This window comes from Vicia villosa, unplaced genomic scaffold (genome assembly GCF_029867415.1).
Source record: "Vicia villosa cultivar HV-30 ecotype Madison, WI unplaced genomic scaffold, Vvil1.0 ctg.002874F_1_1, whole genome shotgun sequence".
Taxonomy (NCBI): domain Eukaryota; kingdom Viridiplantae; phylum Streptophyta; class Magnoliopsida; order Fabales; family Fabaceae; genus Vicia; species Vicia villosa.
This window is the reverse complement of record NW_026706054.1, coordinates 220,047-292,135: the sequence shown is the minus strand read 5'-3', so window position 1 is coordinate 292,135 and position 72,089 is coordinate 220,047. Positions and strand designations below refer to the sequence as shown.

General features: G+C 36.0%; 4 protein-coding genes, 1 long non-coding RNA gene and 1 other non-coding gene across 6 annotated transcripts; 4 read left to right on the top strand and 2 right to left on the bottom strand.

Moving 5' to 3' along the window:
- Positions 1–13,470: 13,470 nt before the first annotated feature.
- LOC131639974 (uncharacterized) lies at positions 13,471–14,118 on the top strand. The gene has a single exon (XM_058910393.1). The coding sequence runs from the start codon at positions 13,471–13,473 to the stop codon at positions 14,116–14,118; it is 648 nt and encodes a 215-aa protein (XP_058766376.1).
- Positions 14,119–33,859: 19,741 nt separating this feature from the next.
- Positions 33,860–34,481, top strand: LOC131639969 (uncharacterized). The gene is made up of 2 exons (XR_009295114.1): positions 33,860–34,123; positions 34,219–34,481. It is a non-coding gene; the product is annotated as an uncharacterized LOC131639969 (long non-coding RNA).
- A 1,790-nt stretch (positions 34,482–36,271) lies between these two features.
- Positions 36,272–36,967, top strand: LOC131639973 (uncharacterized). The gene has a single exon (XM_058910392.1). The coding sequence runs from the start codon at positions 36,272–36,274 to the stop codon at positions 36,965–36,967; it is 696 nt and encodes a 231-aa protein (XP_058766375.1).
- Positions 36,968–39,756: 2,789 nt separating this feature from the next.
- Positions 39,757–40,245, top strand: LOC131639972 (uncharacterized). Its single transcript, XM_058910391.1, has one exon. The coding sequence runs from the start codon at positions 39,757–39,759 to the stop codon at positions 40,243–40,245; it is 489 nt and encodes a 162-aa protein (XP_058766374.1).
- Positions 40,246–47,236: 6,991 nt separating this feature from the next.
- Positions 47,237–48,312, bottom strand: LOC131639971 (uncharacterized). The gene is made up of 2 exons (XM_058910389.1): positions 48,032–48,312; positions 47,237–47,921 (listed from the first exon to the last, which is right to left on the bottom strand). The coding sequence occupies exons 1-2, from the start codon at positions 48,310–48,312 to the stop codon at positions 47,237–47,239; spliced, it is 966 nt and encodes a 321-aa protein (XP_058766372.1).
- An 8,460-nt stretch (positions 48,313–56,772) lies between these two features.
- Positions 56,773–56,879, bottom strand: LOC131639976 (small nucleolar RNA R71). Its single transcript, XR_009295116.1, has one exon. It is a non-coding gene; the product is annotated as a small nucleolar RNA R71 (small nucleolar RNA).
- Positions 56,880–72,089: the final 15,210 nt, after the last annotated feature.

The following is a 72,089-nucleotide window of genomic DNA, read 5'->3' as shown; positions in this document are numbered from 1 at the left end:
TTTATGCATATATATTCTTTTTATCTTTTTGATTTTTCTAGAAAGAGGTAACACAAAAAACCTTAAAAACATGTTTTCATTTACCATAATCTGCACGATACGTGTTTGCATATATTTTTCCTTTTCCTGAAATAATAATCACTTGTGCAGATTTATCAATAAAACCGTTGAAAGTAATGATCCTGCACCCTCTCCGAACTTCGAGTGTCCTGTGTATGAGGCGAAAGAAGAAAGTGAAGAATGTATTCCTGATGAGATTTGTCGAATGCTTGAGCACGAGGAAGACACCATTCAGCCATATAAAGAGCTGTTAGAAGTCATCAACTTGGGTTCTGAAGAGGATAAGAAGGAAGTCCAGATTGGGGCATTGCTTGGTCAACATGTTAAGAAGAGGATGGTAGAGCTTCTTAAAGAGTATGTTGACATTTTTGCTTGGTCCTATCAAGATATGCCTGGGTTGGACATAGATATTGTGGAGCATCGTTTGTCGTTGAAACCTGAATGCCCTCCTGTCAAGCAAAAGCTAAGAAGAAGTCATCCTGATATGGCGAAGAAGTTTAAGAGTGAGGTTTTGAAGCAGATAGATGCAGGTTTCCTTGTCACTTCTGTATATCCTCAATGGATTGCCAATATTGTGCCTGTTCCGAAAAAAGACAGAAAAGTTTGCATGTGTGTTGATTATAGAGATTTGAATAAAGCCAGTCCGAAAGATGATTTTCCTCTACCTCACATTGATATGTTGGTAGAGAGCACGATAAAGTTTGATATTTTCTCCTTCATGGATGGTTTTTTGGGATACAACCAGATTAAGATGGCACCTGAATACATGGAAAAGACCACATTTATTACGCCATGGGGAACATTCTGTTACAGAGTAATGCCTTTTGGGTTGAAGAATGCTGGCGCGACGTACCAGAGGGCCATGACTACCCTTTGCCAAGTCTCGATCAGAGGAGGGGCACATGAAGGATGTGTTAAAGTTGTTTCAGCGTTTGAGGAAGTATTGTCTCCGCTTGGATCCAAACAAATGCACTTTCGGTGTCTGTTCCAGAAAATTGTTGGGTTTCATTGTCAGTCAGAAAGGAATTGAAGTGGATCCTCCTAAAGTCAAAGCAATTCAAGAGATGCCAACACCAAAAACTGAGAAACAAGTAAGAGGTTTTCTTGGGCGTTTGAATTATATCTCCAGGTTCATCACCAATATGACAGCCACCTGTGAGCCAATTTTCAAGTTGTTAAAGAAAAATCAGGGATGTGTGTGGAATAAAGATTTCCAAAAATCTTTTGACAATATCAAAGAATATCTTCTTGAACCCCCCATTTTGCTTCCTCCAGTTAAAGGAAGACCTCTGATAATGTACCTCACAGTGCTTGAGAATTTAATGGGATGTGTGTTGGGTCAACATGATGAGTCTGGTCCAAAAGAGTATGCAATATACTACCTTAGCAAAAAGTTTACCGAGTGCGAAACAAGATACTCGCCGCTTGAGAAAACTTACTGTGCTTTGGTATGGGCTGCTCGCCGAATGAGACAGTATATGTTGGTTCACACCACCCTATTGATTTCCAAATTGGATCCAATTAAATACATATTTGAAAAGCCTGCATTACTGGAAGGATTGCTCGCTGGGAAATGTTGTTATCTGAATATGATATTGAATATCGCGCCCAATCAATTGAGGATCATCAGTCTATCAGAATGGATTTATCCGGTGAGGATGTGATGTATTTGAGAGCTCAAGATTGGGATGAACTGTTGCCAGAAGAAGGTCCGGAGCTTGGATCCCGATGGGGTTTAATTTTCGATGGAGCTTCTAATGTTCATGGCCATGGTATTGGTGCCGTTATTATCACTCCACAAGGTTCACATATTCCTTTCACTACAAGGATATGTTTTGACTGTACAAATAATATTGCTGAATATGAAGCTTGAATTATGGGACTTGAAGAAGCCATTAATTTGAGAATTAAGATTCTTGATGTTTATGGAGATTCAACACTTTTGATTAATCAAATTAAAGGAGAATGGGAAACGCTTCATACTGGCTTGATTCCTTACAAAGATTACGCCAGAAGGCTGTTGACATTCTTCAACAAAGTTGAATTCCACCACATTCCTCGAGATGAGAATCAGATGGCTCATGCTTTGGCCACATTGTCTTCCATGTACAAAGTGAATTTCCATAATGAGGAGCCTCAAATTACAATCAGGGGTCTTGATAGACCTGCTCATGTGTTTACAGTTGAAGAAGTCACAGATGAATAGCCTTGGTATTATGATATTAAGCATTTCCATCAGACCCAAGAGTACCCACTTGGGGCATCTAACAAAGATAAGAAAACTCTGAGAATATTGGCTGGCACTTTCTTCATCAATGCGGATGTTTTGCATAAGAGAAATTATGACATGGTTTTCTCACATGCGTGGATAGACACGAAGAAAACATGTTGATGCATGAAATTCACGAAGGTTCTTTTGGTACCCATGCCAATGGACATTCGATGGCTAAGAAGATGCTTAAAGAAGGTTACTATTGGTTGACAATGGAATCTGATTGCTATAAGTTTGTAAAGAAGTGTCACAAGTGTCAAGTGTATGCTGACAAGATTCACGTGCCTCCGACACTTCTCAATGTTATTTCTTCTCCATGGCCTTTCTCTATGTGGGGCATTGATATGATTGGGATGATTGAACCCAAGGCTTCAAACGGACATCGATTCATTCTGGTAGTAATTGATTACTTTACCAAATGGGTAGAAGCTACTTCATATGCTAATGTGACTAGGCAAGTTGTGGTCAAATTTATCAAGAACTGCATCATCTGCAGATATGGTGTACCAAGTAAGATCATTACCGATAATGGTTCAAATCTGAATAACAATATGATAAGAGAACTGTATGAGGAATTCAAGATTGAACATCACAACTCTTCGCCTTATAGGCCAAAGATGAATGGAGCTGTTGAAGCAGCTAACAAGAATATTAAAAAGATTGTTCAGAAGATGATTGTTAAGTACAAGGACTGGCGTGAGATTCTCCCATTTGCTTTGCATGGGTACCGTACATCTGTTTGTACTTCAACCGGGGCAACTCCATTTTCTTTGGATTTTGGTATGGAAGTTGTGCTCCCCGTTGAGGTTGAGATTCCATCGTTTAGAGTTTTAATGGAAACCAAGTTATCTGAGGCTGAATGGTGTTAGAGCAGGTTTGATCAATTGAATTTGATAGAAGAAAAGAGAATGGCGGCTTTATGCCATGGTCAGCTGTACCAGAAAAGAATGAAGAAAACTTTTGATAAGAATGTTCGACCTCGTGTGTTCAGAGAAGGCGACCTCGTGCTCAAAAGGATCTTGTCTTTCACCTCTGATTCAAGGGGCAAGTGGACTCCTAATTTTGAAGGACCATGTGTTGTTAAGAAAGCCTTCTTTGGAGGTGCATTAATTCTTGCAACTATGGATGGAGAGGAGCTCCCACGTCCCGTGAATGCTGATGTAGTCAAGAAATACTTCGCCTAATAATAATAAAAGAACAACTCGCTAAGTCAAAAACCTGAAAGGGCGGATTAGGAAAAAAAGAGCATCTCGGTGGACTGAAAACCCGAAAGGGCGGTCCAGGCAAAAATTAGAGACATAAACAGAATAAATTACCCGGTGGACTGAAAACCCGAAAGGGAGGTCCATGCAAAAGTTAGGGATCCATGGCAAGTAACTACATCAGACAAGACTTGATCATCAGCAATCATCTGTCTATCATGAGAAGTTCAACACATTTCAACGGAAGCCTTAGCCCAGAGATTCAAAGTTGAGAGAGAGGATGGGGTCATTACATTTCAATGTACCTTTTTCCACAAAATTACCACTTTCAAAACTTTGTAATCATCCATGGAGTCTTGCCATTTGCAGGCTACCATTCTATTAATAAAGTTTGAGCCTTTACTCGTTATTTGCAATCATATTTCTTTCATATCTTTTAAATGTCATTTATTTTTTATAGTAATTTTTGAAACAAAAAAAATTGATTTCAACAAAATCCTTTTTGAAAAATATAAAAGAAGGTTTATTTTGATTCATGAGTACACTACAAAGAATGGATATGGTGATGTATTCATGTGCAAAAGAGGAAGAACATATTCCAGTTGGTGTATCCTTGGCTTGGTTCAAAGATGACAAAGGACCCAGCTATCATGTTATCTCATCTTCGGTGACTCCCCAGTGTTGGGTAGCATTTATTCCAAAGCCATCAAAAGTTTGTTGTGGCAACTCTCTGCCCATGTTTGTGGATGATACCTCGAGTGTTCAACTTGATACATGTTTGATTATGTTATTCTTTTACTCTATCTCTTGAGTTAATCCTTGTGCTAGTTTTGGTAGCATATGCATCATTAACATGCATAAAAAACAATCATACATTCATATTCGCCATCATGAAAAGTTTAATGTCACCGGAACTCTCTTTCATTTAGAGTATCTCTAGGCAGAAAATATTCACTTTCATTGAAATCTCCACTGAATTTGTTTCTATGCGGGTAATGTGTTTCAGTTATGTTTCTTGTGGAGATCGTGCACTTATGTTTACACCCTTGTTCTTCTGAAAATCAAAAGTATTAATGTACCCCTTTTGTACTCTGACACTCTCAGTGGAAGATGGCATATTCTTTTGTCTAATCCCCATTGAAAGAGGATGTATGGCTTTTCTACCTTCAATGGAACGTTGGTAGCTCACCTTTAGTGGAACGTTGGTGTATTTTGTTATATCCTCAGCGTCAGTGGAACGTCGGTGCATCTCTTTTCTACTTTCAGTGGAACGTTGGTAGCTCACCTTCAGTGGAACGTTGGTGTATTTTGTTATATCCTCACCTTCAGTGGAACATTGGTGTATTTTGTTATATCCCCACCGTCAGTGGAATGTCGGTGCATCTCTTTTCTACCTTCAGTGGAACGTTGGTAGCTCACCTTCAGTGGAACGTTGGTGTATTTTGTTATATCCTCACCGTCAGTGGAACATCGATGCATATCTTTTCTACCTTCAGTGGAACATTGGTAGCTCACCTTCAGTGGAACGTTGGTGTATTTTGTTATATCCTCACCATCAGTGGAACATCGGTGCATCTCTTTTCTACCTTCAGTAGAACGTTGGTAGCACACCTTCAGTGGAACGTTGGTGTATTTTGTTATATCCTTGATAAGTGCTTGATTCATGCTAAAATAAATTATTATAACATAGCACTTATCTTGCTTATTTGACATATTTCTCACATAAAAACCCTCAACTATTGAATAAAGTATCATTGTGCAAAATTACTTGGTTTAGTTAGCATTTGTGCAGGTTATAGTATTAAAGCAAAAATTGGAAAACAGAGCTTTCGCTGCAGCGAACTATATTTCGCTGTAGCGAACTCCAGGAAATGAAAGGCAAAATACAGAAAACAGGGCATTCGCTGCAGCGAAAGGTAGCGAATGGTAGCGAAGGCCCGATTCGCTGTAGCGAACCATATTTCGCTGTAGCGAACGAAGTTAGAAGCAAACTTTCCAGTTTTGCTAGCAGCGAGCAGAAGCGAAGTACATTCGCTGCAGCGAACCATATTTCGCTGTAGCAAACTTTGGCGGTTTCTAGAAGATTTGAATTTCTTAAAGCTGAAGAAAACATTCGCTGCAGCGAAATATCCTTCGCGTAGCGAACTCTGGCGGTCTGAACAAAGACTTAACAATGAAGCAAGGCATTCGCTGCAGCGAACTTCTGTTCGCATAGCGAACTCAGGCGGCCATAACAGCTATAAAAGGAGCAGAAAATCAGTTCAGAGAGGATTCACTTTTATCTTGTAATACCTTTGTAATAGTAACAGAAATAGAGGTTTTTAGGGAGAGGGAGTCGGGAAATCGTCGTTGATGTCGTTCCAACTCGAATCTTCCATTGTTCTTCAAGCTACCATGAGTAGCTAAATCCCTCTCTTGTTGGGATTGGTCGTAGTTCACCGAAACAGTATGTATTTTCTTTGATCATGGCGTTATATATAATTTATGTTTAAATCATTATCGTTGTTATCTTCGTTTTACCGTTTATTTCATGGATTGAATTGATATCGACAAATACGATTCTAATCTCGATCCAAGATAACAACTATTAAACTCTAAATGCTAGACATAGATTTAGGTTTAACGTTCACTTTAAGTATTGAATCTTAATGCTACCGTATTGTTTAATAGGCTGAGAAATCGTCGATTAAACCATAAGGTAAGAAATCTCAACAAACGTTTAGACATGAACTTTGTTGTGTATAACTAATCCAAGATTGGCATATTGAATCGGTGGATGAAAACCAATTCTCAACAAGTCTATTCCTCTGAAATTATCTTTCGTTATTTACGCACTTTTACTTTCCGTAATTCAAAACAAAAAAATCTTGAAACTTTATGCTTAGAGATATAGAAATTGTTGAACGGTTTTGATATCGCTCCAATCCCTATGGATACGATAATACAAAATACTTACATTTGACTTGTACTTTCTACAACATCAATCCTCACCTTCAGTGGAACGTTGGTGTATTTTTTTATATCATCACCTTCAGTGGAACGTCGATGCATCTCTTTTCTACCTTCAGTGGAACATTGGTGTATTATGTTATATCCTCACCGTCAGTGGAACGTCGGTGCATCTCTTTTCTACCTTCAGTGGAACGTTGGTAGCTCACCTTCAGTGGAACGTTGGTGTATTTCTTTTTTACTTTCAAATGAAAAATTGGTATTTTGATCCCCCAGTGAAAGAGGATATATTTTCTCATCCCTAGTGAAAGAGGATGTATTCCCTCTCTACCTTTTGTGAAGTCGGTGTGTTTTCGTATCCCTAGTGAAAGGTGCCTTAACTTCTCTGGTGCAAAATATTTTCCCCAGCAAAGTTTCTTTTCCCAGCAAAATCTCATTTCTCCAACGAAGTTTTGTTTCCCCAACGGAGTTCTTCCCACGAGACTTTTGTTTTCCCCAGTGGAGTTATTTTTGTCTCCCCAGTGGTATCAAGTTTCCTCGTCATGTCAGATGCATTCATTAAACATTGCATTCCATCTTAGGATCAAAAATTGTGTGCTTTATATATTTAAGTCTCTTCGATCGCGTCGAAACGAAGATTTCCTATCTTCATATCTCCAGATCGAAGAAACTTAAATAGGGGGTCTGTCATACCCCAATTTTTGATCCTAAGATCATATATCATTCGCATATAAATCCTCAATCAAGAGTTTCAACATAAAACTCTGTTTGTGGTGTTGTGCACAATTCATCTGCAAGGGAATCATTGAGCACCAATGCTTTTTTAGTTTGTATATCTCTTACTAACCAAAATACCACAATTATTACCCTGTGCTTTTGTATGTTTGTGTTTTGTAGGTACCAAGTCAAAATATCCATAAAAAAGGGCATTTTTCAACATTCTTCAGGAAGCTATCGATTTGCATAAGAGTGCAGTCGATTGCACCAACTTGATTTTCATCAGATTGACATTCTGTTTCCTGTGCAATCGATTTTCATAAGAGTGCAATCGATTGCACCAACTGTTTTTGCACTAAATTTAGGCAGTGCAATCGATTTGCATAATGGAGCAATCGATTGCACCAGTGCGAAATTTGAAAAATGAAGGCAATTTTCAGCTTTTGAAAGTGCTGACATCATTTGCATGTATGGAAATCATGACTTAGTTCCTATATTTGATTTCCTACATCATTTTATCATAAACCCTCATGTGATAACATCAAGACCATTGTATCATAATTTTGGATCCAAATTCACTTACCAAACCTAAATCTATTTTCCAATCCTAACTCCAAACCACCAATAATCCCAAGCCTAAATCCTATAAATAGAGGCTTTCCTCTCTTCATTTCTCAAGCTTTGAAAGCCAAAGAAACTCTTGCTCTTTCTCTCCTCATCCTTTCCAAACCTCTCACTCAAAGCTCTCTTCTTGTTTTAAAAAGTTAGCGAGTACCATCTTGAACCTCACTAACTTTGAGCTAAACCTTCATCCTTCCACTATTCTCTCTTGATATTCCTCATCAATTCAAGCTTTGGTGTTGTTATCTTGAAGGAGATTCAAAGTTTGTGAAAGAAGTGGTAAAATTCTTGATCCTTTCCATAATCAAAGATGTGATCCTTGGTTGTTTGTGTGTGATGCACCTTTGGTGCTACATTGATGCTATTTGCTTGCTTACTTCATGTATTTTCGTGCTCATGTTGATCCAAGACTACAAGGTGTTTGGTTTTATGTTCAAACTAGTTTTCTCCTTTTTTTTTGCTTTTTTTTTGAAAAAATGCCTAGTGCAATCGATTGCTCTCTTGCTGCAATCGATTGCAGAGTTGAAAAACTGCGCAGATTTTGAAAATTCAAGAAGGAGCAATCGATTGCACTCCTAGAGAAATCGATTGCTTGCTTAGCAGAATGTGTTTTTTTGCCTTTTTTTGATTTGTTCTTGGTTCTAACTCTTCTTCTACTCCTTTTGATATTTTCTTTGAATCACAAGTTAGAGGCCTAATTCCTCTCTAATATCAACGGACTTAGGGCGTCGATAGGATGAAAATCCGAATCCGCAATATTAAGTGATTGAGCTTAGAGATTGAAGGAGCTTTTAAATGTGGTTCCATATTTTACTTCTTTTTATTTTGATCGATGAAAGTCTTTGATACCTTGAGAATTCTTATGGATTCTTGGTAAAGACGAGATTGCTACCTATTTTCTTTTTGCGCGGTATTGCTTTCGGAGAACGATCTACATATTATTTTCTAGCATGCATTAGCACAGAGATTGTTGACCGACCTTGTTGTAGGGTGATCTCTACATAAATCACTTGGTGATCTGCTTAACATAGCGCAACATTTTGTGTCCCGAATAAAAAGATCAAGTATGGAAGAGAATTGTATGCGGTTGATTTAAGACTTATGGAAATTTGTCGTGTAGATGCTATGATTTTATCAAGCTTCTGATAAATTTCCATTAACTTTAAACCCGAGAACATCCTTCACTCACCATCGATTTTCATTACTAACATTTTCATGATATACTTGACAAGTTTCAAGATGGCCATATTTAACAACTAACAATTAACTTTAATTTCCGCACTTTATTATGTTGCTCTTTATATTTCACTTTATTGCTTTATTTTATCATTTCATCATGTTTATGTTTCCGCCATTTTCTCTTTGTCCATTTGGACGTTTATATTCCGCTATTTGCTATTTGTCCATTTGGACGCTTTGTTTATGTTTCCGTTATTTTTTCTTTGTCCATTTGGACGCTTTGTTTATTTTTCCGCTACTTTCTTTTTGTCCACTTGGACCATACTCTTTTTTTGTGCTAAAATATTAATAAACAACTTAAAATCTAAAAACACATAAGGCCATATGGACTATTGGTTACTATCCCGAGCATTTTGGAGACTTGGACTTTTTGACTTAGTACCTATGGACCTTATTATTCTGCTGTTATTCTGTCTGTCTGGCATTGGATTGTTGTCTGTTTGTGTGTGGATGTATTTCCTCGCAAAGCCATTGATATTTAATTCCAAGGCGTCTTGATAAGGATTTTACCCGAAAACAACTGTTACTCTGCCCGATTTTCGTCAGGATTTTAATGTGCTTAATGCAAAGTTGTGCTAAAGTCAATAAGATCATCTGGTTCCCCGAGTGGTAATGTGTCGGATTAGTGTTGATAATCCAAAGGGTGGGAAATCTACCTTGACTCTTAATGTCAAGTTTTGGCTTCTTTTTGGTTAGGTCGTTCTTTTCTTAGCTTTTATTTTATGCACTAGGATAGCCTCTTCATCTCCTCCCCTTCTTAGATTTTCAAAATCTCCTCCCTTTTTCCAAAACCTTCTTATGTTTGTAAAACTCTTTAAAAACCTTTCTTTAAAAAAAATATCTTTTGCCCTTAGTGGTTTTTCTTCAAAAGTTTAGACACGATTAATTGTTGTAGTGAGTTGCGATACCTTACGATTTTGAAATTGATTGATATAATGAGATCTTTATCGCATGAGAGAGCTAGTGGCATAATCGTTGTTTTTTATCCGATTTGGATCCCTTCTTTCATTTGCGATGCAAAGAACTCATTTGTTCTCACGCTCAAGATCAATGGCTGAGTATTCTCTCTGACGACCATAAAGTGATTATTCCTTTTTTTAAAAACCTTTTCCCTTAAGTGGAACTACATTAACTTTGACTTCTCCATTGCACCGAGGAGGTATGTAGGAACAAGGCTTAACGTCTTGTCGAACTTATTTTAAAAATAAAACAAACCCTTTTTTAGCACACACGGCACAGATTTTCAAAAAGGTTTCTGTGGAGTACCACATATATGAGGGGAGCTTAAAACCTTCCCCTTGTATAATAAACACCCGTACCTAAGATCTCTTTTTGTTTTAAAAACAAACTTCGGGTTTTTTCGTTCTTTTCCCATTTCCTTTGGAAACAATAAAGTGTGGTGGCGACTTTCACTGAAATATTGAGTCGAGTCAACTTAATGGCTTCGATCTCAGATTTTTGCCGCTACACATACCCCAATTTTTGACCCTAAGATTATACATCATTTGCATCTCAATCATTAATCAAGAGCTCCATTTGGAAGCTCTGTTTTCGGTGTTATGCTTACTTTATCTCTGAGGGGAACCATCAAGCACCCATATTTGTTCAATTTGTTTTATAATAACCAAAATAAAAAAATATGCATTTTGTCTCTTTTGTTTGTGTTTTACAGGTAAAAGATCGATTCAGGGCCAAAACAGTTCAGAAAGAAATTTTTTAGAAAATTGGCTGGAGAAACTGATTTCCCCAAAAAGAGAAACCGGTTTCCATGGAAGAAAATTAAAAAAAAAAAAGAGGGAAACATGACATCATTTTGGCACCAATCTCATTTCCTTGATTATTTATTATCATTACCAATATTCCACATCATTACCACAATTAATTTCTTTCATTAACCTCATTTAACCCCATTTTACCAATTAAATTCAAATTAATCTTCAAGAGACAATTACCAAATTGCAACTATCCTCACTTCCAATTCTATAAATAGAGGTCTCTACCTCTTCATTTCACAAGCTTGGAGAGCCAAAGAAAATCTTGCATTTTCTCTTCCCATCCTTTCTCATCCTCTCACTCAAAGTTAATTTTCATAAAAATTAGTAAGATTCACATTGAATCCTACTAATTTTTGAACTAAAACTTCATTTATTCACACTCTTTTTTTGTTTCTCATCATCAATTGTTGGGAGATCAAAGCACTTGGTGTTGTGTTCTTGAAGTATACTTAAAGTTTGAGAAAGAATTGGTAATTCTCTTGATCCATTCCATATTCCAACAAATGATCCTTTGTTGTTTGTGTGTGATGCACCTTTGGTGCTACATTGATGCCTTTTGCTTGTTATTTGATGTATTTTTGTGCACAAATTGATCTAATATTATAAGGTGTTTGATGTTATGTTTAAGCAAAGTTTTCTCTCTTAAAATGCTGGTTTTCTGAAAATTTCGTTCAGGAAACTGGTTTCTCTATTTGAGGAAACCAGTTTCCCTAACTGTTTTTTGCTAGATTCGAAAAAAACGTGTATAGGAAACCCGTTTCCCTGTTTTAGGAAACTGGTTTCCTGATAGCATTTTGCTTTTTTTGCCTTTTAAACTTGTTTTTGGTTCTTACTCTTCTTCTACTCCATTCTTTTGATATTTTCTTTGAATTACAAGTTTAGAGGTCTAATTCCTCTTCAAAGTCAATGGATTTAGGGCGTTGATAGGATGAGAATCCTAATCCGCAATATTAAGTGATTGAACTTGAAGATGGAAGGAACCTTTGAATGTAATTCCATCTTTTACTTCTTTTTATTTTGATCGATGAAAATCTTCGATACCATTGGAATTCTTTTGCATTCTTGATGAGGACGAGACCGGTACCTATTTTCTTTTCGTGCGGTATTGCTTTCGGAGAACGATCTACATATCGTTTCTCTCGCATGCATTAGCATAAAAATTGTTGACCGACCTCGTTGTAGGGTAACTTCTACATAAGTTACTTGGCAATCTTCTTAACATAGCGCAACATTCATTCTCTCGAATCGGAGAAAGATCAAATATGGCAGAGATTGTATGCAGTTAGTTTAAGACTTATGGAAGTTTATCGTGTGGTCGCTATGATTTTATCAAGCTTCTGATGAACTTTCATTGAATTTAAACCCGAGATCATCATTCATTCACCATCGATCTTCATTTCGATCATATACTTGACAAGTTTCAATATGGTCATCTTGCTAACAATTGACAATTAACTTTAATTTTCGCACTATATTATATTGTTTTTTATATTTTCGCTTTATGCTTTCTTTTATTTTTGTGCTAAAACACTAATAAGCAACTTAAAATCATAAAAAAACACTTAAGGCTCTCTATGGACTATTGGTTACTATCCCGAGCATTTTGGAGACCTGGACCTTTTGGACTTAGCACTTCTGGCCTTGTTATTCTGTCTGGTATTGGATTGTTGTCTGTTTGTATGTGCAGGTATTTCCTCAAAAGTCCTTGATGGTTATTTCCAAGGCATTGTGATAAGGAATTCACCCATACGCAGTCGTTACTCTGCCCGATTTTCATCTGAATTTTATGATGTGTTCCTAAGACTTGGTGCAAGTTGTGCTAAAGACAATCAAGTTCATCTGGATCCCCAAGTGGTAATGCGTTGGTTTAGTATTGGTAGTCCAAAGGATGGGAAATCTACCTTGACTCTTAATGTCAAGTGTTGGCTTCTTATTTTGGTTAGATCTTTCTTTACCTTAGCTTTTATTTTACGTTCAGAAGGGTGTTCTTTCTTTAAACTCTATAGATACAGACCATCAATGGGCTGATACCTTTACAAAACCCCTTGCTGAATATAGGTTTAAGTTCATTCTGAAGAACATCAGTATGGATTTATGCCCATAATGAAGTTGTTGAGATGATCTGATATGTGGATTAGTCTGAAGAATATGATTTATTTATTTGCTTATTTTATATATCAGATGTTCTGATTATGTATGTTCATATAGATACTCTGAATTTGTTATCACTAACGTTTCATGTGTCTAAGTATGATTCAGAACTTCTGTTAAAGCAAAACAGCTGTCACCATCTACCCTAAGATGATGACCACGTGTTCACTCATTTTGAAGGGACAAGCATGCGTGCAGTTGATTAGACGTCGCCCTAGGTAACTTTGCAAATCTTTTCAAATCTCACGCTATCCTCCACTAACTTCTTTCGGCATTAAATGTGATTGATTCATATTCTGTAACCGTTGCATTCAGAACCTCATTGCATTTCTTTTTCAAATCCGTGTCTATTTAAATTCATTACATCTTCATTTTTTCCTTTTTCACTCCTTCATCATCTTCATTGTTTATGCATTTCTGTCTCCTTTTTTGCTTTCATCTAAACCCTAAAACAAAGAAACCCAGAAATCTCAAGTGTTCTTCAATGGCTTCTTCAGTTCAACAATCTGCTTCGTCTTCTCAACAACAACAACAACAAACTGTCTATTCTCCATTAAAAACTTGTCTAATTCCGATGGCTGAATTGGAAGTTCTAGGGGAACTCATGGTAGACTTTGATAATCTTCAAGAACATGGGTTTAACTTGAAGAACAACATGCTGGTTCAAGGCTGGGCAAACTACTTTTATCGTCTCATTGGACCAGTTTACCCTTATTTAGTAAAGGAATTTTGGATTCATGCTACCCTAACTCCCAAAGCTATCATCTCCTTTGTCTTAGGGCAAGATATTTCAATTACTGAGAATCTCATAAGGAAGTTATTGAATCTCCAAGGTTTGGGTGGAGTAACTGGCGCTATTCCTGGGAGAACCGATTGGGAAACAATTTACCTAGAATTCTTTACATCTGGTAAAGGATCACCAAACACCAAGGATATGAAGCCTTCATACAGAGTTTGGGAAAAGATCATTCGTGGAACTATAAACCACAGAAAATCAACTATCTCGACAACCAATATAAATCAAGACCAGCAGTTCCTTCTGTATTGCATTGGGAAGAGTATGAGAGTTGATTTACCTCACATTCTGTTCCATCATCTGAGGACTCATATGAAGGAATCAAGAGAAGCATAACGTCTAAAATATCCCAAGATCAAGAAGAACACCATTCATATTGGAAGGCTGATATCAGACATTCTGACAGAGAGTGGTCTGATTGATGCTCTGAAAGCAGCTGGCTCAGTTCAAGATCTGACAACTGTTTGTGGAAGTACTCTGACTGTCCATACTCTGAGGAGAATGAAATTAATTGAAAAGGTACTGTTAGAACAAGATTTGTTCTGATCAATATTCTTAGTTTTGATGATAACAATGTATATGAATTTTGTATGAGATAATGTGGTACTCTAATACTATGCAATTTCCATTTCAGGAATTATATAAAGAGTATGCACAAAATCAGCGCAAGAAGCACTGACTCAGAAGGTTCAACATGCAACATCAGAACATGGTCTGGCAAGACATCAGAAGATGGTCAAGCAGAATCAAAACATAGTCTATGGAAGCATCAGAAGGACTTGAGATCAGAAGCAGAAGCACTGAAGTTCTCATGGTATCACGCTAAGAAGCACTTCAAGGTCAGAAGACAAGAAGATGCTCTGCACCAATCTGTTTGACTCTGATGATATTCAAACGTTGTTTACACAAACATCAAATCAGAAGCAAGCATAAGATGGCAGGCTATGCTGACTGACAAAAGGAATGTTAGTAGCTATTAAAGGCAACGTCAGTAGACATAGCGAAAGCAAGGCTCGAGGTAGTTGACAAAAGAGTGAAACATTAAATGCAATGCTGTACGGATTACGCAAAGCATTAAATGCTCCCAAACGGTCATCTTCTCAAACGCTTATAAATAGAAGTTCTGATGAGAAGCTGAATACAACACATGCGCAGATATACAGAAACGCTGTCAAATTCAAAAAGCTCTCAAACTCCATCTTCAACCTCACTACATTGCTGTTGTAATATATTAGTGAGATTAAGCTTAAACTTAAGAGAAAATCACAGTTATGACAATAGCTTTATAAGAAGCATTGTAACTCTTAAAAGAATTTGTTTACATTTATTTGTAAGAACTAGAGTGATCAGGTTGTTGATCAGAATACTCTAGAAAGTCTTAGAGGGTATCTAAGAAGTTTGTTCCTAGAGTGATCAGGTTGTGATCAGTATACTCTAGAAGACTTAGAAGTTGTCTAAGTGGAAAACCATTGTAATCTTGTGTGATTAGTGGATTAAATCCTCAGGTGAGGTAAATCACTCCAAGGGGGTGGACTGGAGTAGTTTAGTTAACAACGAACCAGGATAAAAATCATTGTGCAAATAGTTTTTATCTTACAAGTTTTAAAGCTACACCTATTCAAACCCCCATTTCTAAGTGTTTTTATATCCTTCAATTGGCATCAGAGCCCCGGTTCTAAGGTGCAAGCACTTAACCGTGTTTAGAAAAGATTCAGGAAGAGAAAAACGCTTAAGTCAAGATGGCTGGTGAAGATCCAACAAATACATCTACATCTGGCTCTGCTGAGCAATACAATGGAAATGGTAACAATGGTTATACTAGACCACCGGTATTTGATGGTGAAAACTTTGAATACTGGAAAGATAAACTTCAAATTTACTTCCTTGGTCTAGATGGTGACTTATGGGATCTGCTGATGGATGGTTACAAACATCCAATGAAAGCTACTGGTGTAAAGCTTACAAGACAAGAAATGAATGATGATCAAAAGAAGCAATTCAAAAATCATCATAAGTGTAGGACTGTTTTGTTGAATGCTATCTCTCATGCTGAATATGAGAAGATATCTAACAGGGAAACTGCCTATGATATATATTAGTCATTGAAAATGACCCATGAAGGAAATGCCCCAGTCAAGGAGACTAAAGCTCTTGCTTTGATCCAGAAATATGAAGCCTTCAAGATGGAGGATGATGAAAATATTGAGAAGATGTTCTCAAGATTTCAAACGCTAACTGCTGGATTGAGAGTTCTTGACAAGGGATACACAAGGGCTGATCATGTCAAGAAGATCATCAGAAGCTTGCCAAGAAGATGGGGTCCTATGGTGACTGCTTTCAAAATTGCCAAGAATCTGAATGAAGTCTCTCTTGAAGAATTGATCAGTGCTCTGAGGAGTCATGAAATTGAGCTGGATGCTAATGAACCTCAGAAGAAAGGTAAGTCTATTGCATTAAAATCTAATTATAAAAAATGCACTAACGCTTTTCAGGCTGAAGAAGTAGATTCTGAAGAATAAGAATCAGAAGAAGAAGATGAACTGTCCATGATCTCCAGAAGGGTAAATCAACTCTGGAAGAGCAAGCAAAGGAAGTTCAAGAGCCCAGAAGTTCAAAGAAGCCTGAAAGAGGAGAATCTTCTAGAGGCAGAAGATCTGACAAGAAGAAGGTCATCTGCTATGAGTGCAATGAGCCTGGACACTTCAAGAATGAATGTCCAAAACATCAGAAGGAGAATCCCAAGAAGAAGTTTCATAAGAAGAAGGATCTTATGGCAACATGGGATGATTCTGAATCGAAATCAGAATCAGACTCTGAAGGCGGCAAGCAAACCTTGCACTAATGGCCACAGTGGATGATGGATCAGAATCTACATCAGAATCAGATTCTGAAGAGGTATTTTCTAAACTATCTAGAGAAGAGTTAGTTTCCAGTTTAACTGAACTTCTGGAACTCAAGGCTCATCTTAGTATCAAATACAAAAAGCTGAAAAAGCTATTTGAATTTGAAACTAAGAAGCTGGAGATGGAAAACTCTGAACTGAAGAAAAAAGTTTTAAATTTATCCAAAGATGTTGGATCTCCTTCCGAATCAGAAAAATCCATTCCTAGCCTCAATCATATTCTGAAAGAATATGACTCGAGCTTCAGAAAGTTTTTATCTAGAAGTATTGGCAGAAGTCACCTTGCTTCTATGATATATGGTGTTTCTGGAAACAAAAGGATTGGCGTTGGCTATGAGGGTGATATCCCACGTAAATTTGAACCTGTAGATGATTTGAAAATCACATACAAGCCATTGTATGATCAGTTCAAATATGGCCACTCACATGATATTAGGCTCACTTCACATGCCAAAAGCTTTAACACTACACACACTAAGAAGCACGTGACACAACCTAAAAAATATCATGCTGCCAAACCTAAAGAATATTGTAATACGGTGAACTGACTTTTTATATCGAAATGTTGCGGATAGCAAGAGTCGCCGCCGACTTTTATTTTATCCAATTGGAAAGGCTAAAAGAACAGGAAAGACCTTTTTGAAAGAGATTGAGTTCGGGGGGTAAGTTATACAAAGGGAAGGTGTAAGGCACCCTTTGTATCCATGATTATCCATGGGCTCTTATTTGCTTAGCCCACTTGTTTTCAAGATGTTTGAATTGTTTGAAAAGTAGTGTGTGAATAGGAAAAGATTCGTTTAAGGACTTTAGCTTGTAAATAAGCGTAGCCTTGTTTGGAAAGTATTTGGAAAATGAGTGGGAAAACTATTTTTTGATTTGAATTTGAAAAGAGCAAGCAATTAATAACAACTACCCTAAGTTAGAAAAATCGTTCTTTTAGCTTTTCGGGCGAAAGGGTCTATCTACACCATAAGAGGGCAGGAAGTCTTTCAATTGGATGTTGAAGGGTCATCGAGGTATCATTCTCCATATGACTGTCCCTTGCCATAAAGAGGGCAGGTAGTCTAAGGGAAGGATATAATAGTCATTAATCTTTTTAGGCATCATGCGAGGATACCTTAGCAATTGGACAATCATCTTATTTTTCCGAGGCAACATCGAGGGACTAGATGATTTTTATTCTTTAAGGAAACCTTTCTTTAGGTATCCTCGGAATCGAGGGACTTGACTATTTTAAAGGCAACAGGCAACAATTAAGGCAACGAGAGGAATTACCCTAAAGGTGTGTGGGTGCAACAATCACGTGGTTCAATTTAGATAATTTATCTTTTAATTATTGGTGATTCTATGTTCAATTCAAGGTTTGCACTCCCTAGGATTACTAACCACGCAGTTTAAAATGAGCGGAAATTAAAGGCAGAAATTAAAGTTCCTACGCTATTACAATAAACACCTGCGGGGATTGGGGAAATTAACAAACGAAAAAAAATAAGAAGGATCAATAATTAGTTTTAAACATTGAATGCCTTGATCTCCCTCGAACCTTCGATTGACCTTAGCTTTTTGATTGGCATGGCGCGTAATCGGAGAATCTTGATTAATCCTGAAAATTTGAACAAGAAAAAAAAAGTTAGTGCATTGACTGATCTAAACCCTAATTGATTACAAACCCTAAAGGTTTACAAACCCTAACCCTAAACCTAAAAAGGTTATTTAAGAAAACTTATTGTGACCCAAAAAAATGCGTTAGTGGAAAACACCTACTAGAGGATTCTAAGGTTTATAAAAGAATCGAGGTTTACACACCTAAAAACTAATTATTAATTTTCAATTAATTAATAAACAAGAATAATGTTTTTTATTATTAAAAAACAACTATTGATCAAATTATATAAAAAAAATCGAATATTCGATTAAAATAAAAAATTATAACAAATAACATTATAAGAACTAATTTTAGTAAATACTAAAAGATTTATAAAAATATTTGAATAAAAAGAGGAAAGAAAATAAATAAAAGAAAATTTATGTAATTAAAAAAAAAAAATTTAGAAATAACTTAGCTTCGATCCAGTGTGGCTGCTCCATGAGGGAGCACGGTGGAACGCGTGTTTATTTGCGTTGGATCAGCCTGGGCGGAGATCACACGGCCAGTAACACGAGGATGCATCATGCACAGGTGCTGGTGCTTGCATCAAATCTGAAAGCAAAGTAAAGTAAAAATAAAAAGACAAATGACCTGGGCAAGACTTGAACCCAGGTCCTGCAAGTCACGAGTCTCTCTCCTCCCCACTACTGCTGCGCGCTTTTTGTCGTTAGTACAATAGGAACAAACAAGTAAATACGTAAAAAAACAAATAGGGTAAAAGTCAACGTGGGCCCTCAGTACCCTTGAACGAACCAATCACGTGAGGGGAGAGAATTTGGCTCGTCTGACTGGCCAATCGTTTCCCTGATATACGCCACGCAGCAGTTTGACCAAGTCAGCTTCACTATTCATCATCTCTTCCATTTAATTAGCTACGATTTTGTCTCTAAGTGGCCACGGATTTTTCGTAGCAAAAGGACCTGCAATGGATGAAACTTTAAAACACGCGTTAAACAACAATAAGAGCGCCCAGATCACCTATTTTGGCCTCTACAAATTCAACGGCGATGTCTGTTTTGATTGAAACTGCCTGAAAACGCTGATGCGAATGATCGAAGGTCACTTGCCCTAACAATGGTGGGTAGCGTTAGAGACCCGATAGCTCTGTTCCATTGATCCAGTACTTCTCTAAACTTCATAAACAACTCGAATATTCCATCAGTTCACGTTAAAACATGATAATGAGGGAGATACAAAAATTCAAGAACATATGTAAATATGTGAAATTGGTATGTGCATTATGGATACTATAAGAGTTCAAGAACAATGCAATCTTACCCTATCTTACCTCAGGAATGCTTTGAGATCGTTGTTTGGCTTTAAAAGAGGCTGCCCCAAGAGGTACAAGTTGCACCTATACTTTGATATTTTTGCACGTGAACCCTAACTCTTGGTTGCCAAAAAATTCGTCCCCTATGGCTGCATATGTTGGTGTTTATATATGTGATCAATTAGGGTTGGAAATAAGGATTTGGACCATGAGTTTTGTGAGAGAAAAATATTTGAAAAATTTGATTAAAAAATCACCATAAAATCTTTCTATATTTGATTCAATCTCCAAATATTTTATTCACTTGAGCCCCAAGAATGGTTATTTGATTGAAAAATCAAATCATGCATCAATTTTTGATTTTATTTTATTTTTCTTTGATTTAAATTGAATAAAAACCAAAGAATTATAAAATATAAATCCAAGCCAAGTATGAACGAATTTACATGGTCTTCAAGGTGTTTCTTGGGCCTTCATATGATCCAAAGCAAAGCCCTACAATTTAATTTATTATTTTTGGTATTTTACCCAATTTATTTTGCATTTAAATGAATAAAATTCAAATAAATAAAAATAAAAATGCCAAAAATATGAGAATGGTTTTATAGGTCCTTATTTGGGTCACAAGTATGTTTGAAGTCCAAAACTTAAGCCCATTAGTCCGAAAATGTGGAATTACTCCATTAAGGTTTCATCCATTTTCCATATTTCGCCCAACTTGTGGAAGTCATAACTCCTTCATTTTTTATTGTATGGAAGTATTCTTGAGCTTTTTAGACAGCTTAGAGTGTCCTCTAAATGATGCTTTTGGTTTCATCTCAATTAAATATTCCATGCTCAAGTTATGAGCTTTGAAAAAAATGCCTTTTGGCGATCTTTTTAGAAGGACCTGTAATGTATTAGCTCATATCTCTCAAATGAAACATCTTTGGACTTGGCATGTGAGAGACAAAGTTGTAGAGAATTCAATTTCCTTCAAAATGAGCTTTGGATGGGGAATTTCTGATAAAGTATGAGAGAGATACAATCAGTCAAAGTTGGGTTGACTTTTAGTTCAAATCCCTAAATTAGTAACTTGGACATTTGATGATTTTGGAGCTTTCCTTGATAAATCATGATCAACCTTTGATCAAATGGTGAATGATACTTCAAAATAAGGATGTTGACCAAAAATCAGAAGTTTTGACTGTGGTTTGACCATAGTTTGACTTTTAGGTCAACCAGTCGATTATTGATCATCTGAGCTTTTGACTGACTAAACTTGTGATTCAGAGCTTGAAACTTGGAATGAGGATACTTTGAATCATATGAGAGACCGTGAAGTCCACATGGGGTATCAGAAGTTGATTTTACTTTGAGAGATATAAAACCCTAGTTTAGAGACTGTTGTTTAGGAAATGCTTTCTTCTTATATATCTTTGAGCATTTAAAGATCATATGAGTCAAGATATTTTGAAATATGATGGGCAAATTTTAGGGTATGACAAATATCATGCTGTTCCTCCTGTTACTTATCATGCTAAACCCAAGTTCAACCAGAACTTGAGGAAAACTAACAAGAAAGGACCCAAGAAATTGTGGGTACCTAAGGACAAGATAATTTTTGTTGCAGATATCCTTAGCAGCAAAGAAGACAAAGCACAAAATGTCATGGTACCTGGACTCTGGGTGCTCGCGACACATGACGGGAAGAAGGTCTATGTTCTAAGACCTGGTGCTTAAGTCTAGTGGAGAAGTCAAGTTTGGAGGAGATCAGAAGGGCAAGATTATTGGCTCTGGAACCATAAGTATTGGTAACTCTCCTTCCATAACTAATGTACTTCTTGTAGAAGGAATAACACATAACTTATTGTCCATAAGTCAATTAAGTGACAATGGTTATGATATAATCTTCAATCAAAAGTCTTGCAAGGTTGTAAGTCAGAAGGATGGCTCAATCCTATTTACAGGCAAGAGAAAGAACAACATTTATTAGATTGATCTTTCAGATCTTGAGAAGCAGAAGGTGACTTGCCTTATGTCTGTTTCTGAAGAGCAATGGGTCTGGCACAGAAGATTAGGACATGCTAGTTTGAGAAAGATTTCTCAGATTAACAAACTAAATCTGGTCAGAGGACTCCCAAATCTGAAATACAAATCAGATGCTCTCTGTGAAGCATGTCAGAAGGGCAAGTTCTCCAAACCTGCATTCAAATCTAAGAATGTTGTCTCTTCCTCAAGGCCGTTAGAACTTTTGCACATTGATCTGTTTGGACCAGTCAAAACAGCATCTGTCAGAGGTAAGAAATATGGATTAGTCATCGTAGATGATTATAGCCGCTGGACATGGGTAAAGTTCTTAAAACACAAGGATGAGTCTCATTCAGTGTTCTTTGAATTCTACACTCAGATTCAATCTGAGAAGGAGTACAAAATAATAAAGGTCAGAAGTGATCATGGTGGTGAATTTGAGAACAGATTCTTTGAGGAGTTCTTCAAAGAAAATGGCATTGCCCATGATTTCTCTTGCCCTAGAACTCCACAGCAAAATGGAGTTGTAGAGCGAAAGAATAGGACTCTACAAGAAATGGCCAGAACCATGATCAATGAAACCAATATGGCTAAGCACTTCTGGGCAGAAGTAATAAACACTACATGTTATATTCAGAATAGAATCTCTATAAGACCTATTCTAGATAAGACTCCTTATGAATTGTGGAAGAACAGAAAGCCCAACATTTCATATTTTCATCCTTTTGGATGTGTCTGTTTCATTCTGAATACTAAAGATCATCTTGGTAAGTTTGATTCTAAGGCACAAAAATGTTTCCTTCTTGGATATTCTGAACGCTCTAAAGGCTACAGAGTATACAACACTGAAACATTGGTTGTAGAAGAATCAATCAATATCAGATTTGATGATAAGCTTGGTCTTGAAAAGCCAAAGCAGTTTGAGAATTTTGCAGATATAGATATTGATATATTAGAAGCTGTAGAACCAAGAAGCAAAGTTTCAGAAGCTGAAAATCTCAGAAGCAAAGAATCAGAAGATCAAGTTGCTGCATCTTTAGAGAATCTTAGAATTTCTGAAGAGCCAGCAGTCAGAAGATCTTCTAGACTCACCTCAGCTCATTCAGAAGATGTGATTCTTGGAAAGAAAAATGATCCTATCAGAACTAGATCATTTCTAAAGAATGGTAGTCAGAATCATTGATCAGAATTAGAAGATGAAAAGCTCTATTCATCATCAGAAGCAAATGCAATGCAACACATTTGGCATCAAGTGTCCTCTAATGGTGAACACGTGTTTGCACGGTTGGTAAAAGCGTGAGTAACTGATGGGACGCCGCCCTAGGTAACTGTGTTAAATCATTTCAATTACCACGTTCTCTCACCTAACGTCACTCATCATTTAATGCATTTGATTTCAATTGATTCTGTAACTATTCATTCTCATAAGTTTATTGCATTCTCTTTCAAGTCCGCCTCTATAAATATATTTCAAATCATAACGTTTAACTTTTTTGCTCCCATTCTCTCTCTCTCTCTCTTTGTGCATGCATTTTTGCAACCTCTTTGCCCTTTTCTCTAACCCTAAGCACAACCCCAGAAATTTTTCTTGCAATCTCAGTACTGTTTCAATGGCTGCCTCATCATCTCTCAACGCTGGTTCCTCTGTTCCTCTTCATCTTCAAGAAGAAGAACAACAGATTGTTCCTGTGGTCTCTTGCTCTATTCCCAAAAAGGAGTTGGAAGTTATATGTGAACTTATGGTAGACTTTGATAGTCTTGAAGAACATGAGTTTCATCTTAAAGAAGATATCATATTTCAAGGATGGACTTCATTATTTGTTGAGTTCTGTGGACCGGTTTACCCAGATCTTGTAAATGAATTTTGGGTGCACGCTGTTGTAGCTCCTAAATCTATTTTGTCTTTTGTTCATGGGAAGTTTGTGGTCGTTACCGAAAACATCCTGAGAATGATGTTTGATCTAAGAAACCCTGAGGGCGCTCATGAAATTTATCTAAGGGCTGATTGGGATGAGGTGTTGGCTACTCTCTATAAAGACGTGAAGAAAACCAATCGTGTCAAGGGCGTGAAGGATCTCTACAAAATCTGGACCAAGATTCTTCTGGGGTGTTTCTATCACAGGAAATCAACCCATTCTGCAGATTTTTTCAACAATGAGCAGAAATACATTCTGTATTGCATTGCCACTCAGAAGAAGGTTGATGTTATCTACATAATCTTCAACCACATGTGGACTGTTGTGAGGGATTCCAGAAATGCCTTAAGAACAAAGAAGTGTACTATTATTCCTTTTGGAAGAATTATTACAAACCTTTTGGTTCATTCCAAGATTGTTGAGGACTTGGAAGCTCAAGGGATTATCAAAGATCTTGTTGTTGATACTGGAAGCTGCTTGAATGCTCTCACCTTGAGAAAGATGAATGTTATTGAAGCTATCAGACAAACCCCTCAACCTCTTCCTGGAGCAAGAAGCAGAAGAGATTCTATTCTTGCTGACTTTGAATCCTTCTTCAGAAGTGAGCTTCCAGGAGTCAGAACCAAATATCTGAACTCACTCAAGGAAGAAAAAGACAAAGATACTCCTACTAAAGGTGTCGCAATAAAGTCTCCACTTCCAGGCCTGCCGCTTCAGAAGATGTTTCAGAAGCTACACCTGATGTTGTTGTCAAGAAGGAAAGAAGGACAAAGCGAAAATTTGATCATCCTTCTGTTAACCAGGAGAAGGTAGTCCAAAGTGTAGCTGCTGCTACTATTGTTGTTGAGAAAGCTGCTCAAGAAGAAGTTATTGCTGAAGAAGTTCAGGAAGTTTTAGTTGAAAATAAAGATAGTGAAAAAGAGACTACTGAGAAGAAGAAGAAGAAGAGAAAGATGAAAAATAAGAATGTGGAAGTTGGAAAGGCTATTGAAAAGAAGAAGACAAGAAAAAGAAAATTGATCATTGAAGATTCGGATGAAGAAGAAGAAGAAGCTGTGAATCAGCAAGAAATTATTCAAGGACCAACATTTCATGTAGTTGAAGGTCAGAAGGCTGCTGATAATGAGAAGGAGAGACTGGAATCTGCTAGAAGAAGAGAAATTTCTCTTGGAAAGGCAAAAATTGTGGAAGAGCAGAAGAAGATCAAGAAGCAGAGAAATCTTGAGGCTGTGTTTGAAGCGATTTAGAATGTGTCTAAAGGTATACATCTTTCTGAACCCGTGTCTGTTCCTGCTTTACGTTCAGAAGTTGCACCATTAGTTATTGCTCAAACCCCTGAACCAGTAAATCAACCAGAAACAGCCCCATCAGAATCACCCATAAACATCCATGTTCTCACACCTTCTTCTTCTCCTTTAACCAATGTTCTTACCCCTCCTCTTTCACCCATCAAAAATGTTTCCATTCCTCCCTCTCCATCCAAAACCAATGTTACTTCTGACCAGGTCCTTGAAAACCCTGTTCTTGATATTCAACCCCTTCAAACTCTCTTTCCACCTCACACAAATATATCCTCTTCTCAACCCCCACCTCATGCAAACTATGAACCCATTCCTTCCACCTCTCAAAATAATCCTTCTGTATCAGATCTCCCAGATTCTGCATCACATGAGCAATTTCTCCGTGACTGCAATTACACACCCAAGCCTCGTCCTGAAGCTGAGCTGGTAGTGTTAGATTCTGAGAATGAAGCAGAATCATCCTTCTGTCTTAATAGAGAGCCTCAACCATATTCTGTCCCAAAACCAGATTCTCCCATAACCAAAATAAATTCTCACCGAGCATACCCTACTGGTGTAATCTATGAAATGGTAAAGAGGAATTTCAGAAGTATCTTTGACACTCTCAGAATAGCTCATCATGCTGGATTAAATGATGTTGCTATGCGAAGATTTTGGAGACTCTTCAAAATAAAAGCAGATGCTTGTTTTCAAGAACTCTAGGAAATTTGTGTAGAACTTGCTCCACGACCTTGTGGAATTCTGAGGCCCTATGAAGATTTTTGGTTCAGTCGTCTTGGGGGAAGATATTGTCTTAAAGAAAAGGAATTCATTGATGAACTTGCAGAAGCACGAGTTTCTGTGGAGATGGAAGCCAATCTTTGTAGGGAGATTGTTGTTTGGAGACCTAAGTATCCAGTTCTGACTGGAGACTTCAAGTCACTGTTTGACTTTCTGAGGGAAAATCCTTCTGAGGAAGACCCCAATTTGGTCATTCCAGAAGTTGTTGATCCTCTAGAAGTTGAAGGTCCTTCTGCTCCAAGGAATCTTGCTGCCATTCTTCAAGCTCTTGAGAATGGAGATTCCGATCTTCCTGCTCCTGAGTATGAAGAAGATGCTCATATGGGAGAAGCTGATGCTGAAGATCATCCTGCTGAGACTATTCCTGTTGAGGAAAATCATGATGATGATCTGACAATGGAAGCTGCAATTGAGATTGCTGTCCCTCTGAACAGAAGTTGTGAAGCTTCTTCTGGTGAACCCTTTCTTCTGGTGAAGACTCTAGAGGTTATTCAGAAGAACCAAGTTGAGCTAGCTTCTCGAATGGACAAGTAAGAAGACATCAATGCTGAGTTCCGCTCTTTCATGGAGAGGCATACTGAGAGCAATGTTGGGATTCATGACATGCTGGCCAAGATTATGTCTAAGCTAGGGTCGTCTTAGTCCTTTATGTCTTAGTTGTTTCTTTGTTTCTTGCATCTGTCTTCTATGCATTTTTCCTTGTACCTTCTGATAATTCTCTTTTGCTATCAATGAAAATTATCTTCTTTTCTCTCATATTGTTTTGTTTTTCATCTGAATCTTTTGTGTTTTTGATGTTATGACAAAAAGGGGGAGAAAATGTAATAAATGATCTGATTTATATTATCAGTTGCTGGGAGAAAGTCTCCGCATTTCTAACAAGAATTTGCAAGTTCTGTGTCTTTAAGTGTTTTGCAGGATTGAAGACAATCTTAAAAGCTCAACATGAGAAGCAAAGACATGGGGAAAAGCAATTCTATATAGAACAAGCTCATAGAAATTGAAGCAAGCTGAGTGCTGTGAAGCTTCAAGATCAGAAGCAAGAAGGAAGAATGTTATGATATTCTGATGATAGAATATGCTCTAAATCATTCTTATTCCTTATATGTTCTGATGCATGTTTTTGTTCTAAATATGCTCTGAAACATTATTGTTATGCTTTGATACATATTTTATGTTCTGATTCATTCATGCTCTGACTTTTGTCGTGTAGCTCGTTCTGTAACATTTCAGGATGTAGAGATGCTCTGATGATGCTCTGGTACATTCAACATTGTTCTGATACAATCTAGCATGCAATGATCCAAGAAGAAATTCAAGCTCTGAAGCTGTCCTATGGAAGCAAGAAGCAGAAGCTATGAATGTTCTAAAGATCTAAGCATATGTGATCGTCTCAACTGAAATGGAAAATACTCAGGGAAGTCCTTTATTTATAAGTTTCTTCCAGTATTTATTTCAGGGGGAGATTATTTATCTCAGGGGGAGATTGTTAATCTCAGGGGGAGACATATTCACACACTATGTTTATATGCTTATGCTATAACTGTGTAATTGTCTTTAGCCGTCTGATATTTTGATTGCAAATTCATATCATTTATATATGTTTTTGTCATCATCAAAAAGGGGGAGATTGTTAGAACAAGATTTGTTCTGATCAATATTCTTAGTTTTGATGATAACAATGTATATGAATTTTGTATGAGATAATGTGGTACTCTAATACTATGCAATTTCCATTTCAGGAATTATATAAAGAGTATGCACAAAATCAGCACAAGAAGCACTGACTCAGAAGGTTCAGCATGTAACATCAGAACATGGTCTGGCAAGACATCAGAAGATGGTCAAGCAGAATCAGAACATGGTCTATGGAAGCATCAGAAGGACTTGAGATCAGAAGCAGAAGCACTGAAGTTCTCATGGTATCACGCTAAGAAGCACTTCAAGTTTAGAAGACAAGAAGATGCTCTGCACCAAGTTGTTTGCTCTGATGATATTCAAACTTTGTTTACACAAACATCAGATCAGAAGCAAGTATAAGATGGCAGGCTACGCTGACTGAGAAAAGGAACGTTAGTAGCTATTAAAGGCAACGTCAATAGACACAACGAAAGCAAGGCTCGAGGTAGTTAACAAAAGAGTGGAACATTAAATGCAATGCTGTACGGATTACGCAAAGCATTAAATGCTCCCAATGGTCATCTTCTCAAACGCCTATAAATAGAAGTTCTGATGAGAAGCTGAATACAACACTTGCGCAGATATATAGAAACGCTGTCAAATTCAAAAAGCTCTCAAACTTCATCTTCAACCTCACTACATTGCTGTTGTAATATATTAGTGAGATTAAGCTTAAACTTAAGAGAAAATCACAGTTGTGACAATAGCTTTATAAGAAGCATTGTAACTCTTAAAAGAATTTGTTTACATTTATTTGTAAGAACTAGAGTGATCAGGTTGTTGATCAGAATACTCTAAAAAGTCTTAGAGGGTATCTAAGTAGTTTGTTCCTAGAGTGATCAGGTTGTGATCAGTATACTCTAGAAGACTTAGAAGTTGTCTAAGTGGAAAACCATTGTAATCTTGTGTGATTAGTGGATTAAATCCTCAGGTGAGGTAAATCACTCCAAGGGGGTGGACTGGAGTAGTTTAGTTAACAACGAACCAGGATAAAAATCATTGTGCAAATAGTTTTTATCTTAAAAGTTTTAAAGCTACACTTATTCAACCCCCCCCCCCTTTCTAAGTGTTTTTCTATCCTTCAGGTACTCTCTCCTCCAATAATGGTCAGTGATATTCTGAGCGGAAGAAATCCAGTTGTTGACTTCCAGCTGTTCTTCAAGGAAGAACATTTAGACTATGTCCTCTTCTATCTGGAGTCTTGTATAAGAGACAAGTCAAAATTTGATTCAGCCTGGCTTCGTGGCATAACCCTTCCCTCTTTGGATGAATTGAACAAGAGGGATAAGAAGAAGGAAAATAAGAAGAGAAAGTATGCTGGAGATGGACCTTCAAAGCCTCTGAACCACAAATTCTGAACCCCCAACCTCTTAATGTTATTTTCCCAACAATTACATCTGAAAATATCTTCTCCACTTCTCAACCTCAACCAACCTCCTCTATCTCTCAACCAATCTCACCAATATCTGACCCTTCATCACCATCAACATCATCTGACCCAGTTGTTGTAGTCTTAGACTCCGACAACGAAGCAGAATCTACACCCCTCCCATCCTCTTCAAACACTTCTATCTTATTTGATACACCCTCTGAACCCTATCTCATCTCCAACCCAGAAAAGCCAATAACCATTCTCAGAACCACTCCACCTCCACCTTCTGTTGATATGCATTTTGAATTATTAAAACATAAGGTACAGACGGGGTTGGATTATCTGAAGGTTGCCCATGACTCCAAGCTGGATCATGTGGCTGCTGGAAAGCTCTGGAAGGCTTTCCTTGAAGATGTGCAAACAGACTTTCTGGATCTCCAGAATGACTGTCTTGCTGGTGCTCCTGGTCCTGCTGGACTAGCTCTAGAGTATGGTGATGGGAAGTATTTTCAACCCATTGTGAACTGGAAGCCTCTGGAAGAAGCTCCGTTTGTTGATGAGATGGAAGTTGACGATCCTCTGTCTCTGGTAGTATGGACTCCAAAGAAGCCTCTGGTTGCTTCTAAGTTTAGAGTTCTGACTGGAGACATGGAGACACTGTTTGAATGGTTCAAGGAAAATCCTCTTGAGGAGAATCATGTTGCTGGCCAAATGGTTCCAGCCTCTGCTCCCACTGATGTCCATTCAACTTCTGTAGTGTTGGAAACTCTGAAAGAACTTCAGCAGAATCAAGCAACTGTGTTCAGTCGTGTGGACAAGCATGATGACACAAATGCTGAATTCAGGACTTGGATGCAAAGATCTGAAGAAGCCTCCAAGAAGCACGTAGAAGACACTACTGAGATCAAGAATCTGCTAGCAGCCTTAGCCTCTAAGCTTACCCAGTCTTAGTCTGAGTCTTGTGTCTTAGTAGTTTTCTTTGTTTCTTGCATCTGTTTTTGATTATCCATTGCACCTGCTTTGTACTTCTCTCTGAATTATCAATGAAATTGCTTTCTTCATCTTTTGTGTGTCTTTCATCTGAATCTTTTATGCTTTTTGATGTTATGACAAAAAGGGGGAGAATCGTATTATTTGAATTGATTTATTATATAAGTTGTTGGGCTTAAGTCTCAACATTCCTAACAAAGATTGCAAGTTTTTTGTCTCTGATAGTTCTGCATGAATGTGAAAATCTGAACAAGCTCAAAAAGGGGAGAAACGTATCTTAAGAAAATCTTTCAAAGATTTGAAGCAAACATAGCTTAATGCTCTGATACAAGATATTGCAAGGATCTAAAGCAATATACTTTGATGCTCTGATAAGCGAAGTACTCTAAAGAAAGATTCAAAGCTTTGAAGTTGTCGAATGGAAACTCTGAAAGAAAGCTCTGAATCATCTGAAGATAAATTTCAACGTGAAAGTCTCTTCTGAAATGGAAAATACTCAGGGAAGTCTTTTATTTATAAATTCTTCTAGTATTAATCTCAGGGGGGGATTGTTAATCTCAGGGGGAGACATATTCACACACTCTTATTAATATGCTTTTATGCTATATCTGTGTATTGTCTTTTTCATCGGATATTCTGGATACAAATTCATATCAATTATGTATATTTTTGTCATCATCAAAAAGGGGGAGATTGTTAGAACATGATAAAACACAAAATACATTAATAATTTCATACATAAATTCAAATAGTATAGAAACATAGCTTCTGTCGAGGTCCAATTTTGAATGAAACTAAAAATTAAATCTGAAGAATTGAGAAAGAGAACAAACCAAGACTAACACCCTAAGCGAGGACCTAACATATCTAAATAAATTTAATAGAATCCACAGTTTCAACGACCATACACATAACACCAAAAGTTCAAACACACCTAAAAAAATAATAAATAGAAAATCTCCAAAAAATTAAACCCACCCGCATCGATAGAGGTGTTGTGATTGATAGTTACTTCAAGTTTTTGCAATGAAGACTCATGTTTATTGGAACTCATCAAACCGTATAGAAGCTCTAGTGTCTCAATCTCCATGTTTGATGAAGACGATTTAGATGTTTTAGCAATATCTCCAATCGCTTTCTACAACAAAATATACATATGAAAGTTGAAAATTCTTCACATTTTAATTCAAAACATATAGATAAAAAACATGAAAAATACTTGAACATGCCATCTTCTGCTTAGAAGGCAAGGCCATTGTTGCCATGAGTTTTGCTCCTCCCGAAAAATGCATAATGAAAAGTCTCTAAATCCATCAAATACTAAACATATTAACAAAGCAAATTGAAAACAAAGAAGGTTGAAACCAATCCTCTTTCAAAATAATCACCGCCGGCCGCCGCGAACGAAAACCGGCGAAGAATCCATCACCAAAAAAGCGCAACTATCGTCATTTGTGTATCAACTTCGACCACCATCACCCGATGAAAACGCAGATCCACCACCGCCGCTAAGAAAGATCAATCGAAGAATATGATGAAGAAAGTTAAGATAAAGAATATGAAATGATAAGAGAGGATAGGTTCAGAGAGAAGATGATGAAGAAAGTTGAGAGAATGAAGATGACATGCAGGTTAGGGTTAAAAGCAGTTATTTTTGTAAGATGGAAGAGAGAGAAACAATAGTGCAAAATGAAGAGGAATATAATAAAAAATAATATTTAGACAAAAGAAGGAAATTGATTATAACCATGACATCATCAAATGAACTAATCCTAACAAGGAAAGACATAATACAAAAATATGTAGTTGAAATTGAACAATGTGACATTATTAGTTGGAAAAATAATTTTTGAATCAAAATTGCCCCTATTTTAAAGTGTTGGTAGATTTAAAAAACAAAAGACAATTGTGAGATTTTTACGACATCTTCTTTTCTTATATTATAGATAAGTTCTACTAACAACCAATACTTTTATATTTAATATTATGTGATCAATTTCATGAGTCATAAAGACAAAAAAACATATATGGACACTATAAAAGTGTTCGACACCATATCTTCGTATAGTTGTTACTTAAAACAATAAAAAAAATTATTAATTAAATTAATACTTGTTTCAATTGTATTTTCATATGGTATAAAAATTTAATAATTAAATTAACACTTGTTTCAATTGTATTTTCAAATGGTGTAGCTATATGGTGTTAAAATTTAGGAGTTCAAATATCTCTTCTCTATAAAATTAAATTATACACAATGTTTAAATATATCGAAGAGTCATTTAAAATAATTTCAATTAATAAAAACATACACAGCGCTTAAATATATCAAAAAGTCATTTAAAAGTAATTCCAATTAAAGAAAAAGAAAAATTTTAATATTATAAATTGATATTATAATTTTTTATTTCTACATACAAATATGAACAAATATGGCTGGAATTTTTATGTTTGTTTACGTTATATTTTTTTTCATATGTATCGTTATGGCTAAAGCTAAGTTTATTTTTTAAAAATTAATTTTTTCTTTATCTTGTACAAGTTTTATTCTATATTATTAACATTTTTTTTATTTGAAATTACAAATACTTATGTTTGCGTAGATGATGAAGATTGTCCCCACCCATGTCCTCCATTTACAATTCCAAAATGCATAAAGATGATTTGTTCACTATCTTAAATGGTTGTCTTCTAGTGTTTTGTCTGATGCTTACAATTTTGCAAATCATACTAAATATAAATAAAATTATAGTCTAATTAATAATATCTATAAGATTTAGAGAATAATATTTGTTATTGTAAAGTTTTTTTACACATTCAACTAATAAAAAATTAATAATTTATCATGTCATTAAAATTTTTTTAAATAAAATTGGGGTATACTTGAATATATGGTTGTGATTGATTGACATTGTAAATCTATTTTACACTGCATCACTTCTTTTATCTAAGATTAATAATTTTTTATTTTAAAATATTTTTATTATTATAATTTCATAGTTGTAATTGGTTGACAGTAAAAAATATTAAAAAGATGATATTTTTATTTTTAAAAAGAATAATAATTTTTTTATTAAGAAATAAATTGATCCTTTAAAAGAATCTTATAATTAGAAAAAAAATACAATTAAAAAATTGCATACTCCTTCCAACTAGGGGTGAGAATATGTCAGATCAGCTAACAGAGGCCTACGACTTAATCTACATAAGTTCAGGTCAAGTTAGAAAAAAATTTAAACAGAAAAGATCTATGTTTTTTTTATAAAATTACATATATTTTGAATATGTAATTAATAAAAAGCAAGGAGGTTATGATGTTTCACACAAGAGAATCAATTGTTAAGAACAAACTCAAACACTACTATAAAAAATACATTTCACCTCAGGTGTGAAATATATTTAACCTCGGATAAAGAAACGGGGTGACGAAGTGCTTCATGAAAAGCTGCCACCTTACTCCTCGAATTTTCAAAAACTGAGGTGTAAAGTTATTTGCACATGGATTCGAACCCCGATATCCGCATAGATTTATTTGTAAAAAAAAAAACTCGTTACATTGTATACACATAATATTAATAAATTAATTTGTCAGTGAAGATAAAATGCTGGATCTTCGAATCATTGAATTTTGTAGAAGATCAAATGTTGGGTGCCAGGATATTTTCAATTGTTTTTGCTTGCATTTATTTTTGATATAAAACAAAAAAAAAAGTTAGATAATTAAATGATTTTCTGCTCAAATAAATACTTATGAACACAAACCTTAAACTCAAATAATTTTCTGTTCTTGCAATCCATCATAGAGAATTTTTCATGGAAAATGCTTTCACAAGGAGATAATAAGATTTATAGTGGTGGATGTAGATAGTTTCAAGTACTTAATGGTGTTTCAATATCAATTAATTTTTTATATTCAAAATGCTATTATAATGAAAATTTTATATGTTTCACGCGGATAACAAGTGGTTGTGTCTTGAACGTTGATACTCGTTAAAATGAGGACAAAGATTTGTTTAAGGATAGTGAATATCCTCAATAAACACGCTTAATTATTTTCTCGATTATAGCAAAAGCCAAAGTAAAAAAATATTTACCCCTCGATTTCAACTGAAAACCGAGGTGAATAAGTTTTTTTTAACCATACTTCTACACATTCTTTTGAGGGTTATTCTACATATTAAATCCTATAATTTCTCTTTTGAGATTTATTTCATGCACATCTTTTAAAAAAATAAAAGTTCTACAAACCACCAATACTTTTATATTTATATTTTTATGATCATTTTGATGAGTTATAAAGACATACACAATACGAAAGAGTAATTCCAATAAAAAAAGGGGGGGTTTCACATTATAAATTGAACTTATAATTTTCTATTTTTTCATGCAAATGTGGAGAAATATGGCTGGAATTTTAAAGTTTGTTTATGTTATATTTATTTTTCTTTTCATATGTATCAGTATGGCTGAAGGTAAGTTCACTTTCTAAAAGAATTAATTTTTTTTCTTTATCTTATTCACAAGTTTTATTCTATATTATTAACATTTTTGTTATTTGACATTACAGCTTTTGATAATGTTTGCCTAGTTGATGAAGATTGTCCTATATCTATCTGTATGCGATCTAAAATTCGAAAGTGCATACACTTGTTTTGCTATTGTGTGTCAAGGCCCAAGGGGTAGGCCAGCTAGGCAATTGCCTAGGGTTTCAAATGTTTTTACAAATTAACAATTTAGTATTAATGTTCACATGTTCTCTCTATGTGAGTTTTATTCAGTTATTATTTTATTGTAATTTTAATTCTCTAATAAACCTGCTCCATTTAGTTAGCACTCTTGTTTTACCTTTATTTTATAAAAAAAAATTAATATTATTTATTTATCCTTAAGAATATACTATTATTAAATTGATAAAAAATAATACACTATTTACTAATACTTAATTAAATAAAGAGATAGTATGATTTTTTTATCTATATTTTTTGAATCAAAAGAATAACTTTATTGAGATTCAAAAAACTATTACAACTCAAGTGATCATATCAGATCCATAAATGCTTGAAGCACCAGACCAAACAAAACAACCTACCTCAAGGTAGCATAAGCCTACTCAAGTGAGGTCTAAGTTTCCTATTTTCCCAACATCAATAAACTACAACATCTATGATGTTAGAGATACACTGATGTATGCTTATTTCTTTCCCAAAACATATAGCATTCCTAAATCTCCAGCACTCATGCACAGATTCAGTAAAAGCACATTGAATTATTCTTTGCATCCAACCTTTCTTCTTGCATATATTGATGAACCACGCCATTTCCTCTTTCCACTGTTGTGGTGTGTGCACCACTTGCAGCCAGCACAAAACTCCCTCTCATATAGGCCTCATCGCAAGACAGTCAAAGAGCACATGATCAAGGGTCTCACTGTCCCTACAAAAGTTGCAAACATCTGTATCCAGCATGCTAAATCTACAAAGTCTTTCCTTTGTTGGTAAACTATTATGAAATGCTCTCCAAAGAGTGTGTATAGCTTTCAGCCTCGCATAATTGCTAAACATAGCATTCCTCTAACAAACATCCTGCACAGGGTCCTTCAAGTTCAAATACATTATTCTAGCATTATACCTGCTCAGCTGCAGATTCTGCTGCCAAGCCTGCATCTAAATTACAACGTTCCTGATTTTTAAAACTAGTAACAAACCCGTGCATACGCACGGGTTCTGGTTTGGTACGCGTATTTGTTTACATAATTATTTTTTTTTAAATTCAAATCAAAATTTGAATTACATTTTTTGGATAATAAATACCATTTTTTGTATATTAAAATATTTAGATCAATAATAAATTTATTCCCGTATACAAATATTATTTATGTTGATGTATCATTTAGAAAAATATCCGGATCAATAATAAATTTTCGTATATAAAAATAATTTTTTTTCTCATATACCATTTTTGAATAAAAATTTTTTGTATCACAAATACCATTTTTCATGTATAACAATATTTAGATCAATAATAGTTTTTTTTCCGTATACCTTTTTTGATTAAAATTTTTTTGGATCATAAATATCATTTTCATATATAAAAATATTTAGATCAATAATAGTTTTTTCCCGTATACCTCTTTTGAATAAAAAAAATTTGGATCATAAATATCATCTATAATATAAGAAAATTTACTGTTATAAGGTCTCGCGATGGTGAAGAGAGGACGGGGGCGTCCGAAAGCTGCGGTACCGCCGTCACCTCGAATCCCTGCCACACCGGTGAGTCAGCCGGTGGTAGTTACTCCACCACGGCCAGATGAGCCTACGCAAACTGAGAACATCGTGAAACAACCGGCGATGGAATCCCAAGCTGAGAAGAAGGAATCCCCAAAGCTTTGGGTAGATATTCTGAATGAAAATCGAAACCCTACAAAAGGTATGGCCATGGCGTACGTCACTCCACACCGTATTGAAGGGGAATTTGATGTTGAAATCGAAGAAGATGTCTCATCAGAGCTGAGATTTTGGGAAAATACACTTGTGCTATACGGATTGGGTGAAGATCTCAGTATGAATGTGATTAAGAACTTCATGACGAAGACCTGGAACTTTGTCTCGTAGCCAGATATGTACTATCATGAGGATGGTTATTTTCTGTTGCGATTCAAGAGCCACGACGATATGGATGCTGTGATGATGAAGGGACCGTATACACTTCGCAACATTCCCCTGATTATCAAAGAATGGAGACCAGATTACAATGTGAAAGAAGTTCTACTCCGAACACTTCCCATTTGGATCAAGCTACCGAAATTGCCTCTTCATCTGTGGGGTGCTCGAAGCCTGAATAAGATTGGAAGTATTTTGGGAGTTCCTTTGGTTACAGATGAGTGCACAGCTCATAAATTACGGGTATCTTATGCCTGGATCCTAGTGGAAGTTGATATTACAAGAAAGTTACCTGATGAAATCACCATTAAGGATCTTGAAGGGAGAAAATTGAAACAACAAATTGAATATGAGTGGCGGCCAAGATTTTGTGATAAATGCCAGCAAGTGGGGCATACTTGTGGAACAGAGAAGCAGAGGAAAGTTTGGCGGCCAAAACCACCTGATACTAAGGAGCTAACATCAGATACTGCTACCATTGTGGAGACTGCTCAAGTAGAGGAACAACAATGGACAACTGTGGCAAAAGCTAATGGTGACAGAGGTAAGAAAAAGATTGTATACACTGATCCTCCGAATGAAATAGCTTGTGATAATGGATTTGATGTCCTAGGGATTTTGAATGATCCACTAGGTATAGGTAGCACCTCATGATAGTATCTTGGAACACAATGGGGTTGAATAATATAGGCAAGCTAAAGGAGATTAGCTCCCATCTCCATGAGCTTAGGCCTGATATTAGTATTTTAATTGAAACAAGAGTAAAGAGAAATAATGCTGAAAAGGTTAGGGGTAAACTTAATCTGCCTGGAAGCTACACTGATAATTACACTGCTCATACCAATGGTCGTATTTGGATACATTGGAGTGATAACAATATTGATCTCAAAGTTGTTAAAACCTCTAGTCAATACATTCATTGTGGTATATATGGTAATGATGGTACTTTTAGACATTGGTTGACAGCAATATATGCTCATAACCAATTGGAACAAAGGAGAATTCTGTGGAAGAATCTGGATGATTTATTCAAATCTCAGCAGGGTCCCTGGTGTGTGGTACGAGATTTTAACAATGTGCTAACTGCCAGAGATAGAGAAGGTGGCAACCTGGTGACTGAAAAAGAGTATGAGGATTTTCAAGGCATGATGAATGATACAGGACTGGGTGAAATGGATAGCACTGGGGATTTCTTCACATGGTCAAACAAATAGAGTAGGAATTTTATCTATTCATGAATTGATAGGGTTCTTGCTAATGTACAATGGTTCCAAGATAATGCTGATGCTGTTTTGCACATCCATCCTCCTAACATATCTGACCATGCTCTTCTACATATATCTATCCCAAAGGTCAGATTTAATTCCTGAATTTTTAGATTCAACAACTATTTGACTGAGTTTGATGATTATGCTTCTACTGTGCAACATAGCTGGCTTAAGCCTGCCAAAGGTAGACCTATGGGTGTCTTGTGGTATAAATTGTAGAGACTACAAAGAGACCTTAGGACACTGCATACACCAAAGAATGACATTAAGAGAAACATTGAGAAGTGCAGGATGGATCTGTTGATAGCCCAGAATAACTTGAGGAATAATAGGCTGGATGGTGATCTAATTGATAGTATCAAGAGAATTACTGATGAATTGCTTAAATGGAATGTTATGGAGGACTCCAAACTAAGACAATTAATTAAAGTGGATTGGTTGAGGAAAGGGGATGACAATACTGCATTTTTCTATGCTCAATTGAAGGCCAAGCAGAAGAGGAAAACAATATCTATGCTCAAGAGGGCTGATGGTTCTGTAGCTACTAGCCAGGAAGACATAGTAAAAGAAAGTATGGAGTTCTCTGGTGGTTTAATGGGATCTGATAGCCAGGTACATACTTCCATAGATATCCAGGCAATGAGGGCTGGCAAACAACTCACTTGGGATCAGAGGACATACCTGCAAGGGAACATTACCATGAAGGAAATAGAAACTGCACTTAAAGGTAAAGGAGACCTTAAAAGTCCTGGGCATGATGGCTATGGTGCTAAATTCTACAAAGCTAGTTGGACTACTAAAAAAGTTGATGTGGTGGCAGCAATCCTTGAATTTTTTGATATTGGGATCATGCATAGTAAATTCAACCAAACTGTGGTGACTTTGATTCCTAAACATGCCTCTGCTAGCACTATCAAGGAGTATAGACCTATAGCAGGTTGCACCACATTCTACAAAATCATAGCAAGAATACTCACAGCAAGGCTTGGTAAGGTACTTCAAAGCAATGTCAATTTGTGTCAGGCTCCCTTCATTCCTGGCCAGCAGATCCATAACCACATAATGCTTGCTTATGAAGTTATTAAAGGTTATGGAAGGAAGTATGGAACCCCAAGATGTATGATGCAATTGGACCTCCAGAAGGCCTATGACATGGTTGACTGGAGGGCACTCAATTGTATTATGATGGAGATGGGCTTTCCAAACAGATTTATAGGCTGGATCATGTCAACAGTTACTACAGTTTCTTATGTGTTCAATGTTAATGGGCAAGTGACTAATTCTATGAAGGCATGCATAGGGATCAGACAAGGGGATCCCCTATCCCCACTCTTGTTTGTCATAATGATGGAGTACCTCAATAGAATTCTTGTCAAAATGTAGAGAAACCCTACCTTCCACTTTCACTAAAATTGTAAGAAACTTGGCCTGAGTAACCTAATCTTTGCTGATGATATATTGTTGTTCTGTAGGGGAGACATAGATTCTGTTAGCTTGATGATGCACACAGTTAGTATATTCTCCAACACAACTGGCCTTGTTGTAAATCCTCAAAAATGTAAGTTATTCTATGGGGGTCTCCAAGACAATGCTATTGCTGCCATCAGGAATATCACAGGTTTTGAGCTTGGACATTTACATGTGAGATACTTGGGAGTGCCTTTGACTTCTAAGAAACTTAGTATCAACCATTACTTGCCACTAATAGAAAAGAATCTGGATAGGGTGAGGCACTGGTCCACTAGACTCCTTAGTTATGCAGGGAGGTCTCAACTCATACAAAGTGTATCTAATGCCATAGCTCTATATTGGTTACAGTGTTTCCCAATCCCAAAGTCTGAATTGCATAAAATTGAATCTATTTGTAGAAGCTTTCTTTGGACAGGGAAGGATGTGCATAGTAAGAAGAGCCCGATAGCCTGGAAAACTGTGTGCCAGCCCAAACAGTGTGGAGGCCTTAATATCTTGAATCTTAGTGTGTGGAATCAAGTTACCTTGTTGAAGTGTCTTTGGAATATCTAGAGAAAGGCTGAGAATCTCTGGGTACACTGGATCCATGCCTATTATCTGAAAGGCCAAACTTTAATGGAGATGACACCTAATACTACTTGGTCCTGGATGTTTGTTAGTATAATGAAGTAGCGTGGCTCTGTTCCTCATAACCTATGGAATACTATGACTCAGGAGCTGAAATTTCCCATGAAAAGTGTGTATGCTCATCTGTTGAATGCAGAAAGAATCAATTGGAGTCCTCTTATGTGTTCTAATCCAGCTAGACCTCGTGCAACATTATGTCTATGGATGCAATGTCATGGGAGGCTACCTACAAAAGATAGAATGCTCCGGTTTGGTTTTATTCAGGATAATGTGTGCAGCATGTGTAGACAGGATGTTGAAACAAAGGAGCATGTGTTCTTTGAATGCAGATTTCCTAGAAGTATTTGGTGTACTATTTTGGATTGGATTAGCATTAAGCACACCCCTCTGATTTGGATAGATGAACTGAGATGGGTTATTGATAATTCTAACAAGAAGGGATGGCGGGCCAAGAACCTAAAGCTAGCATTTGCTGAAGTGGTTTATGGGATATGGTCCCATCGCAACAACCTTATATTTGGTACAAATTCTACTGCCACTCTCCAGACTATCAGAGATTGCATATAGAGCATAGGCGTTGGATAGATAAAAGCATTAGAAACCATATAGCTGATCTACTATTATGATGTATATAATAGGAGTTAGTTAGTCCTTATTGCCTTGCTGGATCCTTGTGATCGCTTGTTATGTATCTGTTTTTGAATTAATGAAAGTTCACTTTGATTCAAAAAAAAAATTTACTGTTATGAATTTCCCCAAAATACCCTTTGATTATTTTAGTCTAAATTAATATTCTTGGGGTATAAAATGTCTTTTGCATATAATATTTTGAGTGGGCCAACAACAATTACTTTTGAAATAAACCTGCTCTTCTGCAGACAAACCAAACACGCCACCCTCCCTTTTCATTTCCAAATTTCTACCCTTCCCACACAATCCTATCATATCTCTCAACTTGTTTTTTTAGTTCTCAGTCTCTCTCCAAAACCTCTTGGCTTTTCCAACCCACAACAAATTTGACTTTCTCCATTTGTTAACTGAAGAAAGTGGTGAAGTTTTGTAGAAAGAAAGAACGAAGAAGTAATAGGTATGATCGCTGAGACTGTGGATTCTAACAAATCTCTTCAGATCTGGCAGGTCCTCACTCATGGTGTTTTCTTGGTTCGTTCTCTCTTGAAAAATCTTTTCATTCAATTCACACCAACAAAATTCCATTTTTACATTGTTTTACATGAAAACTTTCAATTTTGATGTTTAGGATGTAAAATCTCCATTTTAGGGTTTGTGTTATGTCAAGAATGAGCCATGATTTTCTTTAATTTTAGGATGTGTAAGGTTTAACTTTAATAGTGTCAATTGAGATTCTAGGTTTTTCATATTCTGGTTTATGAGTTTAGTAGTAATCTAGATTTATGTGTTTTGCTTGCATGATTGTTACGTTTGCACTAATAATATGGAAGGCATTGATGTAGAAAGGACCATGTTATTGACAGCTACATAGTCATTCAAACAACACTCTTCTTCTTCATATCCTATCATTCAAATTATGTTGCATTTCACTTTGAATTGAATTACTTGAATGCATAATATGTTCTTTAAGAAACCAATCGAAAGGTAGCAGAAAGGGATTTGTATATAGAAGAGTCTGAAAACTGAATGAATGAAATGGCGGAAAAATTCAGCATCTGAACTCAACTCTCTCCTCGAAGGTTTATCGCTAAATCCTAACCTAATTTACTAAAATTGTTTTGATTATATTTGAGAACAATGTATTGATCTATTTTGCAGGATGATTCATTGCATGCAGAGACACGACTAATAGCTTTGGAGGAAGAGGTATCTGAATTCTCTGTTGCTTCTTTTGGTTGGTTGTTTGTATAAATTTATTTTTGGGATTTAATTGAAATTTCAACTTATTTGAGGAATAGTGTGGAAATGCATCGGTACAACTTCTTTGGCCTGCCTTGAGAAAGAACAACTTTGATCTCCATATTTTGAAATCTAGAGCGGAAGATAGTGAAAAGAGACTGGAAGAAGTTACTTCAAGAGTTGAAACAATTTGTGCATTATCTATGTTATCATTTTCCTCATACATGAACTGAGATTTTTTGTTCTACATATTTTGGTTATAGTGATTATTGTCGCATTAATTTTTATGGTAAGTCACACTGTAAATTTTAAAATACTTATATGATTTGGCACTTTAAAATATTCTTATTGGATGTATGTGTAATCTTTTTTTACACTGACAGTCTACTACTATTAAACTCTATTTTTAAGTTCATTTTAATTGAAATAATTTTTTTAAAATAAAATTATTATTATTTTCTTAAAAAATATTGTATCTACAAATAAAAATTATTTCAAATTATCTTTTTCGTTATTAATATTCAATAACTAAATTTAATTTTTAAAAATTAAATACTATTTTAAATTTAAATTAACAATAATTTAAAATGATCATAATAATCTTTTTATTAAATTAGTTATATATATATATATATATATATATATATATATATATATATATATATATATATATATATATATATATAGTAATGCTAAGCATAATTTTTTTAATATTGAATTAGTTATAATTTGTTTTCATATTGAATTAGTTATATTGATGTATTGTTATTAGTATAGATTTTAAAATAAAATAAAAATTGTTATTGTTGAATTATAACTCTATGTTTTTATTTTCTACTTTTATATAAACAAAAAAGAAAAGTGAGAAAAGTGGGGGAAATAATAATTTGAATTCAAAAAAAAGTAAAAAGTGAAAAAGTAAAAAAGTGAAAAGTAAAAAGTGAAAAGTGAATAGTGAAAAGTGAATTGGAAAAAACTAAAAAAAAAGACAATTTTTTGCCCCCAAATTATTAATTTAAACCAGTGTTTTAAAAATTGGACCGGACATCAAATTGGTAAGGGTACTGGGTCACTGGTTTATTAGTCGAACCACTGGGTCACTAGTCGAACCACGTGACTAAACCGGGTTAAACCGGATAACTCGGTTGTATAGACCAATCGTTATAACAAAATTAAATAGGTATAAAATCTGTGGAACCGGATGATTCAGTCTCTACAAAAAAAAATTAGCACTTAAATTTTTTGAAAACATCATTGTAATACGGTGAACTGACTTTTAAAAATGTGCGGATAGCAATAGTCGCCACCGACTTTTATTTTATCCAATATATAGAAAGGCTAAAAGAACAGAAAAAGACCTTTTAAAAAGATTTTGAGTTCGGGGGGTAAGTTATACAAAGGGAAGGTTTAAGGCACCCTTTGCATCCATGGTTTTTCATGGGCTCTTAATTGCTTAACTCTCCTTTGTTTTCAAAATTGTTAGAAGTGTCGTGTGTGAATAGTAAAAAAAAAATTTGAGGAAGAACTTTAGCTTGTAAATAAGCGTAGTCTTTTTGAAAAGATTCTTTAAAAATAAGTGGGAAAATATTTTGAATTTTGAATTTGAATTTGAAGAAGAGCAAGCAATTAAAAAGCAATTACCCTTAAGTTTAGAAAAATTGTTCTTTTAGACTTTAGTGGGAAAGGGCTATCCATACCATAAAGAGGGCAGGTAGTCCTTTCATTGGATTTAAAAAGGGTCATCGATTATCGTTCGCCACAGACTGACCCATGCCATAAAGGGGGCAGGTAGTCTAAGGGAAGGATCAGAATAGCCTTTCGTTTAGGCAACAAGAGGATACCTCAGCACTTCATAGGCAACTTCGAGGGACGAGATCATATTAGCGAATCAAAGGCAGCATCATTAGGGACTTATGATCTTTGAATGAACCGAGGGTAACATTACTGAGGTATCCTCGTATTCGAGGGACTTGGCTATTCTGCATTAAAAACACAAGGCAACAGGCAACAGGCAACAAGAGGGGTACCATAAAAGGTGCGTGGGTGCAACAATCACGTGATTAGATTCAGAATAAATTATCTTGTAATTAAGTGATTCTAATTCAATTCGAGGTTAATACTCCCTAGAATTACTAACCACGCAGTAATATAATGCAGTTTTTAAGTGCCTTTAAGGCCAAACAATACAACCTCGAAGGAGTTACATAATAAATTATGGGGAAGGGGAGAAAAGGAATAATAGAACCAACAGTGCAACAGGTCTGACACAAGTAATAATTTAAAAGAAAGAAAAATAAATTAGGTTAGGTTTTAGGGTTACCGACTAGTCGAGCTTTGACGGTTGGCTAACCCTGAAAATTTGGAAAAGGAAAAACAAATACAAAGGGGTGAGTGTATGGCCAGTTCATTGATATTGAATATAAAACCCTAATTTTAAATTAATAAGGCAAAAATAAATAATTAAATTAAAGGCAAAAATAAATATTTAAAAGGCAAAAATAAATATAAAAAGAAATAGAATCAGGGACTTAACTTTGATCTGATATGGTTCGTAGTCGGAAGAAATCCTGGTGCTAACCCTGAAAAAACTGCACAACAAGAGAAAATTTCAGTGTAGGAGTGATTTTCGTAAACTCTGATTAGGATACGAATTAAATAAAATTAACAAAATAAAGAATCAATTTAATTAATTATTGGTTTTTTAACCTAATTAATTAAATCGATGGAAAAAAATTTCGATTAAATATATGACCTTACCATATTTTTTTATCAATTAAAAGAAATTAATTATGATTTATTAAATTATTTGAATAAATAAATAAATTTAAATCAAATAAATAAAAATATAAATTTTATTTTAATATTTGAAAAAAGGAATTTAGTAACAACAAGTTTATTAGGAAAATTATTAATGAAAACAAAAACATATAAACATATACATATATATAATAAAAATAAATATGAGGTTGTGTAATTAAAAATAAAAAAAATTATAAAAACTTAGCTTCTGATCCAGTGTGGCACGCGCTGAGGGAGCATGATGCACCTGCGCTTTATGGCGCGTCAGATTGAATGAGATGATAATCGGATGGCCTGGATTGAGAGGGCGCACCGTACACATGAGCATGGGAAACACTGAATCCCTGGATTCCAAACCTGGGCAACGCGCGCCCTTTTCTTTCAAACTGGCCAATCACCAAGCGACACGTCTCTTCTTCTTCAACGAAAACCTGCAAAAATTAGCTAGGGATTTTGCTAGGAATCAACTACGATTCTTTCATAGCTATCCCACCTGCAACAAACGAATTCACACACAGGCTAAAGAAATTTGTCGCGACCCCCTCATCGTGATCGTCTAGTGTTCCTGAACACGATGATGGTCATTATTTCGCCTAATTTTGCCTATAAACAAAAACCCCAAATTAAGGTTCGAAACCCTAACCACGGTGAACCTCCATAGCTGTGCTTAAAACCAAATTAAACCATCCAGAAAGCTTGCAAATACAATTATAAACATAAATATGCAATCGAAACATGAGTATGATGCATGAATTATATGAATCGATTTCAAACAAAAGTTGGCAAACCGTGCGTTGTTGATGATGATTCTGGAGGCTTCAAGCTTCGTTTGTGATTGAGAAACAATCAGTGATGTTCCAGGAATATATTAGTACCTTCAAAACTCCTTGAATTCGCCTTAATTGCCAAGAACGAATTTGATTTTTTCTTCAATTTTTGCACTCGGTATTGGTTCTCTTAAGGCTGCCAAAACGTAACCCTTGCCTCTAGAATTGTTTAGTACTTATAATGGAGGGATTAGGGCAACATAAATTGAATCAAATCTTCATGAATCTTTGATTTGCCATTTGAAAAAATTTGATTGAGAATATGTTTTGAAAAGCTTCTAAATTTGACCAAATGTGATCCAATCTCTTTCAATTAGTCTTTGCACGAAATTATATGGATTATGAGGCATAATTATGATTGGATTTGATTGGAATTGGATTCAAAACAAATTCTTTTACAAATCTTTGATTTTCCTTAATTTTATTGATTTTTAAATGAATAAAATTCTTATAAAATTGATTAAAATCAAACAATTTCGTGGCCAATGAATTGTGTGCTCTTAATACCATAAGGAAGGAGATTGGATCTTAAAAACATGGGCCCATTTGCAAAGAAACTTATTTTAAGGCCTTTTACTTCACATTTTTCCTTCCAAAATTAGTCAACTTTGACAAGGCATATCTCTCTCAATTTTTGAGTTATGAGGGAGTTCTTGGACTTTTAAGAAACCCTAATGAGTCCTCTAACCAATGTTTTTGGTCCCATGTCAAAATAATTTTCCATGCTCCTTGTATGCTCTTTTGGAAAAGATGACTTTTGGTTGACTTTTGAAAAGGAGCTATAATATTTTGGTCCATATCTCTCAAATGAAGCATTTTTACACTTGGCTTGTGAGAGACAAAATTGTAGAGAATTCAATTTCCTTTAAAATGAGCTTTGGATGAAAAATTTCTAATGTTCCATATGGGAGTTATGGCTAGTCAAAGTTCTATTGACTTTCTCCTATGAAAACCCTAATTTAGAAACTTTGGGAATTGTTGATTTCTGATCTTTCCTTGATGAACCATGATCAATTCTTGATCAAATGGTGAATGATACTTCAATATAAGGATGTTGACAAAAAATCAGGAGTTTTGACTGTACTTTGACCACAATTGACTTTTATGTCAGATCAGTCGACTGTTGACTTTCTGAGCAATTGAGTGGTCAACTCTTCGAATTGAGACCTGAATTTTGTCATGGAGGTAGTTTGAGACATCATAAACCATATGAAATGCATCGGAGCCTTTGGTTCATTGATTTTCTTCAGGGAACCACAAACCCTAGTTTCTTGGAGCCTTTGTTTAGGAGAGGTATCTTTGAGCCATGTGTCTTGACTTGAGTTTGAACAAGAGAAATAGTATGGGCAAATTTTGAGGTATGACAATCATATTATAAAAAAAAACCACAAGTTCATAATTTAAATTCAAATTTTACGCATAAGTATCACATACAATAAAATAATACATAATTATAAAATATAATTGCAAACAAAAGTTTAATCGCAACATATGCTAATTGAATAATTTATAATAAAATAATTTCATTGTCTATTAAATTTAATTTCAATAAAATAAAAATTGTTTCAATGTTGGAGTCTCCGATATCAAAATTATCGGTAACAAAATCAAATGGATCTGCAATAATTTTTTATTTATTATTTATTTTTTATTTTAAGTTTTAATTAAAATAGTCAGAACGATGTTATTTTTATTTTTTAAAATAAAAAATATAAAAATTTAAAAAATACATTTAAACCGCCAGTTCACAAAAACCGCCGGTTTCCCTGGTTTTAGTGGTTTACACCAGTTTTGACCGGTTCACACCGGTTCAATGACATTCCCGATCCAACTATTGAACCAGACCGGTTACCTGGCCGGTTCCCGGTTTGACCGGTCCGACCGGCCGGTCCGGTCCGATTTTTAAAACAATGATTTAAACTAAGGTAACTAAAGGATATTTTTGTCATTTCCAGAACAACAACTTTTCTTATATTATAGATACTCTTCATCACCCAGGATGCATATTGCTTGACTGAGACCTCCATAATGTTGCCTCCTTTTATACAGTATGTATTGATCCATCAAATCCAAAGGCTATCAGCCTTACCACTCAGATTCCACAGGTTTTTAGCTAAAAAAAATTTATTCCATTCATGGAGATCAATGATATTGAGCCCACCTTTCTTCTTGGGAGTGCATAATTTTTGCCAAGAAACAGGGGATTTTCTGGTAATAACCTCTGTTCCAGCCCAAAGATAGGAATGACAAATAACTTCAATTATCTTAATGACTTTTTTGGGCATGGGCAAGCTCTGAATCCAATAGTTACTAGTGGAAAAAAGAACACTTTGGATCAATTGAGTTCTTCCTGCAAAGCTAAGCAATCTAAAACTCCTATGCATAATTCTACCAACAATCTTCTCAATTAATCCAAGACAATGTTGCACAGTGATCTTCTTGCTAGTGAGGGGAATCCCTAAATATTTAAAAGGCAATTCCCCCTCCTCAAAAGTAGTAGCTCTTATGATATCTTGCTTAGCTTCTTCCTCCACATATCCAAAGTACACTTTGCATTTTGCGGGGTTCACCTCCAAACCTGTTGAATCAGAGAAGGTTTGTAACCCTGTCATCAACATTTTCACAAAAGTAATGTCACCCTTAACAAACACCAGGTGGTCATCAGCAAAACTCAAGTTAATTATCCCAATTTTCTCATATTTTGCATGGTATTGAAAATTCTTCCGTCTACCAATCTTCTCCAGTATTCTATGAAGATACTCCATAATCAACACAAATATGAGAGGAGATAAGGGTCCCCTTGTATCAAGCCTCTCTTTGCTTGTAAATTTTCTGAAACACAATTGTTGATTTTGTACCTGTATGAGACAATTTTGATCATGACCATTGTCCCATTGATAAACTTGTTAGGGATGCTCAACTCAGCCATAATGTCTTCCATTGCAGTCCACTCCACACTATCATAAGCCTTCTTGATATCCATTTGGATCATACACCTAGGGGTCCCATTTTTTGCACTATACCCTCTGATCAACTCATATGCAAGCATGATGTGGTCTTGTATGTGCTGTCCAGGAATAAAGGCAGCTTGACTAACATCTGCTATACTGCCAATAACTTGTCCCAGCCTAGTATCCATAATCTTAGATATTATTTTATAGACAGTTGTGCAGCATGAAATAGGTCTGAAATCTTTTATCATATAAGCTGTAGCATGTTTGGGGATGATGGTCACTAATGTATTGTTCACTGCTTTGTAATAAAGAACCTAGCTCCATATCCATCAATCCCTGGAGCAGTTATACCATTGATACTCTTCAAAGCCTTATAGATCTCATCTTCTGAAACAGGGCCTGTTAACATCTCACATTGATCAGTTTTGAGCTGCTTCCCTCCTCTCATGACCTCAATGTCAATTTTCCTCATGCCACTAGTAGAGCTGCCAACAAGGTTTGTATAGAAATCAATGACTTCCTTTTCAATTTTCTCCTGGCTATGTAACATGTTACCATCCTTATCCTTTATCATACTTATATAAGCATTATTGAATTTTCTTTTTAAAGTGGCGTGAAAGAAAGCATTGTTGGTGTCTCCAAGCTCTATCCAATCGACCTTAGCTCTTTGCCTCAACATATCTTCCTCTACAGTTGACAGATGCATGACTTTCTGCATATAAACTTTCACTGTGTTGATTTTTGTAGTGTCCATCCTGTCATTTATGGGATTTTCCTGGGCTTTGTCAAGATCCTATCTAGCTTTGTCCAGCTGCTTGGTAATCCCTTGGAAAGGTTTACTTCTCTCCTTGATGAATCCTTGTAATCTCTGCAACTTTTTCCAAACTCTATACATTGGTTTCCCTTGAATAGGTTGATTCCAACTATTCTCTACGGCCTCAAGAAAACCCTCAGTCTTTACCACAACATTAGGAAACTTTAAACTTTTCCTAAATCTCGGTTGACTGACAGTTTTCTGAACCCAGAGAAGGGCAAGATCTGAGATCCCAAGATGCATAACTTGCAGCTTTGTGTTCTGATTTGTTATATGCCACATGTTGTTTCCAATCAGCCTATCAATTCTAGAGTAAATGGCATGGTTGCTTTGGTGATTAGACCAAGTAAAATGATCCCCAATGGTCTCCTTTTCAAACAGACCCACTCTAGTCATCATGTCTACAAGCCCCGTATATTCTTTTTCCATAACTGGATTACCCCCAACCATGTCCTTTGTAGTCATCACATTATTGAAATCTCCTATATGAAACCAGGATTCATTGATACTACCAGCTATTTGCTCTATATCCTTCCACTATTTATGCCTTTTCTCAAGAGTATTATGTGCATAAATAGCAGTGCACCACATCTGCAACACTCCCTGAGCTGAGTAAATTCCTGTGTGAATCAATTGGTCTGTACTAGATACTTCCTTTACTTGGACTTTACTATTATTCCATAAGACACAAATTCTCTCATTTTCATCATTTTGTAATTATCAATGAACAACCATTGGTGTCTAAGTTTATTCCTAATATCATTAGCTTTATTCTTCTTAACTCTAGTTTCTAATAGAATGCCAATAGCAGGGTTGATGTTCCTCAGCCAATTAGCTACCTCCCTATTCTTCCCTGCTTTATTCAGACTACGCACATTCCAAGATATTATCATGGCACAAATTCTACTTCCCCCACAGAACCATCTCCAGTCCTGAGGGCATCAAATCCATTGCTACAAGGTACTTCATTAGTCTGTTCTCCATTAGGGAAAACAACTATTCCTTTGAGTTTCCTATTGTTAACAACTGCAGTCCAGGGATCACTAATATTTTCAATAGGAATGTTTGGTGTCCTTAACTCTGATGTGGATCAACCTTCTCTTGTACTTCCATCAGCTGTGGTGCTACCTTCTCTAGTGTTCACCTCTATTGTGGTCCTATCTTCCTTAGCTTTCACAGGTTGCCATTTATTTTGTATTTTTAGTTTCTCCTTTTCACACTGTTGTCCCACCTTTTGGCATATGTCACAGAATTTGGGTTTCTATTCAAATTCAATTGGTTGATTGAACTTATTCCCTTCACAATCTTTAATTGTTATGCTCTCCTTTTGCTTCTTGGTGATGTCAATTTCCACTAGTATTCGAGCATATGAAATCCTCAATTTGTTTGTTGTACACTCATCTGTGAAGAGTGGTTTTCCAATCACACTCCCAATTTTTCCTAGGCTTGATGCCCCCCACATTTGCAAAGGAAGATTGGGAAGTTTGATCCACACCGGGATTGTTCTTATCATGTCTATTTGAAAATTAAACTGTGGACACCAATTTTTCAGTATCATTGGCATATTATGAATAGAGTAAGGTCCCCTCAATAGAACCATATCCTTCTCCTTATTGCTCTTGAATTTCATTAAGAAATAGCCATCATCGTGATAAAACAGTTCTGGTAGTTGGATGAAATTCCAAGATCTCATCATGAACTGTTTGATAGCATTCATACTGAGGTCTTTTCCCAACACATACATGATTAGAGTGTTCTCTCAAAATTTGACTTCAGATTGCATATCTTCACCCTCAATCTCTACTTCAATTTCCCCTTCCATTATCTTTGGTGCTGAATAGCCAATCATTAGTCCATTAGAAGGTAATATATTCCTACTGATCATATCTACCCAGAGTCTTCTTTCAGTTGCATCCATGTTCTTCATCTTGTCATCTGTGTCTGATTCCCCATCTATGGTTTCACAGTTGCCTTCTTCAGTTTTTGTGTCCTCTTCCAGAGTTATCGTTGTTTCTGTTCCTTTAGTGCTTGAACTCCCCTTATTCTCAGTAACCGTGGATGGTACCGCCGGTGAAGCTGCCTTATTATTAGGCCGACCCCTCCCACGAGCCATCGTCGCAACCTAAACCTACCCCCCTTTCCTTCTTTTCCCACCCTGCCGTGGTCCCTAACCGTAGAGTTAGGAATTTAAACCAACAACAAGGATGGAAGTCGTCAGAAATAGAAGATGAAACCGTTCCGGAAACCTAGAGTTTTACGCCTGAAATCGCTTAACTCTATTTTTTTAATCTATATTACTTATATAGCAATATATAGCAATGTTAATTATCTTTGTAACTATTGCGTATATCAAAACTTTTTTTTTTTAAATAAGTTGAAATTGATTAATTTTTATTATGATATAAAAAAGAGACAACAAAAATTAAACGATTTGATTTTATTATAGATTGAAGAAATATATATTCAACTTAATTATTAGAATAATTTAATAAATGTTTTGCATTTTAAACATTTATAAAGTAAAATTTTAATTAAAAATATAATTATTAATTTTAAAAAAAATATTAAACTTGCTTTAAATCTCGATATCTGTTGGGTCGGCCATATACTGAGTATAAATAAAATTATAACATAATTAATATGCCAAAATATAGTAAATGTTAACTTTTCATATGCTAAAAAAACTTCAAAGTATAGAGTATTATTAAAAATAATATTTTTATTTTAAGAAAGAGTAATAATTTTTTTTAAGAAAGAAATAAGTTAATAGTTCAAAACGATCATTTGAAGTCTCTTCCTACTACTTTTTCAAGGTCTATTTTTTTAATTATATTTTCTTTTCAAGGTCTATTTGAAGTTTCTTCCAACTACTCATCCACTTGTTTAAAAGAGTTGTCAATTGATGATGGTTGTTTGGAGATGAATTTTTGAAATAGAGTTTTAGAAAATGAAGATTTTGTTAGAGAATAGGCTTAGAAAGTCTTTTGTTTTTTGAGGTATGTGAGTAGATGATTGGGGAATTGAACTTAAGAAATAAACTTAATAAATTAACTTGTTAACATGCAAAAAATATGAGGTAAATATATTAAACTATTTTGTGCAACAAATATGAGGTAAATATATTAAACTATTTTGTGATGTTCGTGAAGAAAGCCTTTCGCGACGTATAATCTAAAAAACTGGCATCTTCCAACCTTAATTACGCATCAAATTATCCCACTCCACAAATTTAAAAGTTAATTTAATGATCTTGAGTTTATATAAAAATTATTAATAATTATCTAAAATAATAATTTAGTATGGCTTTGATTGTAAGATGATAAGAACATATTCTAATAGAATTGAGTCTCACATAATTGTGATTAAAAGTTAGTTGAACATGAAACTATTTATGTTCGAAAACATTATCATAAATATAATTTTTAACATTTGACGTTGTTTGAATGATTTGAATTAAAATTCTTTTAAAATGTATAACTAACAAATTGAATATTAATGTATATTTTTATTAACATAAAATAAAATTATTAAATTACTATTAATCAAATACAATTGTTAAATAGATGTATTTGTTGTTACATAATCTAAGTTGTGTAGTCCAAACTCAAGTTGCATATGGTTAGGATTTGTTAGTTAGTTATATATAAATATACAAGAAAATATGTAGTAAAGTAGGAATAATTGTTATGTTTTTATTTCATATTATTTTCATTATATATATACACGAACTCTATAAACTATTGTGTCAAGGCTCAAGGGGTAGGCCAGCTAGGCAATTGCCTAGGGTTTCAAATATTTTTACAAATTAACAATGTAGTGTTAATGTTCATCTGTTATCTCTACGTGATTAGTAAGTGTTTTATTCAATTATTATTTTATTGTAATTTTAATTCTCTAATGAACATGCTCCATTTAGTTAGGATCTGGATCCTCTCCTATTTGTTTCTCTCCAGCCCTCTATTCTGCATAAATATTTACCATTGATTGCTTTTCAATACAGTTTTAATATTTTTATTTTATTCGTTTAAATTTTTTTGACCATTAGATTAGAAGCTGAATGAAAAGCAGTATATCTATGGCAGGAGAGGATCTCTGCACATTTAGTTAGCACTCTTGTTTTACCTTTATTTTATATATTTTTTTAATATTATTTATTTATCCTTAAGAATATACTATTGTTACATTTATAAAAAATATTACAAGTAAAAAATAATACACTAATTACTAGTAATACTTGATTAAATAAAGAGACATGACTTTTTAATCTATATCATTCATAATAATAAATTCTATATGAGTAAATGGACAAGTGAGACACATGGCACTCCCTGGTGCTTTATTACACTTTTTCAATTTTTCTAAACTTTCTATTAATGGAAACTTATTCTTAATTCAATTAATAATTTTATTTTTTATTCAATTAATTGTTTTATTAAATGAATAAATGCATTTGTATTATTGGGAAGCTGAAACATCATTTTTTTCTTTCAAGGGTTACACGATAAACACGAATATTTGGGGAAGAGCAAATAAATTGATATGAAAGTGAAATGCTCGAGGTATTGTATCTCAATACAAATTCAAAACGCTTTCACTCCATCTTCAATTTCATCATGTTCAGAAACAACACATGCAGCGGCGGCGCTCCATCTTCTCTTTCGGTCATGTTCTCCGCCGTCTCAACCTCTCGTCCGTTTCAAATACGACGGCCGAAGAACTCATACGAGTTCTCTTCTCCGACGAACTCTCGGTCTCAATCTTTTCTTCTCCTCTTTTCGATTTTTGATTAGTTGTTTGTTGGTTTGATGATGATGGTGATACAGAATCGGTGATTTGTGTCTTTGTGTTGTGTGATTCTGTCGAAGCTTGATTCGGTGAAAGTGCAATGATGATGATGGTTAATGTTTGTTTTAGGTTTAGATCTGTGTATTTTTACATCTCCATGGTTGTTTTCATAAATCTAATTAGTTTATTGTTATGTTTGAGGGTTTATTTCTAATTTTTATTCTTTTGTTATTTATGGTTAATGTTTGTTTCAAGTTTAGATCTGTGTATTTGTTCATCTCCACTGCTGTTTTCATAAATCTAATTAGTTCATCCCTTTTATCTACTATATATTGAATCAAATTAAGGCTACATCATATAGGATTTCATCTTAGTAGCCAGAAAGGTTTGTGAATGGTAAAATTAAATTATGTGTTTTTTGAAATTTGATAAAAGGTTTGGGTTTGGTAAACTGTAAGATTTGTGTATCTCTTTTAGTATGTAATGTTTGGATTTGATGAAGTATAATTTTTTTATATTTAATAATGTTTGTTTTGATCTTGCAGCTTGAATGATTGTAGAATTTTTAGATATTACATGGATTTGAAAAAGGAGTGCCTTCCTTTGTATACGATTTCATGTTAAAGCTTATCTGTTGTAACTTAAAATTCCGCAGGTTAATGATAACACGATTTTATATCGTATATTTAGCTTAAAATCCATAGATATTTATAGCATTTTCCGTTTATTATGTTAATTTATTATGATATTACGCGTGTATTTGCTTTGATTCAGGTTTTACACTTCAATTACGACTATTTGCGAAAAGGAAAGAAAATTGAGCTTAAATGACCAATATTTATGCCTAAAAGATGAAAAGGGAGTGCTGAAGTGAAAGAAGGGTGCAATTAAGGACCCAAAGGCCCAAAAGAGACGAACCAGCCCACAAAGGAACAAAAATGCGTAGCCCAAACCATGCAAGCAAGTGGAGACGCACGTCTCCACGTTCTCTTCTGCCACGTCACCAAGAGGAGACGCCCGTCTCCAACTGCCCCTAGATTCTCTCCACTTGAGACGCACGTCTCAAGTCTTCCTGAAGAAACGGAGACGCACGTCTCCACGCCCAGTCTGCAAAAAGTTCCTCTTTTCACGCAACGTCACAGCAAAACCTCTCCTATAAATAGGACCTGCTATCTCACTTCCAAAGGGTCCGATTTCCTGCCAACGAAGTGCTGCCGAAATTGTACCGCGAACTGCTTTTCTTTATTCTGCTTTCATTTAACCGTTTATTTTCTCACAACGATTTCTACACTGAAAATTGTTGTGAACTTTTCGTAGATCTAGCCTTACGTTAGATTTATCGTTTTATTTCCTTGTTTTTATTTTCTGCCATTTAAATTCCGAAGAACGATCCAGCCAACCTGTGGTGGAAGTTCAGTACTTGAAGATCCAGTTACCATTTATTTAATTCAGGTTTTTATTTACCGCCTTATTTATATTTGTTTGCATGATATATTATATTTTATTCAATATGCTTATTATTATGAACCGAACCGATTTATGCATGTTTAATCGTATTAATATGTCTGGCTAAATAACTAAAGGTGTCGGTATGTAAAGTAAGTTAACCGTAGGGATCCGAAATAAATTGGCTTAATTATATTTTATTAATTATCACTTATTTTTGGTTTATATGTCTAATTTAATAAGTAAGTCTTAAAACCAATAGAGCGAAAGTTTGAGGGGTTAGGACGGTCAAAGGTTAAAATCAATAGAGCGAAAGTTTGAGATCTTTAACCAGATAGTAGACATAGGACATTAGTTTTAAGGATGGCGAAAGCGTATTAAAAATAATTGGAACTTATTTATTTTCAAAAATTGTTTTTACACTCGAGCGGGATGGCGAAAGCGTACGTTAGGGTTATTAGCTTGCTCCGAGTCAACAGAGCGAAAGTTTGAGATTAGGAGATTTAAATAGATAACAACCTCGTAAAATAGGCATTTTATTAATTACATTGTTTCCAAAAAGCTCTTCTAAAATCTAATGGGATGGCGAAAGCGTACATTAGGATTAGGATAGTAGTCTGAATCAACAGAGCGAAAGTTTGAGACGAGGATTTTTAATCAATGGAATTAGTAAAGATTTTTAATTTAATTATGCAAAAGCCAATGGACCTTCGGATTACCTTTAGTTAAACGAAATACATACTGATACCTGTCTTTTATTATTATTCTTTATTTTCTCACAATCACTTTCCCTTAGGAACAATCGAAATTTTAGTACTCCTAGCTTTACATAGTAACCTTAGATAACGGTAGATCGATTCATAGTCCCTGTGGATTCGATATCTTTTAAAACTACACGACACGACTGTGCACTTGCAGTTATCAGATTTATAGACACGTAAAGTCGCGATCAAGTTTTTGGCGCCGTTGCCGGGGACTATTTAAGTCGATATCGTAACTCAGTGTTACACCGTAGAGACTAGGACAATTCTTCCCTTTCTTTCTGAACGATTGTATGCCAAATACTCGTTCACAAGGAGGAGATTTAATACAACGAATTAACGAGATCGAACGTTTCATTAACGTCAAACGTCGAGCTCGCAATCTTCCCGAAGTAGCAGAAATTCCGATTAATCAGGAATTGATTTTTACTGATCAAATTAATCAAATCACCCCGAAGTTAGAGATGGCTGCTATTCGTCCTCTTAGAGACTATGCCGCTCCTTCGCGGGCTGAACCGCATTCGAGTATCGCACCACCTGCGATTGAGGCAAACAATTTCGAACTCAAACCTTCGTTGGTCCAAGCTGTTCAACAGAATCAATTCTCTGGAAGCCCTGTAGACGACCCCAATCTCCATTTATCTGTGTTCGTGCAATACGCCGACACTATCAAAGCCAACAACGTTAGTTCCGAAGCTATTCGATTACGCCTTTTCCCTTTCTCCTTGAGAGATAGAGCGAGAGTGTGGCTTCAATCCCTGCCTTCCAATTCCATAACTACGTGGGACGAATTGAAGAGAGTATTCTTAGCGAGATACTTTCCGCCTAGCAAAACTGCTATGCTTAGAGGTCAAATCAACGGATTTACCCAGAAAGATAACGAATCACTTTTAGAAGCTTGGGAACGTTACAAGGACATGCTTAGAATATGCCCTCATCATGGACTCGAACCATGGCTGATCATCCATACTTTCTATGGTGGTCTCTTATATAACACTAAAATGACTATAGATGCCGCTGCTGGCGGAGCATTAATGGACAAACCCCATGATGAAGCATACAAACTCATAGAGAACATGGCACAAAACCATTACCAATGGGGTGGAGAACGAGCCGCTCTAGAGAAAGCCCAAACCAAAGGAGGAATGTACGAAATAAGTGGTATAGACCGCGTTAACGCTAAAGTAGACGCTTTAACTCAAAAGATCGAGAACTTAACCATCACTCCTTCAGCCACCGCTGCCGCTGTAACACCTAACTGCGATATTTGTGGATTGACTGGACATGTAGTTGCTGAATGCCAACTCTTGACTGGAGTCCCATCTGATCAAGTAAACTATGCTCAAGGAAACCCTTATTCTAACACGTACAACCCTGGATGGAAAAACCACCCGAACTTCTCTTATAAGAACAACAATGCGTTGTACGCGCCTGGACAAGCACCTGCTGTACCACCTGGCTACCAAAAAGCGCCTGTAGCTGCTCAAAACACCCCTAGGAAGTCAAATCTAGAAATCATGATGGAGAACTTCATAGCTTCCCAACAACAAACCAATAAGGACTTCCTGAATCAAAACATCCACAATAGCGAGCAACTAAAGCAACTATCGAACAAAGTAGATGCTTTAGCTACGCATAACAAAATGTTAGAAACCCAAATCTCACAAGTAGCTCAACAACAAGCACCTACTGCTGCCCCTGCTGACACGTTTCCTGCTCAACCTCAACCCAATCCTAAAGGACATGCGAACGCGATAACACTACGAAGTGGAACGAATTACGATGGACCCATAGATCCTAGAACTCAAAACGTACCCATGTCACAACAAGAGCCAAAGGAAACCCAAAAGAAAACAACTGACGAACAAACTGCTAAAACTGATGAGAACAATAACGAAGTGGAACCCGAAAAAGAGAAACCTTATGTTCCACCACCACCTTATAAGCCACCAATTCCTTACCCTCAGAGATTAGCTAAATCAAAAACCGAAGCGCAATTTAAAAGATTTGTAGAACTTCTGAAGCAATTAAACATAACCATACCGTTCACAGAAGCCATAACTGAGATGCCTTCGTACGCTAAGTTCTTAAAAGAAATCTTATCAAACAAAAAGAAACTCGAGGATAACGAAACTATAACGCTTACCGCTGAATGTAGCGCTATCATCCAAAATAACATGCCTCAAAAACAGAAAGACCCTGGTAGTTTCTCTATACCCTGCGTAATTGGAAAAACCATCATAGAGAAAGCCTTGTGCGACTTAGGAGCTAGTGTTAGTTTGATGCCTCTTTCGACCTGTAAGAAACTCAATCTAGGTGAGCTTAAAGCAACGAGAATGTCTCTTCAACTAGCTGACCGTTCAGTTAAATACCCTGTAGAAATGTTAGAGAATATCCCTGTTCGTGTAGGTCAATTCTACATCCCAACTGACTTCATCATTATGGATATCCAAGAAGATTCTAACATCCCGATCATATTAGGAAGACCATTTTTAGCAACTGCTGGTGCAATTATAGATGTAAAGCGAGGAAAGCTTACTTTCGAAGTAGGAGAAGAGAAAATAGAATTTATCCTTTCCCAATTCCTAAAAGCACCTTCTATAATTGACACATGCTGTTCTGCTGACATAATCGACGAGTGTGTCAAGGAAATAAAATCCGAACCAAATAAGGAAACCGAGATCCTAAGAATTCCTATGCCGCCAATTCTTGAAGATGACAACTGGCGTGAGGAATATCAAGATAACCACCTGAGTGAATGCTTAGCTTTAACTCCCGATCCTATACCTGGACCTAAGAAACCTGCTATAGAGCTGAAGACACTTCCTACCGATCTTAGATACGAATTTCTAGACGAAGAACTAAACCGACCAGTTATAGTTAACGCCAACTTAGGACGAACCGAGACTGAAAAATTACTTAATGTCCTAAGAAAATACCCTACCGCTTTAGGATATAACATATCAGATCTGAAAGGTATAAGCCCCTCTCTGTGTATGCACCGCATTATGCTCGAAGACGATAGTAAAACCTCTAGGGAACATCAAAGGCGAATAAATCCTATTATGAGCGATGTGGTTAAAAAGGAAATCCAAAAACTGCTAGAAGCTGGAATAATATATCCTATATCCGATAGTAAATGGGTTAGCCCTGTTCACGTCGTACCAAAGAAAGGAGGAGTCACTGTAATCACTAATGCAAAAGGAGAATCTGTAGCACAACGTACCCAAACTGGATGGAGAATGTGCATTGACTATAGGAAGCTAAACAAAGCTACCCGAAAAGACCATTTCCCTTTACCTTTCATAGATCAAATGCTCGAACGCCTAGCTAAACACTCGCATTTTTGTTATCTGGATGGATACTCCGGATTTTTCCAAATTCCTATCCACCCTGACGACCAAGAGAAGACCACATTCACCTGTCCTTATGGTACATTCGCTTATAGACGAATGCCTTTCGGACTCTGCAATGCACCCGCGACCTTCCAAAGATGCATGATGGCAATATTTGCCGACTTCCTAGATGGAATAATGGAGGTCTTTATGGACGACTTCTCTGTCTGTGGAGGAAGTTTTGAAACATGTTTAGAAAACCTTGAAATGGTGCTTAAACGATGCGTAAGCGTAAACCTAGTCCTTAATTGGGAAAAATGTCATTTCATGGTTCGACAAGGAATTGTATTAGGACACATCGTATCCGATAGAGGAATCGAAGTTGATAAAGCAAAAATCGAAATTATCGAAAACCTTCAACCTCCCAAAACCGTTAAAGAAATAAGAAGTTTTCTGGGACATGCTGGTTTTTACCGACGCTTCATTAAGGATTTCTCTAAAATAACCAAACCCTTAACTGAACTACTTATGAAAGACGCCGAATTTATTTTCACCGATAAATGCACTGAAGCATTTCAAACGCTTAAACGAGCATTAATCTCTGCGCCAATTATGCAACCTCCCGACTGGAACGAGCCTTTCGAAATAATGTGTGACGCAAGTGATTATGCTGTAGGAGCCGTTCTAGGACAAAGAAAGGATAAGAAACTACATGTCATATATTATGCGAGTAGAACCCTAGACGAAGCTCAGATGAATTATGCCACGACAGAAAAAGAATTATTAGCTGTCGTATTTGCATTAGACAAATTCCGTTCTTACCTGGTAGGAGCCAAAATAATCATATACACTGACCACGCCGCCATTAGGTACCTCCTAACCAAAAAGGACGCTAAGCCAAGACTTTTGAGATGGATCTTGTTACTGCAAGAGTTCGACCTGGAAATTAAAGATAAGAAGGGCACTGAAAATGTCGTAGCAGATCACCTCTCTCGATTGGAAAATCTGAAACCCGAACAAGTACCAATTGACGATGATTTCCCTTATGAAAGACTCATCGCCCAATTAGAAGCAAATGAATTCGAACCATACCATCCAAACGCTGAAACCAACAAATTAGCAGAAATAGCTTTAGCCCGATCTGACGCACCTTGGTATGCAGATTACGTAAACTACCTAGCTGCTGGTGTGCTTCCTCCTGATCTAAGTTACCAACAGAAGAAGAAATTCTTCCATGACCTAAAACATTACTATTGGGACGACCCACTCCTGTTCAAAAGAGGCCCCGATGGAATCTTTAGACGTTGTGTACCCGAGGAAGAGATAAGAAGCATAATAACACACTGCCATTCTGCACCGTGTGGAGGACACCATAGCACATCTAGAACCTGCGCCAAAATCCTTCAATCTGGACTCTTCTGGCCCAACCTGTGGAAAGACGTTTATTTTGCTGTACTAAGCTGTGATAGATGCCAACGAACTGGAAACATTTCAAGACGCGATGAAATGCCTCAAAAAGGCATTATAGAAGTAGAAATATTTGACGTCTGGGGAATAGACTTCATGGGACCGTTTCCGTCGTCGTTTGGAAATCAATATATACTCGTAGCCGTCGATTACGTTTCAAAATGGATAGAAGCTATCGCTTCTCCTACAAACGATACACGAGTAGTTATCAAACTTTTCAAAAACGTCATCTTTCCTAGGTTCGGTGTGCCAAGATTGGTAATTAGCGATGGTGGTTCCCATTTCATTTCAAGAATACTTGAGAAACTCCTTCGAAAATATGGAGTGAATCATCGAATAGCCACACCATACCATCCACAAACAAGCGGTCAAGTAGAAGTATCTAACCGCGAAATAAAACAAATATTGGAGAAAACTGTTGCTATATCTAGGAAAGATTGGTCAACCAAGCTAAATGAAGCTTTATGGGCTTATAGAACAGCTTTCAAAACTCCAATAGGAACTACCCCATTCAAACTCGTTTATGGAAAATCATGCCACCTACCGGTAGATTTAGAACATAAAGCCTATTGGACCATTAAGAACTTAAACCTAAACTACACTGCCGCTGGTGAGAAACGACTTCTAGACATAAACGAATTAGAAGAACTTAGACAAGACGCTTACGAAAACGCCAAAATCTATAAAGAGCGAACGAAAAAATGGCACGACAAGCGTATATCTAGGAAAATTTTTAGCATAGGCGATAAAGTACTTTTATTTAATTCTAGACTAAAATTATTTCCTGGTAAGTTACGATCTAGATGGTCTGGCCCTTTCGAAATAACTAACATATTTCCGAGTGGAGCGATAGAAATCAAAGGAGAAACCGTCAAACCTTTTGTCGTAAATGGGCAACGTCTTAAGTATTACCATCATCTCGAATACGATGAAAACATCGAAGTTTTTAAACTTGACGAACTGCCCGCTCTTTCGAAAAAATAGTTTTCTATTTTAAAATCGTCGAGCTTACGACATTAAACAAAGCGCTTGGTGGGAGACAACCCACATTTATTTATTCTTTTTATTTTTATTTTATTTCATTTTTAATTTTTAACCTTTAATTTTCATTTAATTATTCTATTTTTAATTATTCTAAATTTTAATTTTCTTATTTTTTTTTCATACATCTTATAATAATTATTATAATTATAGCTGCTAACTTAATTCGAGAAAATACTTCCTTTTTATAATTATAATTATTATTATAACTTGTTTTATTTAATTTTATTTTTTAAAAATGAACACTAGCCTAGTTCTAACTTAATCTTAATATTTTCAACTTCTAGGTTTTTCATTTAACTACTAACTACGATGGAAGAAGTTGATAATATGGAAGTTGTGTTCCGTGGTAGAGGACAAGAAGCAAGATTTAACAAGCTGGCTGAAAGACACATGGAGTTGACTTGCTATCCTCACCAACCAGCTATGGTGAAACTTGGTATCGAAGAAAGCATCCTACACCTGCTTAACCAAATTGGTTGGACTGGTTCTCACTTGTTCCGCAAGTTTAGCACTTACCGGAAGCTCACTCTGGAATTCTTGAGCTCCCTGACCTATCTTCCAAACTGTGGACAAGGGCTGAGAAAAGGAGTTATTCTCTTTAGACTCTTTGGTATGGAGTTTAATTTCTGCATCCGAGATTTTGCTGAAATGTTAGAACTACCTCATGGACCTGATGCATACGCCAAAGTAGCTGAAGAAAATCTTCCATACTGGGAGTTGGAAAAATACTGGGGCAAGATCACTGGAAACGACAACCCTGAAGAGAATGAATTTCAATCTGAGAACATCCACAATCCTGCTTTCCGCTACTTTCACAAGATCCTTGCTCACTATATTTTTGGAAAGCCTGATAATGTCACTGAAGTTACGAGAGAAGAGTTATTCATCATGTTCTGCTCCTCTCAGAATCGCCCGGTCAATGCCATCGCATTCATGCTAACAAACTTCGAGCGCATCACGCAAGACGAAGTTTCACCCATTAGGATCGGCGGATTTGTCACTATGATTGCTAATGCCATAGGAATGAGAGTGCCTTTGCTTAGATTGACACCTTATGGTACCCATACCTCTATGGACATCAATTTCTGCTTTAATCGAGGTATCATCGGTAACCTTGGACCTGATCGGTTTGAATTGCTCATTGATAACAAAGTTTGGTATCAGTTCACCTTACCGAATCCTAGGACGAGTGTGCACAACCCTGCTAACTGGCTTTACTATGGTCAGATTCCTGAGAGAGAGCCATCACCTGAAACTCCTCAAGCTTATGAACATTTTGATGAGGAAATGCCTGCATCTGAATCTGAACCTGAAACACCTCCTGGTTACTATGAACCTAATCCCGAAGATGAACCCATTCCTGATTATGAACCTCTTCCTGTTGATGAACCTATATCTGAGTATGAGCCTGAAACTCGTTCTGAAGATTCCGTTGATGATTACACTGTTGATATGACTGATGTCGAGCTCGAGCAACAACAACCCGCTACATCCACCGCATCGGTGAATCAAAGAATGCCTAATCTGAATACGCACGAGCAAGCCATCACTGCGCTACAACAAGATGTACAACATGTGCGCAACGAGCTACACACTTTGCAAATGCAGTTCTTCGATTTTATCGACACCGTAAATGCTCAGTTCGACGAAGCTTTCAAACACATTCAGTCTAATGAGCACAACAATAGACGTGGCTAGATGTTACCGTATTAGACTATTAGATTTTATTTCTAGTTTTAGTAATTTCTATTCCTAGTTTAGATTTTCATTTTTCTGCACTTTTACTTTCTGCTTCTGTTAACACTCAGTACTTGTTTAATATTAAATGCAAAATTCTTTTGATTACTGCTACTGTGTTATATTACACTGCTATTGACTGCTATATATACTTGCCTAGTTATCATTTTTTGCTGTTAATAGTATTAAAATTCGACACTGTTCTGAACTGATGGACAATTTATGGTATCTGTCAGCACTGTCTGGTCACTTGCATGCGTGACCCACTTGCCTGCAACAGGAGACGCCCGTCTCCATCTGTGTGGGACCAGCTGACAAGAATCAGGGGACAGGAGACGCACGTGTCCATGCTCTGCCCCAGCAGACCGACTGCCTGAGACGCACGTCTCCCAAGGCCAGCAGTCTGCATTTGACCACGCAGACCATTCTTCTTTCCCTCTTGAATTATGAATTTGAATTTCAAAATTCACTTTTCCTCATTCTTCCCCTATTTATTCCATTTAAACTCCATAAACCTCATTCATCCTCCATCATTCACCTCTTAATTCTTCATCATTTCCTAACCTTCTATTCTATTCAAACTTCAAACACCACCATTAATCCATTTTAATTCTCCATTAACCACACCATTTTCAAACCTCACTATAAAACCACACCACCACCACTCTTCTTCTTCACAACTTTCATACCATTCTCTATTTTTCTACACTACATTTCTATTTTTCATTTCCATACTCACCATGCCTCCACGTTCATTCATCCGTAGTGAGCGTCCCGAGCGACCACCTCCCGACCTTTCAAACATTATCTTCCGAGATGATGACAATGATGCTCAACGAACAAAATATGTCGCCTTCTACGAACGTTCGGTTGTTCCCACAAAATTTGTGAACATCGAATGTCTAGAAACTTTGGGTCTCATTGATGTTGTTACCCGTCTACTCACTAAATCTAGCCTCCACCATCTTTGTACTGAACCCGTACCTACTTATGAGCCGCTCGTCTTAGAATTTTTGAGTTCTTTCAACTACGACACTCCCTCTAATCAACCACTCTCAACCGGTAGCATCCAATTTCGGATGTTCAACCGTGAATATGCTCTGGATCAAGATGTCGTAGCTTCCTATTTGCATTTTAATCATGCACCTATTGCTCACCGCTCTATCTTTCAAGAACTCAATGGTCGATCTTGGGAGGATCTCGCTTTTGAATTTTGGTTCAATCTCACTGGAGAAAATCCTACTGGTTGGAGAGCTCTCCATGCTTCTCACATTCAAAACCCCGCTATACGTTATTTTCAACGAGTTTTGGGGCATACTATTTTTGCGAGATCTAACAACCACAAGGTAAACCAAAATGAATTATTTTTCCTTTACGGTGCGCTTAATAATATCCGTTTCAATGCCGCACCGTTTATGTTCCAACACATCTGTCGCGGGGAAAAATCGTTGTCTTTTTCGGGATGAGACACCTGATGCCTTCTTTGGGCTCGAGTGCTCAAAAAATGATTTTTCTTTTGTACGGACCAAACTTTTTATTGTTTCCAAAAGAGGAAAAGGAAAAAAGTTGCAATAACCTTAAAAGTGGGGGAGAGATCTTGGGTAAGAGGGTTGGTTATACGAAGGGAAGGTATTAGCACCCAACGTATCTATAGTACTCTATAGGTTTCTTTGCTTTGTTTTTCATTCCATGTTATTGAGAGGTTCTGTTGTGAAATAGGTGGGACCTAAGGTGTTTGTTTGATTATGCTCGCAAAGATCATTGCGATCCTCTGCATACATATCCCCTAGAGGGAATCAGAGCATCTGTAGCTCGGGGTCTACGGGTGCTAAGGTTTGAGTGGTTTTTTTTGTGTTTTGTTTTGCTCGCCAAGGATCGACCTTGTGCCTACGTATTCTCAAAGGGATGTTGAGAAAGTCAGAGCAATCGTAGTTCCCACTTATGCTAGTGGAAGCAAAGGAAAAGAGACAAATGTCATCTAAATGTTCGATGTATCTAATCTATATCATCACATACATCTGTTTGTTTTTTGTTTGAAAATCTTTTCATTATAAGCCCGGGGCCATGCCACTTAGGGTGCTTAGAATGATAAAGATGTTTTTGTTGTTTAACCAGCCTTGTGGCAAAAACTTTCAATGAAGTCAGCTTTGTGACAAAAAGTTTTGATTAATCAGCCAGCCTCGTGGCAAAAGTTTCAATGAAGTCAGCCTTGTGACAAAAACTTTGATTAATCAGCCAGTATGGTGGCAAAACTGTTTGATTGATTAGCCAGCCTTGTGGCAAAAAAGTTTGATTGATTAGCCAGCCTTGTGGCAAAAAAGTTTGATTGATTAGCCAGCCTTGTGGCAAAAAAGTTTGATAAATTAATTGTTTGTGATGATATAGAAGAGATACTCCTATCATAGAGATGATAAATGTCTAATCTCCTAGGGTATTTGTTTTGGATATTGGGGATGCTTATAAGAAGCCCGTGGGTCCTTGTACGAAGCCCAAGAGGAGGCTATCCGAGGGTCCTTGCATTGTAAGCCCAAGAGGAGGCTATGGGAGGGACAATCCAGGGTCCTTGCATTGTAAGCCCAAGAGGAGGCTATGGGAGGGTCACTCGTTTGTACAAAGCCCAAGGGGAGGCATGGTATAGTTGGTTTGAGCTCTTAGAGCGATTTCACCGGGAAACCATACTCTATGTCCTAACCTAAACTAGTGGAGATTCTTTGCATGAAGCCCAATAGGAGGCTATGGGGAACCTAGTGTTGTACTAAGTTGAACAAGCACACATATCACACATATGAACAAACATGAACAAGTGTGAACAAACATGAACAGGTATGAACAATTATATATATATGACAAAGTGTGTGTACATAATGGAGTTTATGAAGGAAATATACCTGTAAGCATGATCCATTTGTATACACAGGGGCTCGGGACTTACACTCGGGGAGAGGTCCACTTGAGTTTATTCAAAGCTATGTAGACAGGTTTTTTACAAAGGGCTTGGGACTTATACCTACATGGAGGCCCATGGTATTTTTGGGAAGATTTAAAGAAACCTTCATTTTTGGTTTGTTATTTAAAAATCAAACTGATCGAGGTATGTACAAAACGGTGTGTGTACAATGAAATACCTAATTTCATGTACAGGAATGGGTATGCACAAAAGGGGCTTGGGACTTATACCTACGTGGAGGCCCGTGTTTTATTTACAAAACATGGTTGATTGTTTTTATTTACAGACGCGAGGTTTCGCTTTTGAAAAACTGTTTGAAAGTTGTTTGAAAAGTTATTTGTTTTGAAAAAGTTTTCTGTACAAAGAAAAACTGTAAAAGGAAAAAGAGTGGGTCTTATACTCTCTAATATTCGAGAGGCCCCTGTTTTATTTACATAAAACAGGGTGGGTGGTTTTGAAAAAAAAAGATGTGAGATTTATTGTTTTAAAAAACAGTTTGAAAAGTATTGTTTTGAAAAAGTTTTCTGTACAAAGAAAAACTGTAAAAGGAAAAAAAAGAGTGGGTCTTATACTCTCTAATATTCGAGAGGCCCCACTTCGTTTTGAAAATCATTTGATCAATTAAAAAGATTTAATCAATAGTTCAAAAAGAAATGGTTTATCGTTTTTGAAAAGAATCGCGATCGCTCGTCTTTAAAACGATTTTGAATATGAAAGAAATCAACTTAATTAAGTTTAAAACAAGTTTTAATGCTTAATTAAGACCTAAGTGATTAGGGTTTGATCACAAAAGTATTTACAAGTGATTAGGTTAAAAATTAAATGAAAAACAATATTTAAAGTATCAAAAATACTTAAAAATAAGTCATTTTGAACCTATTTAAAAATGTATCAAATAAATATTTTTTGATGATTTTTTTTTATATTCTTAAAATATATATATTAAATGAATAGTGTTTAAAAAATGAAGCAAAAATGAATTGATTTGGTTAGTTAAATTGATTGATGAAGTTGTGAAGAAAAATGAGAAAAATAGTAGTAAAAAATAAGGTTTTGTCTTCACTAAGACTTGAACCCACGCTCTCTCTCTCACCATCCAAAACACTTACCAACTGGGCTGCGCGCGCAGCTTGTAAGTATAACGCATCCATTTGATTATATTTTAAACTCAACTTCTGAAATTTCTGAATCAAAAAATGGCGCCAAGAACACACCTTCAACTGAATTTTGAAAATCTCCAAAACTGAACCAAATTGATCAAGTGAAGGGTCTATCTTACTCGGTTTTGGACGAGGAACATGATGATAGCATTTAATTTCATTTATTTTTGCTCTAAGATGATTAATTCTCTGATGAACACGAAGAACCCTAATATGACAAATCTTTGTGAAATCGTGTATGATCATAATATGATGCAATTGATTGAGGGTTATTATTCAGTGATGGTGCAGAAACAAGATGGTAACTCAGTTTTTCATTTATGATGCATGTATGATAGAGTTTGAAGTTCACGAGCACTTACCTCAAAAACGGCCAAGCTGGGATTCGAATTCTGCAAATGAGGTGTTACAGATGCTTTGTATCAATCTGAATAGCTTCTATGATGATTATGGAAGGTGTCTGGATGCTTGGAGTGAACTGAATTCATCTGAGCATAGCCATGGGACCCGATCTGCAGTTGCTTGGAATGAGAATCGAATCTGATGATGGAGATGTTACAGGTCGTATGTGAGTGTTTGGATCATTCATATGAAGTATATGGAATGTGTTAGAAGTGATAGTTTGGACAGAAATGATCTGGAATGAAAATTGGCATGATAAGGTTCATTATATGCAAACATGGAGGTTGAAGAGTGATTCTGAGTTTTGGGGTGATTTGGGGTGTGTGAATGATTCAAACACATCCCAAATGATGTTTATGAGATGTTAGAACCATCACTTTGGCCAGAAATTCAAAGGTTTGGAGGTTGGGATTTCTACCTCACTTTGAAACTTGAAACTTGCAACTTAAGAAAGAAGGGAGAAAACCTATAATTGTGAGGTTTTTGGTGTGAATTGAAGAGTGATTTGCACCTCTATTTATAGGCCATGGATTCTGAATACAAGGCTCTTGCAAGTTGCTTCAAAGTTTGATGATTTGGCTTAAGGGATAGAAAGGAATCTTTTACATTAAATGCATATGGTTAAAGTTACTAAACCATGGTTAAATTGGCCAAGCTTCTTATCTCTTTCCCATCTGTCTCAAATCAGAAAAAATATCTCCAATTATTGCCTCTATGCATCATTACTTGGTCCATTTGGCAATTTGGTTCATAACTTAGTGAAAATGGCATGAAATTTCAAATGAAAAGTCCACTAATGTCAAAATTCAAAACCATAGCTACACTTCAAATTTTTTCATGCTCTTGGACATTTTGGAAAGCTCATATGACACACTTCAAAACCCTAGTTGAAAGTTTCTTCAAGATCTTTAAGGAAGTGGGTGAAAAAGATCCATGAACTTTGAAGAAAATGAAGTTTTAAGTGAAGTTTTCAAAAAGTACCAACTTTGAAGCACCATATCTCTTAAATGGTTGATCTTATGGAAAAAATTTATATGTGTCAAAGTTGTTTATTGGATCAAAATCTACAACTTTCATGTTGGAAGTTTTTTTCAGTTTGTAGGTGAAATTTTGAGAAATTCCCTTCCAAAGTTTGGAAAAAACCATTGAAAAACACTTAGAAATTTTTCTAAGTATGAAAAGTCAAACTTTTGACTTTTGATTCTTGATTGATTTTCTTGATTTTCCTTGATCAAATGACTTCTCATATCATATATTGATGATTCAAAACTTCAAAAGTCATGGTTGACCAAAATTCCCCAAAAGTCAATGGTGATCTTGTACAGTTGACTTTTTCAGACGAATCGCGTTTCTGGAGATTTCAAATGAAACAGGCTATCCTCATCAAATGAATGGTATGAATGGATCATATTGAGGCATTAGAGGATATTGAATCATAGTTTGAGTTGTGGTGCCATGTCCTGATTAAAAAGTCAGTTGTTCAGTGAATTAGGTCAAAAAACCCTAATTGTCGACCAGATGAAATTGATGACTGTAGGTCTTGAATTGAGATACAATTTCCATTGTATATTGTCATAGGGATTATTTGAGGATGATTGAAACCTTTGATTGACTTCCTGGGGATTTTTAGGGTTTCCCAAATGTGATCCCTGATTTCAGTCCCTGATAGTTCAAAACCCTAATTCTGAGGATTTGTCTGATCAATCTTTGTATAGGAGATGTTCTGAGCCAATGGATTAGGTCAAAATGATTCACTTGGGGCCTTGAGGTCATGTCCCAAGTCATTAGGTCAAACCCTGAGCAAAAGTCAAGAGTATGCTGTCTTCAGTCAAAACCCTAATTTGGTTGATTCAAAGTCCCTGAGCTTGTTGAAGTGAATCTCTGAGGACCAAATGTTGATTGTTGATGAAGATAGTTCTTTTGAGATGAAGGGAGAACAAAACCCTAGTTGATTGTTGCTTGTACTGATGAGTGATTTCCTGATTAAATCCTGCTGAGTCACAAGTAGCAAACACAAGCTATGCAATTTGTTAGAGATGCAAATGATGCATATGCAAATGATATGAGGTGGTATCTTAGGTCAAAAATTGGGGTATGACAGATGCCCCTATTTAAGTTTCTTCAACCTGAGATATGAAGATTGAAAATCTTTATTTTGATAAGGTGGAAGAGACTTAAATATCAGAAGACGCAAATTTTGGACCTAAGATACCAAAATTGCGAATGATGCAAGGATATCTTTACCGAGGGATATCAAGGACTGACTCTGCTGGGGAAAAGAGATTGGGAAGGATGTCTCAATCCGTTTTAGGAAGAGAATCCGTTTTTGTTTTTCGGGAAAGCAAGTGTATGCTTCTCCGGGGAATGATAGCTTTGTAAAAAACTTACCAATCGACATTATCGACTATCAACACAGGGATAGACTTGTTTAATAATGCGAAGGTGAAAGGTATGAAACTGTGTTACCGACTATCAGCATGGTGATAGACTTGACAAGGTAAAAAGAGTTTCAAAGGTTCGGTTAATATTACCGACTATCAGCATTGTGATAGACATGTTGAATAATATAACCAGAACAAAAGGTTACCGACTACCAGCTTTGTGATAGTGGTTCTGAAGACATGATCGATTATCAGCCGAGTGATAAAATGATCTTGGAGACTTTGCTAGGGAAATTACTGGTTATTCAGCCTTGTGAATGGTAATAAGACCCTGATTGTCAAATGGTCTTCATGATTGATTTCCTTGAGAGGAAAAGGCTTTTGAAAGAGACATAAGCTGCTCAGATGATGAGGCTATTGCTTATTGTCTGTTTTTCACGACTCTGTTTGAGGAATCGGAATTTGAATCTCTGGTAAAGACAGGGTTCTAACCAAGAATGAATTGGAAAGAAATAGTCAAACAAGACTTTGTACCCATGAGGAATGAACTCAACTGGGTGTTTTCTCCTTTGTTTTGAGAGGAGAAACTAAAGCGACCTTCTTCCACGAGGAATGATCTCAGTGGGGAACTGGAGAAAGAAGATGTTCTTTCTGCTTATGGGTGACGACCTACTTGGAGAGATGACACGCCCATATTTGTTTCTTTTCTTTTTTCTCTTCTTCTTTTTTTTTTTTTTTTTTGAGGATAGATATATCCTAAACGAGGGAACATTGGGAAATGCAAGAATGCATAAATGATGCAAATATGTATGAATGATGAATGTCATGAATGTAGCATGCATGCTGACGATACTGACAGACAAAGAAGTATATACTGGAGAGGGACCGACGTCGCAATACAACCAGATATTTGGCAAATGTTCTTCAACACGGTGTAGATAACACGGGTGATGAATGGTGCTGCGTGCTTTAAACTTCTCTGGGGAAGATAAGCATCTTTACTGGGATGGAAGAGCTTCTTCACTGGAGATTGGAAATCTTCGTCACTAGGGATAAAAAACCTTCTTCACTGGGGATAGAAGAGCTTCTTTACCTCGAGGGATAATTGCTTTAAGAATTCTTTTCTGGGACAAGAATACCGTTGTCTCAACAATTTTCAGGGAGAACCCTTTTGCTCATCCTATGGAGACGACTGCTGATGTTCCTTCCGTTGTTCACAACTCAAAGGAAAATTTCGCTTTTATTTTGAAAAAGAAAAGTGAAGTAAATTCATTTAAAACTTATTTTTTTCTCTTTTTTTTTTTTTGTTTCAAAAGTGAATAACACAATTAAAGCGTCATTTTGCAAGCTGAAAGAAATTAAAGATTGCAAACAAATGGGCACAAGGCTCAAATTTATTTAATAAGATGGAAATCAGCTAAAGGCGTGATTCCATAGAGTATTTACAAAAGTTGGAAATGGTAATTATGCGGAAAAGGCTACATTGAAAGCAATAACCACTATTCCCCCTAACAACTTTGAGTTCCAACTGTGCTTGTCGCTTCAGATTGGCGATGATTTGATTGAAGATCCTTTGATGAGGTACAGACTCTTCAGGTGACGAAGTACGGACTAATGCAGTTACTTTGTCATAAATCCCTAATTTTTGCCTAGATTGCCCTTTCAGGTTTTCAATCTACCAGG

Bases quoted from the DNA above. Each gene is read 5' to 3' on its own strand.
- LOC131639972 (XM_058910391.1), top strand. From the start codon at position 39,757: ATGACTCAGGAGCTGAAATTTCCCATGAAAAGTGTGTATGCTCATCTG.
- LOC131639971 (XM_058910389.1), bottom strand. From the start codon at position 48,312: ATGGATACTAGGCTGGGACAAGTTATTGGCAGTATAGCAGATGTTAGT. The intron at 47,922-48,031 runs GTACAAAATCAA...GTATCTTCATAG, and splicing joins ATCAAAATTGTCTCATACAG to AATACTGGAGAAGATTGGTA.
- LOC131639973 (XM_058910392.1), top strand. From the start codon at position 36,272: ATGTACTATCATGAGGATGGTTATTTTCTGTTGCGATTCAAGAGCCAC.
- LOC131639974 (XM_058910393.1), top strand. From the start codon at position 13,471: ATGGCTTCTTCAGTTCAACAATCTGCTTCGTCTTCTCAACAACAACAA.